The following is a 72,089-nucleotide window of genomic DNA, read 5'->3' as shown; positions in this document are numbered from 1 at the left end:
GCTTCATACGGTGCCATTTTAATACTAAACTGATAACTATTGTTGTAGGCAAACTCAATCAAAGGTAAATACCTTTCCCAACTACTTTCAAACTCTAGTACACAACATCGAAGCATGTCCTCTAATACCTGAATTACATGTTCAGATTGGCCATCTGTCTGAGGATGAAAAACAGTACTGAAATGCAACTGAGTCTCCAATGTTTCTTACAACTTGTCCGAGAAACGAGACGTGAACCGAGGATCTCTATCCAAAATAATAGAGACTGGTACCCCATGTAACCTGACAATCTCATATACATATAATTCAGCCAACTTATCTAAAGAAAAATCCATATGTACCAGTATAAAGTGTGCTGACTTTGTCAACCGGTCAACGATTACCCAAATAGCATCTTTCTTATTCGGAGACAAATGTAATCCCGACACAAAGTCCATTGTGATCCTTTCCCATTTCCATTCCGGTATCGTAATTGGCTGTAGTAATCCTGAAGGTACCTGATGTTCAGCTTTAACCTGTTGACATATCAAACATCTCGATACAAACTCAGAAATATCACATTTCATCCCTGGCCACCAATACATCCTTTTTAGATCATTATACATTTTGTTACTCCCCGGATGTATAGACATAATACCACTGTAAGCTTCGTGCAAAATCTTCTGTGTAAGCTCTGAATTCTTTGGTACACATACCCTGCCTCTAAATAGTAAACAACCATCAAATCTAATCTGAAATTTTGAATCAGTACCCGATTCGCACTGCACCCGTTTAGCTTGTAATTCATTATCACTTTTCTAAGCTTCACAAATTTGCTGTAGAAACATTGGTTTAGCTTTCAGTTCAGTTATAAGTGTACCATCATCAGACAATGGCAACTGAGTATTCATAGCTCGTAAAGCAAATAAAGATTTTCAGCTCAAAGTATCAGCAACTATATTAGCCTTACCTGAATGATAGTCAATAACCAAATCATAATCCTTTAGCAACTCAAGCCACCTACGCTGTCGCAAATTCAAATCTTTCTGTGTCATCAAATACTTTAAACTTTTATGATCGGTATAGATATGATATTTTTTACCATACAAGTAATGGCGCCATATTTTCAATGCAAACACAATGGCTGCTAATTCAAGATCATGTACCGGGTAATTCTTTTCATGTGGTTTTAGTTGTCTTGAAGCATAGGCTATTAATTTACCTTCTTGCATTAAAACACAGCCTAAACCATTTAATGAAGCATCACTATAAATAATAAATTCCTTACCCGGTTCAGGTTGTACTAAAACATGTGCTTTCATCAATAGATCTTTCAATCTATCAAAACGCTGCTGACATTCATCAGTCCATTCGAACTTTACATCTTTCTGCAATAGACGTGTCATCGGAGAAGCTATCGTAGAAAATCCCTATACAAATCTCCTATAATATCCAGCTAATCCCAGGAAACTTCTAACTTCGGACACATTCTTCGGCGGATTCCAATTGACAATAGCTGAAATCTTACTTGGGTCTACCCTGATGCCTTCAGCAGATACAATATGTCCAAGAAACCCAATTTCCCGAAGCCAAAACTCACATTTACTAAATTTAGCATACAACCACTTTTCACGCAAAGTTTGCAGTACAATTCTCAAATGATCTGCATGCTCATTTTCATCTCAAGAATAAACCAGAATATTATCAATAAATACTACCACAAACCTGTCTAAGTACGGTCTGAATATTCTATTCATCAGGTCCATGAATACAGCAGGTGCATTTGTCAATCCAAACGGCATCACGAGGAACTCATAGTGCCCATACCTGGTTCTAAAAGCTGTCTTCGATACATCAGACTCATTTCCTCGTAACTGATAGTAACCTGATCGAAGATCAATCTTTGAAAATACAGTGGTACCCTTTAGTTGATCAAACAAGTCGTCAATCCGAGGCAATGGATACTTATTCTTTACTGTAACTTTATTGAGCTGCCTGTAATCGATACATAGTCTCAAAGACCCGTCTTTCTTTTTCACAAACAAAACCGGAGCACCCCAAGGTGAATGACTAGGTTGAGCAAAACCCCTGTCAGTAAGCTCTTGCAACTGTGCTTTCAACTCTTTCAACTCGGTAGGAGCCATTCTATAAGGTGCTATAGAGATCGGAGTTGTTCCTGGAACTAAATCTATAGAAAATTCTACCTCTCTTTCTGGTGGTAACCCAAGTAATTCTTCTGGAAACACATCAGGAAATTCACATACAACCGGCACTGATTGAACTTTTGACTCAGATACTTTAGTGTCCAATACATAAGCAAGATATGCATTACACCTTTTTCTGACATACCTCAATGCTGTCATGACTGAAATCACATCAGGCAACTCATTTAATTCATCAAATTCAACCTGGAGCAATTCACAACTCTGACATTTTATTACAATGTACTTCTGTTTACAATTCACTACTACATAATGTTGAGTTAGCCAATCCATTCCCAAAATCACATCAAATTCATCAAAAGGAAATAGCATCAAGTCAGCTAGAAAACGATAACCCTTTACCATCAATGGACAATTTTTACAAATTTTATCCACTATAACATGTTGGCCAAGGGGATTTGAAACTTTAACCGCAAATCCAGTGAATTCAACAGGTAAATTTTTAACAGATGCTAACTTTGTACATATGTATGAATGTGTAGAACCAGGATCAATCAAAGTAATAATATTAGTATCAAGTAAAGAAAATGTACTAGTAATGACGTCTGGAGCAAAAGCATCTTCTCTGGCTCGAATGGCATACGTCCTGGTAGGTGCCCGTGCTTCAGATCTAGCTGTTTCTCTCACTGATCTTGTACCACTATTAGTGCCACCAGCAATTCCAGGTCGTTTACCTCTTTGTGAAACCGAGCTACCTTTTTCAGACTGTTCTGCAACGCTTTTTGACATTTTTGGACAATCTCTGATTAAATGATCTTTTGATCCACATTGAAAACAAGCTCGGGAATTTAGTCGACATTCTCCCCAATGATATCTCCCACAATACTCACATGATGACAACATTGGTTTTCTTCTGAAACTCCCAGTATTAACCTTAGAGGTCGCATGCTGAATTTGTTTTGTCTGACTTCTGGATCTGTGCCCAACAGTAGTAGAAGTGTATTTAAAATCTTTAGAATCCCTCACTTTTTTTGAAGATGGTGGTGGTGCAGAACTAGTTGCTAATCTCTTTACAAAACTCTTCTCTTTCGAACGAGCTAACCCTTCTTCCAGTCGCTGTGCTCTATCAACCAATATAGGAAATTCTTGTAGATGTAATGGTATGAGAGGAACATAAATTTCTTCATTTAATCCCCACTTAAATCTCCTGCACATATCTGCTTCACTTGTTACTAGTTTCTTAGCATTTTTGCTTAATCTGATAAATTCACGTTCGTACTCAGCAATAGACATGTTATTGTGCTTCAAATCCAGAAATTCTCTTTTCTTCTTCTCAAGATAAAGTTGACTCATATATTTCTTTCTGAATTCAGACACAAAGAATTTCCAATTAATTTTCTCTGCAGGATGAATGTTCACGAAAGTGCTCCACCATTGGTAAGCCTCACCCTTTAGTAAAGATACTGCACACTTCAACTTTTCATCCCCGGTACACTGCAATTCTTCAAATATTCTTTGACTATTCTTTAACCATTCTTCGGCCTCAGCTGGGTCATCATCTTTCTTTCCTTTAAACTCTTCAACTCTATATTTTCTTATTCTTTCCAAGGGAGATCGATGACTAGTTACAGATGGTTGTGGATGTGGAACAGCAAAAAGAGAAGATGGTGGTGCAACAAGTGGAGCATTATTAGTTCTTACAACTTGCTGCAACAACTGATTCATTGTCTGTAACAAGGCTACAATTGGAATTTCTTCTCTATGCGGTATCGGCTCAGTTTCAGATTGAGTTCTTTCTTCAAATTCAAGCTCCCTATCATCTCGTAAGTTTATCGATTCACTTCGAGCTTGGGTTCTATGTTGATCTCTTTCCCTATCAAAGTTTGGCGCCTTACTCTCCACTTCATTTTCCGACTCTTCATGAGATCTATTTGACATCTTTAAATTTCTACAATATTCACAAATTATACAATTAAATAATTAAATAAATAAACCTCATCTCATCTCATCATATCAATATATAAAATGGCATGTACGAATAGACTCATTCTCGGCCCAAGAATTCAGAAAACCTAGGCTCTGATACCAATAAATGTAACACCTCTTAACCCTAAATTGTCGTCAGATCAGGGTTACGGAGCATTATCGGACATATTGAACAACTTAGAAATAATTCATAAATAAATAACATTCATAGCATAGTTTAACTTTTAAGTCTTTATAAAAGACCCTCGAGACCCAAAATACGTATTAGGAGTGGAACAAAATTTTTTTTATTATATAAATGTAACACCCTTTAACCCTAAACCGTCGCCGGATCAGGGTTACGGAGCATTATCGGACATATTGAACAACTTAGAAATAATTCATAAATAAATAACATTCATAGCATAGTTTAACTTTTAAGTCTTTATAAAATACCCTCGAGGCCCAAAATACGTATTAAGAGAGGAACGGATTTTTTTTATCAATTTAACTAAATAATCAATTTTTTTTTATCAATTTAACTAAATATGTACGAGGCCCAAAATTTTCATGCAGTATTCCTATCGTAATATAGACTGTGCCACAATATTAAAATAAATTTTCTTCTAGATCGAATTTGTGGTCACGAAACCACTATTCCGATTTTACTGAAAATGGGCCATTACACTTTCAATTTAGTCCATGTTTCCATAAAATTTTATATTTTTCCATAATTTCACTTATTCAGTACTTTGTGTATTTTTCACTATCACATAACTCAACTATTATGCTTTTATAATAAATTCCTACTTCACATACTAAATTATTCCACTCTATATTTTACCTAATTACCACTTAGTTTATAAATTTCACATTTTTAATTCTTAAATAACAAGGAAGTTCATTGGTACTTGCCTCTTTTCTATCAAAATTTCTTGTTTTTCTCTTCTCCTACCCCTTGATTCACTTTCTCAACTTCTCTCTTCACCAACATGTCAAAAACACAATATTTTCTCATGAGAAATCTTTACTTTAACACCATATTTATGCTTTTCTATCACTATTAAACTTGAAAATAACATAAACCCTTAACATCCATACGTTGTTACCTTGAAACCAAACTTTAACTTGACTTTCTCTCTCCTCCAACTTCTATTTTCTTGAATCTAATTTGATATTCTAGCTCCTCATAGTTTCATTATCATTTTTTTCTCTGAGCGGTTATGGAAATTCTTTTAATTTCTAAGTGAAAATGATAGATTTTTGGTAAAATGAACAAATTGTAAAGAAAATAAAATTTCTTTCTTTTTTCTTCTTCTCACGTTGGAAGAATGGAAAGATGAAGAAGAATCCTTCAATTTTCCTTCCTTTTATATTAATAATTTAATAATAAAATATTACTAAAAATCTTAATAAAATATTATTTAAATAACATTTATCTAATTAATTAATTAAAAATATCACCAACATCATCATTACTTTTCAAAATTATTTTTCTTGCTAATGACCATTTTACCCCTCATGATCCTCCAAATTTTTTCCATTGAATCATCACTCATTTTAGTAAAATTGCAATTTAACCCCTCATACTTTTTTCACTTATTTAATTTGGTCCTAATTTATCCATTTGCCTTAGTTTCTATATCCTTACACCCTTAAAATATTTAAACTATTCTCCCTTCAAATTTTTTATATTTACACTTTAACCCCTCAAATTATAAGTATTTACTCTTGAGCCACAAAATCTTTCTCGCATTTACGATTTAGTCCTTACTTAAATCAATACATCATAATATGCTTCTTAATCAAATTTTTAATTGATAAGTTAATTTCTCCCCTTTGTTTTATCACTTTTATTTCATTATTTTTCCTTTATTTCACTTTATCGAAGGTAGGATCTCAATTTTTCACTTTGGGATGTTACATTAATGGTAAAATTTGATTAATAAAGTGAATTTAGCTATTATTTGAGCTAAATTTTGTGTTAAATTGTTGAAGTATGTTGATAATTTATGTGAAAAATCTTCACAACCATATTAATCAATCTTGAATAGTTCTCGGGTGTAGTTGGCACATCATAGGATATGTAGAGTTTTTAAAGATTTTATTTATACGGGTTACCCTAATGCATATATAATTTTTTTTTCTAGCGCTTTGCACATTCTGTGGAACTATTAATTAAATCTTGTTTTACAAGCATTGGAGATTTGTTATTATGAACCTTAATGTTGCGCTTTATGCACTTCTCGAGGACTTGGATGGATATTCATGTATCTAGTTATGATTTCATATTTGGTTAATTGGGACAAATATACAAAATGATCTTTATTATGTATATTGATTTATCAAATCATTAATTTTAATTGTACGAGCCTATGTGGTATATGAAATGAATAAATATGTGTACATTTTCTGGTATGGAAGGTTTAAGATCATAAAATTATGATAAAAGCATGTTGATTTGATCTATTATGTGTTGTCATTGATTAAGTTAAATGTTTTTGAATTGTTTATATGAATGTTTATTGTCTTGTTGTTGGAACCTAAAGTTGTATCTAAATACTAGAACATTCACCTCTAAATTCTCCTTTAAGAATTTAGACCGTAAACACAATATTGTTTACACTTAATTGCACTTACACAATAAATTTCTCAATGAACAAATAAAGTGCTCTCAACATACTCTCATGAATAACCTACACAATTCGCAATATATATGTTTCTAGACTTACTAACTTACTGGTGATTGAATACAATGCAACCCCTTAAAATCAGCAACTATAAAATAGCAAAATTAATATACTAATAAAGTCTAGTAAAATGTTATCTGATGAAAATTCAAATTTCAAAGTAATACTCAATGCAATTTCAAAGGATCTTTCATAATCATGGGTTGTAATTATTCAATTCAATATACTCTTCACAACGAAACGAATTGATTTCCAACATTTAATTTATTTAACAATAAACTTCATCATTTATATTGTTCCAACAACAATTAGGTACAAATATAGTCAAATTTAAACATCCATAAAAAGATATATTTTCCTCAATAAAAAACCATTTTCATTTAAAAAATTTAAAGAAATCCTTACATATAGCATTACTGCAGATAATTTTTATAAAGTTTATATAATAAATCAATCAATTGATAGTTCAGGATAAATTTTCTTAATTTTTAACAAATTATTATATAAATAAGTCTACAGGAATGAATTGATTCTATAAACTACATTTAAATTACACAAAATTATTAAATACCAATTCAATGTTCATTAAAAGTAAAACACAACTATGGCGTTTTCTTTTTTAGAGTACTAATGATTTTGTTTTTTTATATTATATAAAAAAAAGAGCATGTTTATTCATTTTCTTTTTCAACAAACGTTCATTATTTTTTTTTCAAAATAGATCTTTAAATTTCTGAAGGACAGAAAAAGAAAGAAGTTCTCATCAATTTTGTTATTGTATGTTGAATACAAAAAACGTTTTACGTTGAAAAATGTTAGAAAATGAAACTTTTTTAAGAAAAAATAGGTTTTTTTTTTTTAAGTTTGTAAAATGTGGAATTAGGTAAATTATAAATTTTTGGGTGAGTCTTTGAATGATTTGAAGATGGATAGAAAATAAAAGAAACGTTGGGGTTGGTTGCCCTGAGAGCCAAGAGCCATATTGTTGCACACCTCCTTCCTTCGTTGCCCTTCTGCATTCAGTCTCATTCCATTTTCCACACTACTCGACTCTTATTTTCTGCAGATAGCGTAGGCATGTGGTATCCCATTGCTAGCCCATAGATTCTAATCCATGGACCGCCATTTTGTTGTCTTTTACTGATGCAAACTTAAAAAGGAAGAAATTAATTGTTGTTAACCTCCCTCTTTAGCCTCCATAGATCTTCAAAAGTCAATATCATTATACAGCCTCCGTATTAAACTTCCTTTCTGTGTGCCTACCACTCCTCTATCCTTGTTTCTCTGCCTCCGCCTTTCTCGTATTATATGTAAACGTAAATCTAATGGGGCACATCAAGTTGAATGCAGGGGCGAAGCCGGCTGCCATGGCCCTGGCCCCCTAAAATGTAAATTTACTCTTTTGGCCCTTAAAATGTTTTAAAAAATTTAAATTAGTAAAGGTAAAATTGTACTTTAGCCTCCCTAAAATTATAAAAATTTAATTTAATCTTTTACAAATTATAAAGATATAACCTATAAAAAATTAAAATTAATTTTATCCGTCCCTAAATATTTATTCTGACTTTGCCCTGGTTGAATGGAAGATATTTTGTTTTGTTTTTTTTTTTTAATTTCCTTTAAGCCTTACATTTTTCTTGCAAATAAAACCAGTTTTTGCATCAACTTAAATATTTAGAATACTTTAGTCATGCATTATCATCTGTTTGGTTTTGGAAAATATTTTCTATGTTCATTTTTAACTTTTTAAAAATTGAAAAGCATGTTTAGTATATGTTTTTTTTTAATAACAACAAGAGATAAAATCTACAATTATATGAACTCAAATCAGGATATCAGATTCATATTAGAAAAAACTGCTGAAAAAAAATTACTTTTGTGTTTACATGTATTTGAACTAAAGTCAATTCATTTAAAATTAAGTTTAAATATGCTAGAGGTCTATGTATTCTTTTAAAATTTAAAATTTAGACTTTATATTTTAATTTTGAAGTATTGAGTCATTGTACTTTTTTAGCTAAAAATCTTGATCTCTCCATCTAATTTTGTCGTTGAAGTTAATAGTGTCAAAGGTAAAACAACATTTCTAGCCTTCAAAATTTGACTTTGTCAATTTGATTCTTACCCTTTAAAAGTATATTGATTTTTTTTGAAAATGTTTAAAAATTATTTTTTTATAATTTAAATAAAAACATAGAAAATTATAAGTTAAATAATTAAAAATTATGAAAAAAAACTTAAAAAACAAATGTTTTTAAAATTATAAAAAAAAATTCAAAATTCATTGTTTTCTAAATCAAAGTAGTTGGATTGAGAATCGGCTGAGGTCTCATGGTAGGGGAGCGCAGTGCCGATTTATGTTACCACTTGCCCACGACACTTAGATTCATTAAAGGGTTTTATCTCCAACTTGAACTTTGTAAACATCTCTGCAATTTTCGAAATTGGTATCTTCTTATCAGATTATAAAAGTAGATTACTAAAAAACTTGAGATTCATCAACATTAAACTAACATGCAAACGATGGATGAAAATACATGAAGGGATTGGTTGACTATCAACATGGATTATCATGGGACATTATGATGATTTAGATGTTGAGAATGTAAATATGAGATGGTTCAATGAACGAATGGTGCAATGGGATAATCATTTGGATTTTAGGCCTTCAACTTTGAATAACATTTCCTTGTTTCTATTGTGGTGTCTACACATAGTGAAGGATAATAATAAATTTTGGATTTTTTTTTTAAATTTAAAGAGTTTTTAATTTTTTCATAAATTTTTTTATATTTTAAAAAATATAAATTTTTATGTTTTTAATTAAAATATACAAAATTAATTTTTTAAGAATTAAAAATTATGTTAAGGACCAAATCGATAAAAAAATTATAAATATTTAAGGCTAAAAAAATATTTTACCTTTGATATTATTAATTTTAATGAAAAAATTAAAATAGAACGGATCAAGATTTTTAAATAAAAAAATATAGAGACTTAATGTCTCAAAATTTTTAAATTTTAAAAGAGTATATTTAAATCAAATTAAAAACCCTTATTTTGTTGGAATTTAAAAAAAAAGAAAAAAAAAGAGAGAAAAGAAAGAAAAAGTCGTATATTTCAACCAAACATTTGACCACTTCAATGGTAAAAAGAATTTGAGTCAAGATTGGTATTATTACAAGTCAACAGCTACGTAAAGAGGAAAGGAATGAAGAAAAAATACAATGCACCAACAATCTCATGTTTTTCGAATAAGTGTTGAGGGGTATGATATTTAATAAGTTGTCTTATGTATAGAAAAAAAGCAATATAGAGAGAGAGATTTAAGATTTAACTTTGAAAAAATTTCAAGGTAAAAGAAATAGAGAAGAGGGGAAAAAGTTTGGTAAGTCAATAATATGAAGTACGATAAATGGCTGCCAAAATCTAATCGGTACAAATATATAATGGTAGGATTTGCTTTTATTTCAGATGAGGGAAATCCAAAAGATCTTGGTCTGGTTCATGAATTTGTCGTCCACTTGCGTTCGTAAATTCTCCACGGATCAATGTAATGTCCTTTTTTATTTCTTGACTCAGCTGGTGTCTTGAGATTATCATCCAACTTGTCTGAATAGCAACCGAAGGGTAAGACACGTGAGTAATGTGATGGAATATTGTATTAGGTATAACATGAACATAAAAGAAGTTACAATAGATTGACATTTTAATTTTACAATTATGACTTTTTCTAAAATAGGATTACATTAATCTCCTAATATCTTTTATATGCTTTTTTTTTATAATTAGTTTCACTAATTTATTTATAAAATAAATTTTATATTATTCGAAAATTATAAATTAAAAACTAATTAAGTTGGATTCAAAGACTTATTATTATTGTATGAATGGAATAAATGTGATTAAGGCATGCCGCGTGTTGATTCCCGTGAATCGCTTTTATTTATTTATTTAGGACAAAAAAGGTTTTTATTTATAATTATAAGAATCAGCCACCAAACCAAGAAAATTAGTATTGAAAGTTCTTTCTTTCTTTTCTCCCATTCCCTTTTCTGCAATTACTTTGCTTCTTTGATACCAAACCTCGAACCCAAGCCCTGTGTTTAAACGGAGGAAAACGGAAGGAGACCCAGTTTCTGTCCATCGAATCCAATCCAACCAAACAATGAAGCGATGGACAACAAAACGAGAGCATCAGATCTACTCCTCCAAGCTCTTCCAAGCTCTCTGTCGTTCTCGTCGGACCTCTTCATCCACTTCCGCGAAGGAACTCCATCAAACGGCCGACAGAGTTCTTGCCATAACAGCCAAGGGAACCACGCGTTGGAGCAGAGCGATTCTCGCCGCTCCACTCACTGCTGGTACCAATATGAAGAAACATAAGAAAGCCAAGGTGGTCCATACAAGGTTGAGGAAGCCGGTGGTTAACAGAGAGAAGAGAAAACTGCCGGTCGTTGAGAGGAAGTTGAGGGCTTTGAGACGTCTTGTTCCAGGTTGCCGGAAACTATCTTGCAACAACCTTCTAGAAGAAACGAGCGATTACATAGCGGCTTTAGAGATGCAAGTTCGAGCCATGACGGCTATCACCGAGTTTCTCTCCCGCGGTGAGGCTCAGGTGCCAACTGATCGACTCGGCTCTATTGGTAACATGTGAAAAGGTGTTTATTACAACGACTCTATTATGATTTTTAGTGGTGTAATTTTCTTCCTTTTATTTTGCTTTTGTCAAGCATCATTTATTTAATTGATTAAATCAATTAATTAAATATATGTAACAAAATTATAACAAGTATTTTTATATCACATTACAATTGAAATTCAACTGGATCGAATTTTCTATTATTTTTGTCACACAAAATTTTAATTTAATTCATACTATTTTTATACAACAATAAAAAAATTGTAAGTTCAAATATGTTTAAAATTTTAATTTAAAAGTTTGAGAGTTTACCATGTAAATAAATATTAATAGTAATTGATATTAGATTTGTTTTGTTTTTGGATTTTTAAGTATAATTATCAAATACGATTTTAATTTAATCTGTAATTTTAAATTTTCAATTAAATTTTGGATTTCATCAAATTCATGTTTTAATGCATTGAGATTTTTTAAAAATTATTTTTATTCTACTAAAAATATTTTTTCAATCTCTCTTAATTTTGATATTAATTAAATTAATTTTTTTATAAATAAAGTAATTTAGTCTTTACACTTGAGAGTAAGTAAAGACAATTAATATTTTCTATCCATTGTATATAATTTTGATTGATGTAATAACAAATTAAATATGTTGTCATTTGTATAAAAAAAAACTAAACTTTAAAAATACATATAAAAATAGATAAAATGCGTAAACTTTAAAGGCTAAATTTTTCGTTATACCAATAATATCATATTATGTAAAATTGATGGAAAATATTAATGCTTGTGATTAATTATTTTTAGATAACCACTTTCGAAATTTATAAAAGATTAAATTACTTTGATTAAAAAATTGAGAAATTTTAACCTTTTAATCCCGCATTTAGCTAATTCGTTTGGTTTTGCAAATTCATAACCATCGTAAGTTTATCAATATTTTAGCATGCAGTCTGAGGTGTGCGGATTTGTTTGGTTTTGTAAACCAGAGAAAGAATCAAGTAATTTTGAGGATATTCGATAATTTAAAATTTAAAATTTTAAGAGTTAAAAAATTATGTTAAATTTTATAAACGTCAAATCTATATTAAAAAATTGTTTGATAAATTAATAGATTTAAGTATTGAATGTAATTATGTTGTTTGATAAAAATAAATATTAATTTTTAAAAGGTTATTTATTTTTAATTTTAATATTATTAATATAATATTTTATATTAAGTAATTTGAATATTTTCTACATGAAGTGAAAACTAGCTACCTATTTACTATCTTATTCAATATATATTTTTTTAAATATTTATATTAAAAAAATTAAAACTATTATCATACACACTCTAAGCCTTCCTAATTTAACTAATTAATTACATCTTTCATCAATTGTTTTTTTATTTGAAATTGAAAGAAACTAAAAATATAATCAACTTGTCTCGACACAGTATGATAAGGAGAATGTAAGAGAATATATATCTTGATAATCTAATATTGTTTCAATAAATGTTAGGTGTAATAATAATATACATTACATTTCAAGGGGAGAATATTGTTTTGAATTATGAAGAAAATATTGTTGAGAATCATAAATCTTAAAAAATTAGTCTTCATAGACCATAAAATAGGTATGAAAATTTGAAAAAATAAAACAGAAAAGGATTGAATTGAGGGGTGTTTATGAGCAAAACAGAGTCACAGAAGGTGCCCTCGATGAAGCAGCCCTTCTCACCACCATGTGCCTCCATGGCCCTACATTTTTCAAGTGCACCCACCTCTCAAATGCCTTGCATGTGCCCTCACACCAAAAAAAAAAAAAAGAAAAAAAAGTTTAAAACAAAATCTAGAAATAAACCCCTTGAAATTTAACTTTTCCCATTCTTTCCCAAAAGCTAGAAAAAAAGAAAGAAAGGAAAGGTTTGGCTTTTAGAATTGAAATTGAATTACATCCACAAACCACAATTAACGAGGTTTGAATTGAATGAAATAAAAAAGGGTTACCATACCCACCAATGGGGAAGAAGAAACAAAAGATCAATCTTAGGAATCAATCACTTTTGTCCAAATCTAACTCTTACGGGCTAACACGTGTACTCACATGAACCAAGTTGTCTGATTTAGGGATTTGAGAAGTGGGATACCCAGGTGGCATCCCTATCATCAACACAAGTATTTGGCCTTTTGGAGGGGAGTCTCTCTATTTTTTTTGCAATTTGGTCATATAGTAAGGTGACTAAAATTCAAGGACCACCATGCCTCTGTTCTTTTCTCAGATTTTTTGTCCTTCTATTTATATGCTTTCAGTTGGCTCTTGCTTTTTGCCTAAGCACCATTGTTTTCAAATCCATCCATATGCCTTCATTAAACAACAATGTGAATTTTGAATGCAATCATGCCCCAATTTCATCAATCTTGTTTGGAAATAAACAAATAAGTTATACATTTTATGTTTGAATGTCAATTCTAAGACTATCTTATAGTTACAATTTTATTTTTATTTTTTTCCAACTTTCGCCATATCTTAATTAAACAATAAAAAAAAAACATAGATAGAATGTAGATACATATTTTTGTCTAGTAATATTTTCTCTATTCTTAAATATAAAAATAGTTATTAGACTCAGAATAATTATCAATGTAATTATCTCTTTTGTTAATTATTCAAAACAACCTCTACTAAAAATACCGTAAAATGTACATTATTGAAAAAACGAATTCAATAAGTGCTTTATATTGATATATTCTATTTTTCTTATTTACAATTCTCTCTCTATAAAAAAAAATCCTCTACATGAAGTAATAAGTTTATTATTCCTTGTGAATTCTTGTTGGGGTTGGACGTGGGACTGGGGAGTGCATGATTTCCAACTCTCTATTAACACCAAAATGGTCATATTTCAGTTTTAGTTCCTTTATCATACTTACATTTGAGATTATTCTGTACTTTAATTCATTCCTATATTTTTATAATATTGTTAGTTAATACAAATAATTAATATAGTTAACTATTTAAATTAAAAACTCAACGTAATTTCTTTTTTATAAAAAATACTATTCTAACAAAAAAAATTCTATTTCAACATTATGAATTGAATTAAGTGTTTCAAAAAGATTCATGTTAACTATCAGAGTCATTTAAAATGTTAATTATTAAGATTAACTAATGGGATTATAATAAAAAAGGGAGCAAAATAGATCAAATAAAAATATATAAGTTAAATCATAAATTTAAGCATAATAGAGTGGTCAACACTATAATATGACTTCAGACAATCTATACCTAATACAATAATTTTTATGTATGTAGTCATTGACTGTTTAATAGAAAATTAAATATTCAACACTTTTCTGTCTATTTTTTTTTTACAGATATATATATATATATATATATTACATATTTGAATATTAGATTTATTATTTGGTAACATGAGGCAAAGAATATTTATTTAATTTCCCTTTTAGTTCATTACTTATATTATTAACATATTCCTTAATTTTTTAAAAGAAGAATATAAATTAATTTAAATCTTTTTATTATTAAATATAATAAACTATAAATTAAATATAAATATTTTTATTAGTACATACGTACAATCAATCCATGTATTGCACGGATAAATAAACTAATTTAATAATAAATTAATATTTTTTTCTTAAAAATTGTTTTTAATTAACCTTTTAATAATTTAAAACTCTTTGAATGAAGTTGTATGATGACTATACTATAAATTGAGTTTAATTAATTGATACATAAAATTCATCTTCAAAAATAGCATGTACATATATTAAATTTAAATTCTGATATTTTTTAATTTTCTTTTTTTAATTAAAAAAAGTAAAACTTGAGTTTGTTGCTTATATATAATTTTCTGATATGACTTGTATAGTTGAAGGGGTCATAAGTAAAATATAAATGTTTATGGGGTCAAAATGAATTTTTACTATTGTACTAATTTGTATTTTTACAACAAAGGGGCTCTAAAGCAACTCTACCATTATTTTTTTTTGCAGCCTCCCCGTCCCCCTCTAGCTTTGCCACTGCTCAAAAATCCTCATCTTCTTAATTGAATCGCCAATGAGGCGTCACAGGATTTGTCTAATGGTGATCTCTATATAGTTGAAGCTGAAGCTGGTGAGAAGTTGGCAACGAAGTGGGGTTTTTCTTCTATAATGAATAATAATATTTTATTTGCGTACCTTGAGGATCCTGATAAATCCTTTGGATTACTAGTGAAAGACGTAGTATGAGAGAAATTATACGAGTTAGCTACTGAATTTGTGGGAGATGATGGTTGGGGACTTTGACACAGGCAAATTTTCCTTCTCAAATAAGGATATACAATGTGCAAAGAATCTCATTAAGTGCATCCATAAATGTGATCCAGTTAAAATACCGACAAAGAGACCGTATTACACATGGACAACCACTAGCCAAGCCTCTATTTGTTTCGACGGATAGTAATCACTCACCCTCAATACAAGGATGTTATCAATGAAGCTTGGAGTGCTCAGAATTAAGGCTCACCAACATTTGGGATCGTCACTTCCTAAACACCAACTTGAAGCAATATATGAAGACAGAGGACTATAATAGAGAAAAACTTACAACCGAGGAATTGAGAACCCTTGAGTAGTAAAAACATATACAAAATTCTGTGGAAAATTGAGAGGGTTGCGATACAAACTTCTTTTCACATTGCCACTAGAAGGAAAAGGGAATGGAATAGGATCTAGAAGTTGTGCGAGTCCAGCAATAACATAGATCAAACAAATATTTCTTCAGCATGTTCAAGATATTTATTGTAAGGAGGACTTTGCCAACATTGTTCTAATCAAGGATAGGCTCAACGTTCTTAACCTCCCCAGACTCTCTTAAGATTAGGTTGAGACCTTTATGTTGGAGTGAGGTGAAGAAAGATTCTGTTAGGCATTCCGGGACATTGTTGGTCTCTAACTATGGAGGCCTCGCTGTTCTTTTTTAACTCAGGACACCTGTTAAAGGAGCTAAACAAGACGATCATTTCACTTGTTTCAAAAGGGAATCCTCACATTAAGGCTGAAAACATTTGTCCCATTAGTCATTGTAGTGTTGCTTACAACATCATTTCCAACAAAAATTGGTCAATAGACTCAAGGAAGTCCTAGATGATATTATTTCTCCATTTCAAAATGCTTTTGTTCAAGGCAGGCTGATAACGAACAACATCCTGTTGGCGGGGAAACTACTAAAACCCATTAAAGGTAAGAAAAGAGGGTAGGGCTCTTTGGCAGCACTGAATATTGACCTCCCTTATCATGTAATGCATTTCGATGGTCTTTTATCATGTTTTGATTAATGGTAACCTAATAAAGCATTTAAAACCATGTCATGGATTAAGACTAGGAGATCGAATTTCTCTTAATTTGTTTGTTCTCTGTCGGAATGTCTTCGCTGCAATGCTTTCCAAAGCAGACAAGGATGGGACAATAAAAGGAATTAAGATCGCCAGAGTCGCTACATCCATTAATCACCTGCTATTTACGAATGAATATTTTCCTTGAATGTCCACTCTTCTCGAGCCATTAAAGTGATGGTGAATTTTTCTCTCTTTTCTGGTCGACTTGTTAATTATGAGAAGTCTGAACTGTTCCACGTTGCCTCATTTTGAGGCCTTGGATATTATAATTAATCAATTCTGTCCACCTCGGTTCCTTTCGTTACATAAATTAACATAGGTAAACTACAATAGAGGTCAACCAACTATGGGACTTTTTATTTTTGAGTCACCCAAATATGAAAAATTATAAAATGATTACTTAATTATTTAAAATTTTTTTTTATAGTCACTAACTAGCCAACGGAAAAATGGAAACACTTAAAGTCCGAGATAGTTGGATAACCAAAAAAGATAAAATTGAATAATTGAATGACCACTTTTATAACTTTTTATAGCTAGGTGACTAAAAAAGAAAATAATCCATAATTGGTGATTGCTAATGTAGTTTACTCATTAACATATTACTCTATAGTTTATGATAAACAAGGCTTTACCGGTTTCTTTTGATTGAGTCATGAGTAGCTTTCTTTCATCCATTGTCCTCACTTCAGGCTTTAATTTGTCTTCAAACACAATTTGCATGCTTTATCCAAATCCTTTGCTTAATATCGACTTAATCTTGGAAACAAGAAAGCAGCAAATGAATCGGTTCTGAGTTTGTCAAAAGGGACACAGGGTTGAGGCCCCTAAAACTTAGCTAAAAGATATTTATATACACATATATGTACACGTTAAAACAGTTTCTTGGCAGTTTGTCCACATGTGAAGTGAAATCTTTGGCCTCATTCTTGGCTTGGGGCCTAATTAAGATTCCTTGTCACAACAGAGTTTGACCCGCAATTCTCAAAAATCTCTTGCATCTCTGTTGACGCGGACCTTTGGTGGCTTAAATTGCGAGTTGTAACCCTTAACGCTACATTTGGTAGCTAAAGAGCTAAATTCCTTGATTCGAAGGCATGCTATATTCAAGACGAGACAATGTTAGACAAGTGGATCGAGTTTCATAAAACGATTTGGTACGCTAACATAGATGAAATATATGATTGAAGGAGAAGAGGATTTAGTCGTTGATATGGAAAATGGTGACACCAAGCAACGAAGATGATACCGCTGGATTTCAAAATGAATCAGCAATGAGAGGTGAAGGGTTGAATATTAATACGATCAAGAAAATATGAAAACACTAATTGCGGGTGTATGGCATAAGAAGAGATAAAATGACTAAACATCAAGGAAGTACATTTTGCTTCACTAAATTCAATGTGCCATCCATTGGATATCCTTTTTTCCCCCCTTTTTTGAACCTAAACCACTAAATTCATGTCCATTGAAACAAGGAGTAAGGTGACCAATGATTGCAAATAGAGCTTTCCCCCCTTTTTTGAACCTAAACCACTAAATTCATGTCCATTGAAACAAGGAGTAAGGTGACCAATGATTGCAAATAGAGCCCTAAAGCCATTCTTTGGTACAATAACATCACCATCTTAGCATAGCTCCCAAAGGATAAAACTTATTTATCACACCTTCACTGGTTCAGCTCTCGGCCTCCACAAACCCAGCCTATATTTGTGGGCATATTTCAGTATCAGCTTCCTCTGCCACACCAAAATCAAAAACCAATCAATGACTCACTCAGTCCTTGTAAAAACTAAATGATAATAGCAAAGGGTTTTACACCCAAAAAAACAAAGCTTCCATAATAAAATATGCTTAGTGAGGGTATCAAAGTTTAGTATGCAATATGAATGAAACTGACAAAATATGGCAATAAAATTGCACATGAAAATAAGATTATCTCACCAAATGTCAATGATATATGCCAACATTCTGCTCTTGATGTAACAATGAGCAATCATAAGTATAGAACCTAACCTTTTCAAAGTTCATGATAAACCAGCACATTATCAAAAACTACCACTAAAAGCAACTTCTCTAAATCCCATTAAAAGGTTCCCCCCCACCCCCAACTCTTCTAAAACAAAGTAGGAAACTCAAATTTTATAATACAAAATTAAAAGAAATTGCTATCCGACAATGATTGCTGGAAGAGATGAGGATTTACTGATGCTAAACCAGTCTGACAACTTTATTTCCGTTCTATTCTATCCTAATATTTCAAACTATTCGTAAGAGTCTGTATCTTTCAGCATAAGCTTTGTTAGATCGTAAGGTGATGCATGCACACAAACTGCTCAAACTGGTTTGGCTAGCTGCAATGTAAGAACAGTATCATTAATAGTTTGGCTAGCTGCAATCTCCAGTTTGATAAGTGCCATGCAAGGATACTATAGTTTAGGAGATTGTCGGAGCAGTAACAGAAACATGTACATAAGCTATTATTCTATTAATGATACTGCATAACTGGATAATCAAATAATAACTGCATAAAGGTACAATGAATAGGGGTTCAAGCAGTTGCTTGAAATTGGCATGCTTATCAAAGAAAATTTGTGTTTAGAGTGCGAGTTGGGAATTATTACATGTTTGCAGGGAATTCCAATCTTCTTGAGCTTAAGAGTGCGCGTGACGAGCAGTTTCTGAAAGTCACCAATCTCAGATTCCAGCTTTGCTACGTGAGTTTCAACCCCATGCCCTACTCCATTCAGAAATTCTGGAATTCCAACTTTCACTGCAATATAATAAGATCACTTCTCAAATCCATTTTTCACCAATTTAGGATTACAACTATAAAAAATAAATGACAAGTAAAATAGAATTACTGTTGGCAAATTTTCCTTATAACATTAGGGAGCAAAAACCTTTGTAGAGTTGAAAATGGAAAAAGTTCAAATTAAGGTCTATGTAGTAGCTATTTTAAACTAACATAACTTGAGGATCCTAATGACAACCTAAAGAAAATGAATTAAAAGGCCCATATTCCTCTCTTTTATCTTTCTTTTCACGCATTTCCTTGACAGTAAAAGGATTAAAAAGAACAAACCAATTAAAATTAGCATCACTTAGCTATTCATCCAAGTTCAGTGAATCCTGAAAAATAAAAACTTCCTCTCAACAATTAAACAAGCAGCCAAATAAAAAACGCCAAGAGAAGCAAAACCCAAAAAACTAACAGGTTAAACACAGAAATTTATTATATAACTTTCTCAGGAAACAAACAGAAGCATAGGAATGTTTCATTGTTAATGTTCTTGCAAAGGTTTACGATATAAAGAGAAGATCTTACCAATAAAAGGACTGGACTTGGAGAAGAATCTCGAGAATCCATATGGATTTGAAATAGGAATCGTTCTTGTGTGGTTCAGAAATTGCATCAATGCCATACTTAGGATTGATTTTGCAGACAAAAGGCTGAGCTGTTAGGTTTCCTGTCTAGCAGCGAACAAAATTGTTGGGGTTGATTAAGCTGCTAGGTTTTCTTTAGGCGAATTATAAAATTTAGGTTAAAATATGCTCCAAGTCCTTGTAATCTTTGTACATTTGAAATTTAATCTTTTACTTTTATTTTAATGAATTTAATTCATCTATTTTTTATTTTAAAAATACAAATTCAATTGTGAATTTTTTTTATGGATAAAATATGAGTATTTCTTTTATTTTAAAATATCAAATCAACAAACTTAATAGAATATTTTAGTTAGAGTAAATAATTGGACATAAATTTTGAAATCTGAAAATAAAACTAAATTTCTGGAAATAAAAGTAGAGGGATTAAATTTCAAATTATGAAGATTATATGGACTTGGATCATATTTAACATAAAATTTAATTATTTAGAAAAAAAACTATAAAATTTAAGAATAAATTGCACCAGAGATCCCCAAACTATAGATCACATTATAAATTGGTCTCTAAACTTTCTAACATTCCAATTACATTTCCAAACTTTGAAGGTTATATCAAAAGTCCTTTCTGTTCTAAAACCATTAATTTCACTACTAAGTGACACATATAGCATAATTTAAAATTAAAAAAAAAATTAAACCTTAAAGTTAACCAAAAAAAAACCTTAGAAGAAAAAAATAAAGGCAAAAAAGCAAAACTTTTGTGCAATTTACTCAATGAAAGTTTTTTTTTTCTTTTAACATTTCTTTTAAGGTTTTTTCTTTTTCAATTTTAAATTATGCCAAATAAGATCTAAAGTGTCACTTAAGGTGAAATTAATTGTTTTAGTAACAGAAGAACTTGATTTATATAACTTCAAAAATTAAGAAATTTAATTTGAATATTTTAAAATTTAGGAATCAATTTAAAATATAAGTCACAATTCAAGGAAGTTGAGTGAAGTTTGCTCCAAATTTATTTAAATTCAAAAAATATAATTTAATTTTATTAATTTATTTTCTATACATAGTTTTCATAGGGTTTTTTTTTCAAATATAACATAAAAAATTTGTCAATCTAACACTCCTTTTTTATTATTTGTCAACACTTAGATTTTGACCCTTTTAGATTATTTATCAAAACATAAGATATTTGGTAGCGGAGAGAAATAAATTTATGAAAAATAGATTTAGTTTTTTTTTAAAAATAAAATAGTGAAACATATTTAATTAAATCGACTATGATTGAAGGCAACATGCAGTTTTGAAAGTTAGGAAAATGGCTAAATCAATTTTGCTATTTTTCTAATTTTCAATTGTGAAAACATCATATTAACTTAAATCACATCACGATTACTGATATCTCACTATCCTTTTAATACTACTAATAAATATTTTGAAAGACATATTAAATTGATAATTTAAAATTTTTTTCTTATTTAAAAAGTAAATCAGTTTTTTCAAAAATAATATGAAAAAATAATTTATTTATCGAAATTTATTGGTTTGGGTTGAATGTACTCCTCGCTTTATCTCTCTTTTGCTTATTTTCTCGTTGATTGATTTATCGATTATTTTTCTAGAAAAATTTTTAAAACTTGCATCTTTCAATATGAAATTTTAAGGATTTAGCTCATTTCTTTCTTTCTTTCTTTTTTTTTTTTGATAAAAGAAGTAGATAGATGAGTGGAGAGTTTTTCTTTAATAATAGGGTGAATGCATTTTTTATTATATTTTAAATGTGAAAGTATAAAAAAATCTTTTTTGATTAGTCACATTCCAATTAAGTTTTTAATATGATAGTAAACAATTATTAATTTTATGACCATGTTTTGGTCAATGTAATCAGAATTGATCAAAACGAGTTGGTACAATTGGTAAGGACTGGAATTTTCACCATTGCGGAAAAGGGTGTTGGTTGTTTCGGTTTAGTACTAGAACAGTGCACACCAATTAGTGTGACCAAAATTTATTGAAATGAGCCAATGTGACCGTACAAATCAAAATTTTTACCAGTGCAAAAAGGGGTGTTGGTTATTTCGGTTTAGCATCGAAACGGTGCACACCGACATGTACGATTAGAGCCTGTGTAGAATCAACCACCATCAGTGAGAGGTCTAGTTTTTGAATACAAGGAGGATTCTTCACTAGAATGTGTTAAAACTAGAATTACTGATTATATTGAGTTCAAATACAGTGGTTTATTCTCAATGAACTAAGCTCCACATATATAGTGAAACTGAACCGTATAAACAATTTTATTATTCCTCATTTTATTGTGGTTATTGTAGTTTTAACAAAATTGTCAAACTTTTGTTCATACCCTCTTTGGTGTACTTAACAACTGTTTAGGTCATCTATTCAACAAGCTTGATAATTTTAAAATCGAGATTGTAATCATTTAATTCTATCTCAATCGTATTTTAAAAACTTTGTTAGTTCATTAAATCCAAAGTCAATGTAGTGGTCAGGGGCGAAGCGAGGGGGTTGGCATGGGCCCTGACCCTCCTAAAATGTAAAATTATTATTTTGGTCTTTAAATTTTTTAAAAATTTTAAATTAGTAAAGGTAAAATTACACTTTAGCTCCTTAAAATTATAAAAATTTAATTTAATCCTTTACAAATTATAAAGATATAAATTATAAAAAATTAAAATTTCATCTGCCCCTGAAAATTTTTTTTAACTCCCCCACTTGTAGTGGTTGATTTTTTATTTTTATTTTGCTGCAACCTCTTCTTTTACAAACCTGTGTTGCTCAATCAACTCCTTCCCAGTCCCACCCGACATGATAAGATAGGAGATGGCATATTCTATGATATCCATAACCAACCCTACTAGCTTTGGAAGAGCATGTACATGGAAATGCAATTTATTCACCTTTTTATCAATCATTACACATTTAAAACTCATTTATGGAAGCTACTCAGATTGCATATGTTAAACTAATTTAGCACTTTTTACAGCATATGTTAAAATTTGACATTAATTACCAAGTTCCTTTATAACCGACAAAAGTAATCTGAAACCTTCCACTAGGCCCATAACTCTTCCTCTTATCCATTTTGCAGTAGGCCAAACTGACACTAAAATCAACAAGTTCAATTCAATTCATGGTTTAGAATTTTTTATATTTATCACAATCATCTTTCCGTAATAGACACAAAACCAAATTACAGATCATCAGCTATCATTAAATTCCCCAACGACCCCAATGCTCCCATGTCTCTTCCCTACAATACTCAACACACACACAAAAAAAAAAAAAAAAAACACTAATGAAGCAGCAAACTTTTGTTTTGAGTTTATGGTAATGGTATATTCATGGGCTGATCGTATATACTAGAGCTACACTATTCCTTCATTACCTGCCAATATCATGTACTTATCCTTTCTTGTTAAAGATGTACACTCAAAATTCAAGGCTTTCCCAATCAGTGCCTGCACATGATTGGCTACCTCAAACTTTGATTTCCCTCCTTTACATGTGTATGATTTTGGTAGCTTCTCTAGAATAGTAGCAGAGCAGTGAGATGTTGGGTTCATGAGCAAGAACACGGGGTCTAAGGATTTATACCCGCCGGCCGTTGTTCCGTAGAACATGCTCACATGGAAATCTATGGCAACCGGAACTATGCGGTCGGTTTTCTCTGCGAATAAAGGACTAAACCTCAGTAAATATGGTTCCCTGCAAGTGGTTCCTTCAGGACAAATAACTATATCACCTTGTTGTAGTTGTTTTTCTATCATCTTTGAGTCTTTCTCCCTGTTTCTTGTTAATCGAACTGTCCTAATCGGCGCAAACAGCTCCGTAACCCGACTTAAACTGTATGTGACTGCAGCTAGGCTGAGACTCGGAGGTCGAACTTGAACAAGACCCATTGAAAGGTAGACCGGATCGAGCAGAGTTCTGTGGTTGCATACATAGAGCAGACCACCTTCTTTACTTAATTGTTTTAGCTCATTTGAGACACGGCCGTCGTCGGGGATAATTAAGGTACCTCTCAAACCTGTGAAGTGTAAGAATAGTATAGACAACTTGTATGGTAACAGGAAGAAGACTATGGCTCTAACAAGGAGTAGAAAAATCCCAAAGGGAATCCACATGAAGATGAACAAAGTAGCAATAGGTGTTGGCCTTAAAGCTAGTCTTCCATCATGGAAAATCAATGGTCTTGGATATTTCTCCCTAGGAAGCGTTTGCCAATTCTTCTTGTCAGCTTCACTTACCATGTAAACAACCTGAATGATACCAACAATAACATAATTACTTTTTGTTGTTAGGAAAAAAAAAAGTAGCAAAAACAAGCAAAATTAATGGCAAACCTCACAACAAGAAAAGAGTTGGTGATGAAGAGAGTTATTGAAGCAACTTATGCCAATAACAGGTGAATCCATTTTCCCTTCCCTAGGAACCTTTTCAAGTTCCATGGAACCACTGCTTGTCTTTATGTCCTCCATCAAGCCTAAAAAATGCCCACAAACCACCTTCAACTCTCTGCCTACAACATACTCAATCCTCAGATAGTCTTTCAAGAAGCAATCCACCATAACTCTAGGCATATCGGTGACTGCTATTTTTGTGCCACCGCATTTCATCACCATATCAAAGCCTTCATTCCCAACATCCTCTAACAAGAACTTGGGCAACACCGTTCTCCCAACACTAAAACTTGCTTCCTTCAATCCCACAAAGCAAACAAACACCATAATCTTTAGCCCCCATTCTTTACCGACCAAACAAACGATAGGGTACAAAAGAAGCAGGGTGAAAGCTCTTAATGGCCCTCCAGCTTCAAAGGCTACGAGCAAGAAGTAAGGGAAGACTGAAGAAGATTTCAACAGTGCCCCCTCCATATGAAACATCAATGTTTTGTTTAAAAGTGTTCCTTGTCCTTTTCCAAGGAAAGGGTATTTGTTGAAATCGGGTTGGGATGCATGGGGGCTGCTGCTAGCTTTTCTCTGAATGTATATTTTATTCCAAGTTCTGGTGAACAGGACTTTTTGCATGAAGAGAAAAAATTTGAAGTTGTATGGTTTTCCGGCCATAGTTTTTGACAAAATTTTTCAACAATGAAGAGATCTTATACATACAAATGAGATTAGACTAGATTAATTTGAATGTAAAAGAGGCTCACAAGTGGCGATATCAGAAATGACACCAGGATTAGTCTAGATGATATTTCTCAATCAGATGTTAGAGACTTGGACCCTGTCCAAGTCTATAATTATGTCTAAACCCTCAATTAATTCCGACTACCAAAGACTTAAAGCTACAGTTCATCTTTCTTAATTTTGACATCAGCCATCAGCCATGCATGAAGCTAAAGCCACAGTTCATCTTTCTTAATTTTGACAGTTTTAATTATGGGATTTCCCTTTTTTACATATATCCATTTTCACATAAATCATTAAAGGGATGGTTAAGCAATCAGCAAACAAAGATTGGATTTCATCAACAAAAGGCGTGCAGTACATGCATGTGAAAGGATTGTTGAAACATGAAAGGATGAGGTGGTCAAGGTATTTCGCATCTTAGTCAGTGTTTTTAGTTTTTATACGTAACTGCTCCCCCTTTCCTTTACCTACCCAATTACAGCACTTTTTTCTTTAGTCAAACTAGATTTTATTACCCGTGAACGAATTTTCTTTATATTTTGTTTTAATTTATATTAATTATTATATTATTTAATAAATAATAAAAATATATATATTTTTACTAAATTATTATAATTTTAAAATGATATTTTTTTATACAATATTAAGGTGGGGATGAGAGTTGAACACTGAAAAATTAAATTTATTACTTTTAGATATTAATAAATATAACTTTTATTAAATACAAATATTAAATTAAAAAAAAGATAGCAGGAATATAAATTCAGATATCAAGCCTGTTAAATAAATAGCAATGTGGATGATTACCGATACAATGTTTTGCTGCTTTTGCATGAAATGGGAGATACCATTTGGTTCTCTTTCCTACTTATAAATTAGGGGTTGGATATTTTAATTAAAAGTGAATCATATATTTCAACTTGATAAATGCCGGGCATACTCATAATTGAAATTTTAATTTAATAAATTTAATAAAAAAGCAAAAAGAATAAGAGAATTTAAATAAATAAAATTTATTATATAACATAAGACATAAAATTGAAAGATATTTAACTATAATCAAGTTGATATAATAATTTTGATTACTTTAAAATATTTCAACCCACTATAATTATACAACATTCAGCAACGAATTCAGTGGGCTTGCAGTAGCTCGACTCTCCTTAAAATAAATTTTTTTATTGAGGTGTTTTGTAGTTTAATAATGATAAAATTGTACTTTGACCAATCTAAAAATGATAAAAATTTGATTTAATCTTTTACAAATTATAAAAATATAAACTATAAAAATGATAAAATTATATTTTTACAATTATAAAAATATATAATTTAATTTCGTCCTCCCAACAAATTTCCTAATTTCATCCTTGGTAACATAATGCAATTGGGAAGAATGGAGCTATGAAAAATATATTGGCCTTTCAGCTAAGATCAAGGAACTACGAAGAAATAATATTAACACAAAATAAATAAATTTATGAAAATATACATAAAAAGCTACATATGTATGAAAAGTTTTAAAAACAAATAATATTATTTATATGGTCTGAAATTATTTTAATATTAATTTTAAATTATTATTTTGATTTGGATGTATGACATATCTGATTTTTTAATTTTAATACATGAGAATTTTCATGTAAATTTTGTTAGAGGGGCATATCATATATCATTCGTGAATAAACTAGTATAAAATTTGAATTTTAGAGTAGGTAATGCAAACGTTGTTGTTGGAGCAATATAATATCATTCGTGAATAAGTTTCTTTTTTAGTACACAATTATTTAATTCAATAAGTTGTCTTAAGTTTTCTATGCTATAATCATTTACTTAGAAGAAAATAAAATATAGATATTTATCTTTAGACTGATGAATCTAAATTGTAGAGACCAAAATACGAAGAGATGACAGTTTTCTTTTTATATTACATATAAGTTAATTAATACCCTAAACACAAATAAAAAATAATTAATTTTGTCCTAATAATTTATGTTGCTTATCATCTACATGGGAAAATAACTTTCCCACCAATTATTATGTGTCTATCAAAAACTTTGAAGTTAGAAAAAGAAGTATTATGTACCTAAAACAAAGAAAAGTCATACATGTCTTAATTAGGTAATTAATAGGTTTTGGTGCGTGATTTATTTAGCCTTCAGCTTAGAAGAAAATCAAAATAAAATGGAGTATTTTTTATAATAATTAATGAATAAGCGATTATTTTGACCCAAGACAACCGGTGTCTATCTAATATGATGTAATGGAATTCAATCACCAATTAATTCTTGTAATTATGGATTTAGAAATTAGAAAATGAAACTATAGCTTTTTCAACCCAAATCCTTACACCCTATTTTCTTGTTCCACACGTTGAAAGATAAATTACTAAATAAAAGTTTTATTTTTTATTTTAAAAATTCAATCTAATTATTAAAATTTTTAAATATTTACTGTTAAAATTAATCAAAATAGAATTTTGATTAGGCCGTCCTTAGAGGACGTGACATATGATTGATAAAAAATAAACATGATAAAATTGATAAGTTTTTGACATAAATTATCAACAATGATAATGATTGGACTAGAATTTTTGAAATGAAAATTAAGAGAATTGAATTTTTAACTTTTAAAGTACATGACTAAATCTCAAATTCTATACTAGTTCAGAAACTAACAACATATTTTAATTTTTTTTTCTTTTGTAGAAACAAAATTACAATTTTTTTTCATGGCATGAATAAATTAGTGTTGTATCAATATTGTTGGAATTAAATTGGATAAATCGATTCGACAGGTTGAATCAAGAATTGATAGGTGTATCTGTTCGAGCAATGACATTAAATTGAGTTTTGAGTGAACCACTTGGAATTACTATTGAAACATAAAATTAAACCGACTGAATTAAAATTGATTTTTGAACGAACCACTTAGAACTACTATTAAAACATGAAATCAAAACGATTGAACTAATTTAAAAAATCGATTGAATCAGTATGATATTTTTATTAGCCCAAACCTATAAAATATGGCCCAAATAGGTAATAGAAAAACCTCAAAAATGTAAATCTAAAACAAAATTCAAATAAAACCCAACATAAATAAAACGTAAAAATAGGGGTGAGCATTCGATAGAATCGAATCGAAAATTTTCTAGTTAATCAAATTTTCGAATCTTATTTTATCATCCTAACTTAATTTGAAGTTTTCTCAAATCGAGTCGAGTGAGATGAAATTCGAATCGAATATATTTGTTCGAGTTAAATTTTAAAAAAATGACTTTAGTGTTGTTTATTTTTATGTAATTTTTTAAAAAAATATTTTTTCATACAACAAAAAATTGAAGTAAATAAGTGAATAAATAAGTGAGTAAATAGGTAAAAAATAATTAAGAAGAAGAAGGAATGAGGGTTTATTTTAGGCTTTTTTGAGAAAAATAGATTTTAGGGTTTGAATTGAATAGAAATGAAGAGAAAAGAAAAATAATTGGGGTTTGGAATTTGCTGGGGTTTTGATTTGAGGGAGGGATTGGGATTTAGGAAAATAAATCTTTGGGGCTTGGGCAGATGGGCTTGGGGAAATGGAAAATATAAAATGTTTGGGTTTGGGGGAAATTGGGTTTAAGTAAAAGCCTAAAATTTAAAAAAAATTAAAAAATATAGTTTATATTCGGTTTATTCGAATTATTCGAGTTATTCGAATTCGAAAATTCAACTCAACTTGAACTGGAAATTCGAAAAAAATTCGAGTTGATTCAATTAACTCGATTCGAATATTTCAAAATTCGAAATTTTTTTCGACTTTTTTGAAACGAATCGAATTTTGCTCACCCTACGTAAAAACTATTGGAAAAAAAAACTTAATTTTTTAATAAATTTTATTGAAAAAATTATTGAGTCTAATTAATAAAAAAATTAGTTATAAATATTTTCAAATAAAAAATAAATATAAAGTTTTATAAAAAAAAAATTCAATAAAATTTTATGTGACTTAAGAATTCATCTAAGAATTTCACAAATAATAAGACTTTTGTTTGAGCTATAGATTGAAAAGTTGCCAGTTTTCAATATAATCAAATGAATTATATGTGACAATAACATGGATATTAATAAAAAAATTGAATATTAACAATTTTAAGATTTATTAAGAAGGAATTTTAGTATAATACTTCTTAATTTATTTTTTCCATTTTTATTTATTAATAATTTTAAATAAAGCATATGTTTAATTTTTATAATTTTAAAATTTTTAAATCAAAAAAGATAATGCTTTTCATTTATTTATTTTAAATAGATTTTAAACTTGAATTATTTTACACATTTTTTTGAAAAAACTCATTTGCATAATTTTAGTTAGCATCGCAGAGGTAAAAATTTTAAATTATAAATATGATATTAGTGTTTCTTTACGGAAATGAAAGTAATTTTGTTAAAAAATAAATTTCTTAATATAGACATGTATCTAATAATTTTTTTAATAATTTGAATATTCTTGCAACACATGTTACAAAAAAAAAGTTTTCTAATTATTATTTAAAATTTAAATATTTCTAATTATTTGAAATTTAAATTTATTTTGATCATTAAATTAAAATTCTTTTAAATTATTTTAAACTAATTCAAAATGATATTATTTTTCTTATATTTTGATTAAACAATAATTTATCATTTTTTATTTATATTAAATATATTGAATGTTAAAAGAAAAACATATTTAAATAAGCGAAAATCATTTTTAAAAGGTTTGTTGTAGTATTAAATATTTTGAAATGTTTATATAAATACCTAAAGTGTATCGCATGAGTATACAAATTAATATTATAATAAAATAAGGTAAAATAATAAAATAAGGTAAAGATGCATAATATTATGACAAGTGATATATTTTTATTTTTTCTATTTTTTTAAATTAATTTCTATAATTTTTAGTTATTCATAAAGTGTTATTTAGATTATAACCCCAAAGTTTTACATTTGAAAATGTCAAGTTGTTTTAGGTTCAAAATTTATGATTGTCTATTAAAATTATTATTTATTTAATAATTTAAATGACATGTAGGATAAGAATTTTAAATTTAAAAATATTTTTATTAGAAAAAAAGTATTTTAAAGAAAATTTAAATTATACAGTAAATTTTATGTTTTAAAACCACGATTCTTTATTTAACTTTTAAATACTTTCAATATATTTATTTTTAATTTTACTTTTAAAAAATTCGTATTTTGAATTTAAAATTAAATATATATATAAATTTTCATTTTAAAATAAAAACTCTTTATTTAACGTTTGAATAAATTTAATTTCAATTTCAATTTTAAAAATGTATTTTGAATTTAAAATTAAAAAATTATATAAAAAATCAAAATATACCTAACCAATTTTATTTCAAATTTTAAAATGATCATTTGATTTATTTAAAAATAAAATCTCATCTCTTTATTTAACCTTTAAATTTTAATTTTAATTTTTAAAAAATTATTTCAAATTTAAAATTAAAAAAAATTATCTTAAAACTGACAATATACCTAGCCAATTTCATATCAAATTTTAAAGCTGTCTTTTTACTTATTTAAAATTATAATATCAAATTTTAAAAACAAAGAAAAAAGTAACTTTATTATGTTATAATTTATACTAATTAGATTTTTTAATTTTAAGGATTTTTATACTAATTATATTTTATTATATTATTGATTGTTTATAGGTTTGAGTTTAAAAAAAATTAAAAACTTTTTCTGAAACATTTAAAAAATTTATTATAAATAAATTTCATAAGTATTAAATTAATGGATTCCATGAACATTTTTTTTATTTATGTTTAATTTAGGAAATTGTATATTACAATATTATAACAATTTAAGACATTATTTTTATCAAATAAAATATTGAATTAGCCTTATATTACTATAATAATATGAGATTATAGAGAGAAAAAAAAAACAGAGTTTATGTGGTACATTTTATATGCTGCCATTTGACGCATTAATACGATGCTAAAGATAATTAATAAATTTTATTAAAAAAAAACTCTTAATAGATTTCAATTTTGAAATAGAGTTTAGAGTTTCAAATTAACATTATTATCGGTACATATGAACGTGAACTTAAGTAATAATACTTCTCATTTAAATTAAATAAATGATTAACATGTTACACATTTTTTAACATAAAAATTAACATCAACAATGGATGTCTCATAATCTATTTAACATGAATTATTAACGTATTAAAAGGTATTTACATATTAGCCCACCACCATTGGATCACATGATCATCCATGAGGGTCCAATTCGATCATCACTTTGGGCTGGATTCGCGCAACAGGGATAAGAGGGATTGTCCGACCCACATGCGGCACAACCGAGTACCAAAAAAGGTCATAGTTCAGAAGGTTTGGGAGGCACATCCCTTGATGCCCGTGGAAGCTTTTGTAAGCACCTAGGAGAGTCCTTAACTTACATACTATACACAAATCGCCTTAGACTAGATATTTTAGGCTAGGATCAACCTGGACCGCTTGATTAAGTGATGTAATGCGGAGCAAGTCACCCCACCCCACATTTGAGCACGAGCTTCAGCATTGTAATAAACCCTTTTAGCATTCTTAACGCTCTTGTCCTCTTACTAGTACTTTTCTTTTGCTCATACTCTTGTCAGCAGCTTATGTTCTCACTCACGCTAAGCTTAGAGATCATTGGTTGTTTGACTCAATTTGAATTTGTATGAGTATGATAGAAGTTTTTGTATTCGAAATTAGATTATATTCTATTTCATTTGCTTAAAAAAATTAAGTAAAATAATCCTCGTACATCAGATTAAAGAGTAAATTAATTTTTTCTATTAAAATTTCATTTATTTATATTGTTAAGAACTTGTATTGTTGACAGAATAACTGAATAGTAACATATAACGTGTTATATATATCTCATGTCAGCATATAGAGACAAATTTTTAGTAATATAAATGGATAAATTTTTTAATAAAAATATCAATTTATTCTTTAATTTAATGTATTGGACAAATTTATCTATTTTTTTAATAAAAAATAAAGAGTACATAGAAAATTTTCCACATAACTTCCAGGCATGTTGTAATTAGTGGTACAGAAATTATTAAATTAGGGTTGGTGGGCGTGAAATTGTGAAGGTAAACATTAAACTTTGAAGCTTTTACGTACTCCATTTATTTTGGGCCGTCTTTCATAATTATGAACCCTAAACCTGGAGGTGTTTTTTTTGTCATTTGGGCTAAATATATAGTATATTATTTTCCTTTGAAAAGAAAGTGAAAATATACTATAGCTCCTTATACTCTTAACAAATTTAGAATTTAATCTATATATTTTTATTCTCAAAAAATTAGTTTTTTTACTTTTTATAATTTAAAGTTCATGTCCAATTGTTAACCCTCTTAATTTTTTTTGTTAAATTAGCTGGTGTAATATTTTAAAATAAAAAAAGCACTCACTTGATAACAATTTGACTTAAAAAATGACGCTATAATGAGCTTAAATTTAACAAAATAATTTTAAAAGTATTAATAGTTAGACTTAAATTTAAAATCTAAAAAATTAGAGGGACTAAATTTCTATAAATACAAGTATAGGGATTAAATTCTAAATTTAAGAAGGTTACATCGACTTATGGAATATTTTAACTTAAAAAGAATGGTCCATATCACTCCATAACAATTTTTTAAAGGTTAAAATATGCTATAAGTCCTTATATTATTCAACAATTTAAAATTTAGTTCATATACTTTTATTTTCAAGAATTTAGTACTCTACTTTTCAGATTTCAAAATTTAAGTCTAACTATTAACCTTGTTAATTTTTTTTGTTGAATTCATATTTATTACAATGTTACTTTTTTTTAATTACATAGTAGTTAAATGAATTTTTTTTTATTTCAAAATGTCACACCAAAAAATTTAATAAAATAAATAATAGCGTTAACAATTGGACCTGAATTTCGAAATATGAAAACTAGAGAGACTAAATTCATGGAAATAAAAGTATAAAAACTAAATTATAATATTTTAAAAAGTACAGGGACTTATAAAAATTTTAACCTTTTTAAAGTTAGTATTTTGTTGGTCGACTCAGCTCAGTGAGTCGCTGAGTTTGTCAAAATGTAGTTAAGAGTATTAGAGCATAAAATGTAGTATATATAAAAAGGGAAAAGTAGCAATCGATTTTCTACTTCACATTCTGTGTCTACCCTCTGTACCTTCACCCACGAATCGATCCCCTTTTCATTTATTCTACAAACACATCAAGACAGGGATTCAGAAAAGAAGAGAATGTCGCTTCGACCAGGTAGCCGAACTGAGGTGCGGAAGAAGAGTTACAAGACGGGGGTGGACGCGGACGAAGCCAGGCGGAGGAGAGAGGACAATTTGGTTGAGATCAGGAAGAACAAGCGCGAAGACAATCTCCTTAAAAAGCGTAGAGAAGGCCTTCTTCTTCAGTCTCAGCAGCCTTTGCTTGATGCTGTCCAAAATGCTGCCGCTATTGAGAAAAGGGTACCCTTTTTCTTTTTCTTTTGGGTGTTTCGATTGATGGGTTTGGATTGGATTGGATTTGTTTATGGGAATTTTGGGATCTTGATGCTACTGAGTTGTTGCTTGTTACTTAGCTTTTGTTATCATTGCTGTTATTATTCGATTGCAATTGTTTATTCTTACGATCGGAAAGGAAGGATATTCCATTATTAACTTATGTTAGAAAAATGAAGAAGATTTCAGCAAGATTTGGGTTCTTAAGTCAATGGAGATCTTTAAACTCACTTGATTTGTTTTTCTTCCTTCCTAATATTTTTCTGTGGTACAAGTATTTTGATAAAGGAAGGGGCTTTTTTATTTAAAATAAACCAAAAAAAAACTTCTTTTATGTCTGCTGCAAAATTTCCCTCTTGTTTCAAGTATTTGAGATTTAGTCTTTTGAGTGAAGGGTTTGATGAAATACATGTTTGTTTTAATTGACAGAAAAGGGAAAAGTGGAGGTTTAGGGTTGTTTATTTAGGATTACAATATTCTAATTTTCTATGATCTATTAGCTTTTCTATGGCAGGAGTGTTTTGTTCCAATAACCGTTTGCTGATTGGTTTTGTTGGTTGATAAAATGAATGTGGTTGAGGGGAAATTTTAGTGTTTTCATGAGGCAGAGTTGAGATTTGGTAAAGGTTAAATGTGTTTTAACATACTGTTCTTGAGTTAGGTTATCTAACCATCGGGTCTGCCCGAATGTAGAGGAAGTGTGGGAGAGGATTTTGTTACGGTTTTGATCCTCCCAGTTTAGGCTTTTCATTATTTGGATCCTGAACGTATTACTTGTGGTGATATCTAACAGTTGGAAAGTATCCCTTTGATGGTACAAGGGGTGTGGTCGGAAGATCCTGCCTCACAATTAGAAGCCACAACTCAGTTTAGGAAGCTGTTATCTATAGGTAATTTCCATTTTCTAATTCATATTCTTAACAGATCTTTTATTAAGTAATATGTCCATCTACGTTGTTGACTTTCTTCTGCTTTACTTGTAGAGCGCAGTCCTCCAATTGATGAAGTAATCAAAGCTGGAGTTGTCCCTCGATTTGTGGAGTTTCTTGGAAGACAAGATGTACCTCAATTGCAAGTATGATGTCTTGTGTGTCTTTTGTTTAAATTGAAATAATTTGTATACGAGATCTTATCATTACTGAGACTACTTCCCTTTGATTTTAGTTTGAGGCTGCCTGGGCTTTGACCAATGTTGCCTCTGGTACATCTGAGCACACACGGGTTGTTATTGAACATGGTGCTGTTCCAATGTTTGTTCAGCTGCTTAGCTCTGCTAGTGATGATGTTCGCGAGCAGGTCCATTTTTTTTTCAATAACTCATTTTTATCTGCTGTACCTGTTAGAATAACAAAAATCTCATACATCCCAAGTAACTTATATCGTTAATGTTTTAGTTTTAACTATTACATTTTCTGCATGTGCTTTACCTGCCAGAGCAGTATATTTTACCTTTGATCTATGTGCACATGTTCTGATAGTCATTTTTAGCTCCAGCAACTGATGTGTTTCCTATCCTCGTTTCCTATACATTCTGTTTAGGCTGTATGGGCTTTGGGTAATGTTGCTGGAGATTCACCAAGTTGTAGAGATCTAGTTCTTGGTAATGGTGCACTTATGCCATTGTTGGCTCAGTTAAATGAGCGCTCTAAATTATCCATGCTGAGGAATGCTACTTGGACATTATCTAATTTCTGCCGTGGCAAGCCACCGACACCATTTGAGCAGGTAAAGATTGTAGAGGCTTCTGTGGATATCATAATTATAGAAGTTTTCATTAGCTTATTATTGTTTTTAGCAATTTATCTTGGTAACTTATAGAGCTTATGGGTTATGACGACAATCTTGTGTTCTTTTCAGGTGAAGCCTGCTTTACCAGTTCTACGGGAACTTATTTACTTAAATGATGAAGAAGTTCTCACAGATGCTTGCTGGGCACTATCTTATCTTTCAGATGGCCCAAATGACAAAATCCAGGCTGTCATTGAAGCTGGGGTCTGCCCACGACTGGTGGAACTTCTTGGGTAAGCTTATGAGTACTCTAGAAATACTGGAATGTTAACAACCTTAGGTTGCTATCCTTTTCTAAGTACTTTTTTAGCGTGGATCTCATGCACCCTCTCCATTTCAGCTACCGCCAATAGTTTTCGCTTTTATCACAGGGTTTTTATCTCTGTATACTTTGTGGGTTATTCTTGTTCTAATATTTTGACTACTGGTGCTGACCAAAATTCAATCATGCCAGTCATCCATCGCCGACAGTTCTTATACCTGCTCTTCGCACTGTGGGAAACATTGTCACTGGTGATGACAATCAGACTCAGGTATAAAGTGCATTTATTCATGTTCACAGCAGTCTTGGCATCATTTATGTTGTTTACTGCACTCACATTCTTGTTGCGTTTGGATTGCCATCAATCAACTTTATTGTGAGTGTAAGGATATAGTAAACTAACTACATATTCTTCCAAATAGAATCAGTTATTCAAAGCTCTCTTGTTGTATTATACAAAAGAATTGTTGTGAAGTTGTTTCTTTCTTTCCTTTAAAAGCTTCAATAACTCTAGGTATATTTTTCAGTTTGTGATTGACAACAAGGTGCTCCCTCATCTCTATCAACTTCTTGTACAAAATCACAAAAAAAGTATCAAGAAAGAAGCCTGCTGGACAATCTCCAATATAACAGCTGGGAATAGAGCTCAAATACAGGTATAGTTTCTCTATCTGCCCTCTTTTTATGAAGATTTATTGGCTCAATTTGTGCAGTGGCCTGAAAGGTATAATAATTCAATCATCTTGTTTGGCTGCCTAAGATGGCGTGTCATGTGTTGCTGATAATTCTGAGGTGTCAATAAATTTTAGTTGACAAGCAACTGAAGCTTTGCTTATTTTGACTGTGACTTAAGTTGATACTAGTTTCGGGGCATTGACATATTAGAGGCACTTGTGGTGTTATTGATACTTTTGTTGATTTTCTGTGGCTCAGGCAGTTATTGAGGCCAATATTATTCTTCCTCTTGTACACCTTCTTCAACTTGCGGAGTTTGACATTAAGAAGGAGGCTGCATGGGCCATCTCGAATGCCACCTCTGGAGGATCTCATGAGCAGATTCAGTATGTCCTCTGCCTTTTCTGCTTACATTTCAGTTTTTCCTCTTTGGATCTGATAATCATGCATTGCAAACCTTCATGCATGGAATCACTTGAGAATATATGCTGTGATATTGTCCAAATGCAATATCAGCATCATGGTGCACACATGTACTCAGATATCAATTGGTACAGGCATTGTCGGCATACTCAACTAAATTAGTTAGTTTAACAGGGTAATGAATGCAGCCATTGTCTTTATTCTTTCTTCCAGTTTCTTCCATCATATATTAGGTTTTGGTCATGCTGTTGTGGCAATATGCACTGAAAATACGGTCCTCATTTGAGTAACCTTACATGATAATGGTTCTTAACTATATTGCTTGAATCATATGCATGTGAGACAGAATGTCCCTTGAATGTGGGGAACCTCATATGATGTGTTATTTTGCAGATTCCTTGTGAGCCAAGGTTGCATTAAGCCACTCTGTGACCTACTAATCTGTCCAGATCCACGAATTGTGACGGTGTGCCTGGAGGGGCTTGAGAACATTCTGAAGGTTGGTGAGGCTGATAAGGAAATGGGAATGAACGGTGGAATCAATCTATATGCACAAATGATAGATGAGTGCGATGGGTTGGATAAAATTGAAAACCTGCAAACTCATGACAACCATGAGATATACGAGAAGGCTGTGAAGATCTTGGAGAGATACTGGGCTGAAGAGGAAGAAGATGAACAGAATATCCAAGATGGTGGGAATGAAAATCAGCAAGGCTTTAATTTTGGGGTGAACCAGCAGCCAAGTGTTCCACCTGGTGGCTTCAAATTTGGTTGAAGTGTTTTTAGTTTGGGAATTGGGACCCTAGTTTTGTAGGTCTACTACATTGGTCGCAATGAAATTTTTAAAAGACTTGTTTTTTATGTTTTTGCAATTTGGTGGGTGGGTGCCAAGGGGTCAGGGTTTTTGTTCTGGCGCAAAGGCTTTTGCTGTGTCTGGTTTTGGTTTATTTTGGAATGTGTTGAAAGGGTTTAAACTTTGATTTGTATTTCTATATTTCCATAGGAAAAATATTCCTTGTGGTTGTGGTCAAATCTGGAAGTAGCGTTGATGGTTTTCTTATATACCAATGGCACTGAGGGGGCCAAGTCTATACTTGGAATGTAAAAGATATCCAATGTATATGATTCCTATTTATCTACCCCTCAATAATCTATATTTTTAACAATAATTTTTTATTTAAAATTATTTTTAGAGGTCTTAAATAGATTTTATAGGTCAATTTATTTGGTAAGTTATGTATATAAAAAAGTCATTTAAAAGCAATGGATATTTTTAATGAATCTAATATCTTTTATTGTTATTAGAATTTACTTTCTTTTGGAATATCAATTTTATATTAGTGTCATGCCCCATTCTTATAAAGGAAATTTAAACTTTATATTCAAAAACTTCATTCCCTTTTTTATAGAAATATTAGGTATTAAGTATTTCAGTTCATTTGTGGTCTCTCATTAACATATCTTACAAATAATTTAGTGGCCTTACAATATTCTTTTGAAAAAGACAAAAGCGCATGTAAGAATGTTTTTTAAAATTTAATTTTGATAAGTAAATAGATATTTCTGAATTTTTGTTCTTCATTACACAATAATAGTTCTATAAAAAAGTTATTAATGTTTTTTCTTTATAAATATGATTAATTTTGATGATGGTATGCAATAAGTCAATGCCCAATTAATTATATTCCATATATTACTCTAAAATTTTCAATTACTTATATTTTTATACTCTAAATATTTACTTTCAAGTTCCAAAGTAAATCTCAAAATATAAGACTTAACAGTATAAAAAGCCCTCAAACTTTAAAAAAAAAAAGCAATTAAGCCTTTCCTTTTTCTTTTTTTTTTTTCACTCAATTGGGTACTTGAACTTTCAAAATGCATAAAAAAGACCCTCAAAATTTTTCAAAAAAGCAAATAAAGCCATACTCTTATTAAAAATTAGAAAAAAAACTATAAAAAATATTAAATTTTAATAAAAATATAAAAAATTTAAATTTTATTAAAAATATTTTTTATAAAAATCATAAAAAAATAACACAGCTTAGTTTTTTTCAATTAAAGTCATCACGTGTCGCAACACAATGTGACATGTGGTGAAAAATGATGAAAAATAAAAATCAATAAAAGTTATAAAAAAATTATAAAATACTTCTTTTGGTATAATAAATTTTATAAATTTTTTTTACGAAAATTATATTTCTTTACAGTTTATATATATAAAAAATTATAAAATTTTATAAAAATCATAAAAAATTATAAAATAAATAGAAATATAAAAAAATTATACAATTTTATAAAGTCGTAAGAAAATCATATAAAATGTAAAGAAATATAAATTTTATAAAAATTATCATACCAAAAGAAGCATTTTATAATTTTTCTATGACTTTATAGAATTTTATATTTTATAAATTTTTTTACGATTTTTATAAAATTTTATAATTTTTATATATATTTTTACGATTTTTCTATTATTTTATAAATTTTATTAAATTTTTAATATTTTAATTTTTTATTAAAATTTAAATAATATTTATATGTTTTATTGATTTTAATTTTTTATAATTTTTTTTCTAATTTTTAATAAAAGCAGGAGCGTAATTGCTTTTTTAAAAAAAGTTTGTGGATCTTTTTGATGCATTTTGAAGTTTAAGTATCCAATTGAGTGTAAAAAAAAAGTAAAAGCTTAATTTTTTTTTTGAAAAAGTTTGAAAGTTTTTTTTATAAATTTTGAAAATGCAAATATCAAATGAGTAAAAAAAAGTAGAAATTTAATTGATTTTTGAAAAAAATATAATTAGAGTACATTTATTAATTATAACAAAACTTTCAGCGCCATTTATTAATTATATCAATTTTAATTATAAAAAATTAAAAATTTCAGCGCTGCCCAATATTACTAGGTTTTATATATTGGTAATCAAGTACCAAAAATAGGCAACTAGTTCCACTTCTATTGGTAATCAAGGGGAACCTAATTTTTTTTTAAGTCTTACATATTTTTATGAGAATTAAAATATAATTGTATTATATATTTTTTCAATTTTTGGAATGATTAAATTAAAATTTTATCATTTTAAGAGAATTAAATTCTAATTTTACCATTTATTAACATAAAATTTTATAAATTTTTTAGAGTTAAAAATATAGTTTTATATTTTAGGAGAGATAAGACCATCGTTTGCCCCTATCTTCGCCCCTGTTGGTAATAATAAGAAAAAAAAATTATGATGTCTCTTAAAATAAACTTTGTGATCAATTTTACAAAACATCTTCAAATCAAATTTACATTATGAGTTACATATTTTTGCGAAGACCTATGGATAGGTCTAGTGGTGAGTAATGCATTTTTTAAGCAAATGTGTTATATAGATTTTTGTACTAAAAGTTAAATTATATTTTTATCCTTTTCTACTTAAAATGAGTAAATTAATTTTTATATATTGATGCAATAACCAGACAGGAACACATGTCTGTATCACGTATACTGGCATATGGAGACCAAATTTTTAATAATAAAAATAGATCGTAACAATATCCGTTTCTTTTTTGATCTAATATAAAAAGACAAATTTTTACCCATTTTTTGAATAAAGAGAGTAAAATGCAATCTAACTCTTAATACAGGTGATCTATGATGATTTTACCTTTTTTTTTTGCTTATGGAATATGGGAACTACTGCTTCTTTCATGACCAATGCCAAAAGAGATCAAGCATGATGAATCCTTTCCAAAACAGTTACAGCTGTGAAATGGGCCATAATATCAATATAAAAGCTGCAAACTCCGACCAGTTCATGACTGCAGGCTCAATGTAAAGGGAGGATAGGCCGTTTTTCATTTGGGTGAAGATGACATGGAAACACACTTGGGGGGATTTGGGTGAAGATGAAACCGACCCTACTCTTTGTATTCAATACAATGACCTGTTTTGTACAAAGCAAGGACAGGCAAAGGGGCCCTGGTGGACCTCCCATCTCTGGCCACCATGCATTGCATTCCCATAACTAGTAGGCTCTGACTCACAGTGGCAGATCAGCAAAATATTAAAGGCTGCTCCTTCCCCTAATTCAGAGGTAGTAAATTAGTTATAGAAACTAGCTACAGTGATCTGCTTTCAAGTGTTTGTAGGATGATGATATGTAGTCTCTCGTTTCATTTTTTACTTTTAGCAATCAGTACTGCACTATCTGTTTCAAGTATAAAAGAAGAAAAGAGAGTAAGAAACCAAGAATTGAGTTATGAAAGTATAAAAATCCCATCTGTTTGTGGTTCATCTGTTTATCACATCAATAAATGGATTCCCCCTCCCACCTAAACTACTGTCACAACGGCATTTTGTCAACACCCTTTTTCTTTTAAAACACCCCACCGTTCCCTTACCCTTATCATCACCCTACAATAAACGTCCAACTGTATCATAAATGCTAATAAAGGTGGCTAGGTGCAATCTCATGCCCTCGTCTCTTCACCAAATTACTCGCCTAACTGTTGTGTTGTTACTTCACCTAAAAGGAGGCTGGCTACACCTAAACCCCAGCCTTGGTATGTGCATGTGCATGCTACAATGGCATTATGGAAATATTTCCCCTCCCACGAGGGTCGATAAATAGCTTCACTACTATATCATCGCCACTCTCCTTGGGCCTCAGCATCAATTCCAAGTTTTAGAAAAAAAAAAGATGTCTCTAGTGACTGAAGAGATCAAAGCTAGCGCTTCTGTTGGAACAATGGCAGCAGCAACAAAGAGATTTGCAAGCAGAAGCAAGAGTAATCGAAGCAGAAAAAAGAAAACAAGCAGAGCAGCAAGCAAGAAACTTGAATGTACAGCAAGAATTGTAACTGAACATTGACATTTTTTTCATTCAAAATTTGAAATAAAAAGGAGTTACAATTTGTTCATTTGACAGTTACCTACTAATCTAACTGCCTCCACTAATTTACAACCAATGTAAGTTAAAGTCAAATACAAAATGAGCTGCCATATCAGCTTTTACATCAGCTATCTAATCACTAACTTAATCCTGCTAACTATTAAAGCTAGTTACAATTAAACTGAACTAAATTACATCAAAACAAAACAGCAATGTCAGTTGCTTCATTTGGTCCAAAAACCATTCGTGCGCGCCAAGCAAAATGAGCTGAGCTTGATAGCTGCTGGTCTCGACAGTAGCATGCTTCTGGCTCCATGTTGCATTGCAGTTCAGCTTTCAACACTCCTCCTTGAACTGTATGCAACACATTCCAATTGCACTTCTCAAAGATTCAAATCGAGCAGCCCCTAAAGGCTTGGTCATTATGTCAGCCAATTGTGCCCCTGAGCTGCAATGCACAAGGCTGACTTCCTTTGCTTGTTCAGCCTCTCTAACAAAATGCAGTTTGATTTTAAAATGCTTAGTCTTACCATGGAACACAGAGTTCTTGGCTATCGCAACTGCAGACTGATTATCCACCCAAATTTCAGTTGCTTCATCTTGAGTTTCATTAAGGTCATGAAGCAGCTTCCTTAGCCAAATGGCCTGATTAACTGTTCCTGCTGCAGCAATGTACTCTGCTTCAGCTGTGGACTGAGCAACAGTTTGTTGCTTCTTTGAACTCCAGCAAAACATGCCCGATCCAAGTGTGAAGAAGTATCCAAAGGTACTCTTCATGTCATCGAGGGATCCTGCCCAATCACTATCAGAGTAACCTTCTAATTTCAGTTCCTTCCCACTTTCAAACATTACACCAAAGTTAGCTGTGCCTTTGATGTATCTAAGGACCCTTTTTGCAGCTTTCAAATGTGCCTCATTGCAACAATGCATGAATCTCGATAACAGGCTAACACCAAACATGATGTCTGGCCTGGTTGCTGTTAGATACAACAGACAACCAACTAGGCTTCGATAATGCCTCTCATTAACCCTTTGCTGATCACCATTGCTGGTTAATTTTTCACCCTGTGCCACTGGTGTACTTACTGCTTTACAATTTTGCATGCAAAATTTGCCAAGAATCTTCAAGGCAAATGTTTGTTGGCTGATGAATATGCCCCGATCAGACTGGTGAACTTCTATGCCAAGGAAGTAAGTCATGACCCCTAAATCTGTCATCTCAAACACTTGCTGCATTTGAATCTTGAACTCTTCAATGAGCTCAACTTTGCTCCCTGTCACTAACAAGTCATCCACATACAAGGAGACAATCAGCAAGGTTTCAAATTCTGACCTCTTAACATACAGAGTAGGTTCACTAAGGCTCTTCACAAATCCAAGCTTGGTCATATAAGCATCAACTCTGTCATACCAGGCCCTTGGTGCCTGTTTCAGGCCATAGAGGGCCTTTCTTAACTTGTACACTTTGGCTTCATGTCCAGCAACTTCAAAACCTTCAGGTTGCTCAATGAAGATCTCCTCCTTGAGAAAACCATTCAGGAATGCAAATTTGACATCCAATTGGTGAACTTTCCACTGCTTCTGAGCTGCTAAAGCAAACAGTAGCTTGATTGTGTCCAGTCTTGCCACTGGAGCAAAAGTCTCCAAGAAGTCCACCCCATACTGCTGACTGTAACCCTTCACCACAAGCTTGGCCTTGTGCTTGTTCAGTGAGCCATCAGCATTGTACTTGGTTCGGTACACCCATTTAACCCTAATAACCTTCTTATTTTCTGGTCTGCTCACCAACTCCCATGTTTCATTTTTATTGATCATTTCCAGCTCATCTTCCATAGCTTCCATCCAGCTTCTGTCCTTGGCAGCCTCTTCAAAGTCTGAGGGTTCAATCACAGCAACATTGCACCTCTGATAGACATCAGCCAAAGTTCTGGTGCCCCTCACTGGTGTGTCATCTACAGCATCTTCACTTGGTTCCTCTTCTGTAGGCTCAGCAACCAAGTCCAACTGATCCATTTCAAACATGTTAGCTTCAACACTATTCCAATTCCATACCTTTTCTTCATCAAATTTTACATCCCTGCTGACTAAGACTTTCTTTGCTATAGGATCATAAACTCTATAGCCCTTCTTGTTGCTGCTATAGCCAACAAAGATTCCTGGAGTGGCCCTGCTCTCGAGCTTGGTTCTCTTTTCCACTGAAACAAGAGCATAACACACACAACCAAACACTTTCAAGTGTGTTACTACAGGTTTAACTCTATGCCAAGCCTCATAAGGAGTCTTATCCTTGACTGCTCTAGTTGGCAGTCTATTGAGCAGATACACTGAGGTGTTAACTGCCTCAGCCCAAAACTGACTTGGAAGCTTGCCTTGAAACAAGAGGCACCTGGCTATGTTCAGCACAGTCCTATTCTTCCTCTCACAGACTCCATTCTGTTGAGGAGTATAGACTGTTGTGAGCTGATGATGAATCCCATCACTGTCACAAAGCTTTTGAAATCTCTCAGACACATATTCAGAGCCATTATCAGTCCTCAAAGCTCTAATTTTGCAGCCTGACTGATTTTCAGCATAAGCCTTGAATTTACAGAAGGCTTCAAACACTTCTGACTTTTGCCTCAAGAAGTAGACCCAGCACAACCTTGTTAAATCATCTATAAACAGGGCAAAGTACCTGTTCTCACTGATTGAAGGTGTTCTCATAGGACCACAAACATCAGAGTGCACCAATTCGAGCTTGTTTTGAGCTCTCCAAGCACTGTCAGTAGGAAAAGGCAGTCTAACCTGCTTACCAAGCTGACAAACCTCACAAACATTCCCACTAACCTCAACTTTTGAAATGCAATCAACCAAATTCAGCCTATGTAGCAGATCAAGCGATCTGAAATTGGCATGGCCTAGTCTCCTATGCCACAAGTCAGTGCTGTCAGCAAGGCTGGTGTATGCCTTTCTTTCTACTTGGCTAACATCCAGCATGAAGCATCTATCGGTCATGGAGACTGAGATTAACTCCAGACCATTCATGTCTTGAACAGTACAGCAACCATCCTTAAAAACCAATGTATAGCCCTTTTCAACTAATTGGCCTACACTAAGCAAATTCTGGTCTAAGTCAGGTACAAAAAGCACATCTGAGATCAGCTTGTTACCTGAACCAGTGCTAACCAGCACACTGCCCTTGCCCTTAGCCTTAATGAGCTTGCTATCTCCAATTCTGATCCTAGAGTGGAAGCTTCTGTCTAAGCCCTTGAACAACTTCTCATCTGCTGCCATATGGTGTGAGCAGCCACTGTCTAGTAGCCAATCATTGCTGGTTTTTGTTGTGCCAACAAAACAGGTTGCTGTAAACACATGCTCCTCCTGAGCTTGCATGTCCTCAGCTGGTCTAGCTTGTTGTAGAGTAGCCTCCCTTGGTTTGCCTTTGCACACCTTCTCTACATGACCAAACTGTTTGCACTTTCTGCACTGAATATCTGGCCTAAACCAGCAATATTTTTCTGAATGTGTTGTCTTCTTGCAGTGAACACATGGTGGAAACACCCTTTTTGCTTCATCTCTTCCTGACTTGGCCTTTCTATTGTGCCAAGGCTTCTTGCCTTTTGCACTCATACTTGAGCCTTCACTGGCTTTAGCCTGGAAAGCAGCTTCAGGATTCTCCTCCTGCCTATTTGCCCTCCTTTGCTCAAGTGCATACAGGGAGTTTATTAGCTCAGACAATGAAATGGCTGATAAGTCCCTCGAGTCCTCAAGTGAAGATATTTTAGGCTCAAATTTCTCAGGGAGAGTTGTAATAACCTTTTCAACAACTCTGCTCTCTGTGAAGTCCACTCCTAGGAGCCTAATGCTGTTGACAATGGCCATTATCCTGTCTGAGTACTGCTTGATGGTCTCAGACTCCTTCATCCTCAAATTTTCAAAATCTCTCCTGAGGTTGATCACTTGCTGTTGCCTTGTCTTGTCAGTCCCCATGAACTCCTCCTTCAGCTTCTCCCAGGCCTGTTTTGGTGAGTCACAGGCCATGATGCGAGTGAATATCACATCAGAGACTCCATTTTGCAAGCAGGCCATAACCTTATGCTTCTTGGCTCGCTCCTCAGCATGCTGCCTCATCTGTGCAATGGTGGGATTGGCTCTCAATGGAGGTGGTTCAGCATCATTCTCAATCACACTCCAAAGATCGTGTGCCTGAAGATAAGTCTTCATTTTAACTATCCAAATGTGATAGTTTTCTCCAGTGAACACTGGTGGAGGTGGTGGAGTGAAACTCATCTTGCTAGACTGAGTTTAAGTGCTTCAATCCTTTTTAGTTTTAAGCTTTGCTGTAGATTTTAAATTGAAATCAACAGAATGCAAGCAAAGGCCCCTCAAAGACTCGGGCTCTGATACCATTTGTTGGAACAATGGCAGCAGCAACAAAGAGATTTGCAAGCAGAAGCAAGAGTAATCGAAGCAGAAAAAAGAAAACAAGCAGAGCAGCAAGCAAGAAACTTGAATGTACAGTAAGAATTGTAACTGAACATTGACATTTTTTTCATTCAAAATTTGAAATAAAAAGGAGTTACAATTTGTTCATTTGACAGTTACCTACTAATCTAACTGCCTCCACTAATTTACAACCAATGTAAGTTAAAGTCAAATACAAAATGAGCTGCCATATCAGCTTTTACATCAGCTATCTAATCACTAACTTAATCCTGCTAACTATTAAAGCTAGTTACAATTAAACTGAACTAAATTACATCAAAACAAAACAGCAATGTCAGTTGCTTCATTTGGTCCAAAAACCATTCGTGCGCGCCAAGCAAAATGAGCTGAGCTTGATAGCTGCTGGTCTCGACAGTAGCATGCTTCTGGCTCCATGTTGCATTGCAGTTCAGCTTTCAACAGCTTCAGAAATTTACCATGGAGATGAGATATGTCAAGAGAAATCAAAGTTTCTGCTGGAGGAAATGGGCATGCCCAGAGGACTTTTGCCCCTCAAAGGCATTGAAGAATGTGGGTATGTGAAGGACACTGGTTTCGTGTGGCTGAAACAAAAGAAGAGCATAACCCACAAGTTTGACAAGATTGGTAAGCTTGTTTCCTATGCAACTGAAGTCACAGCTGTGGTTGAGAAAAACAAGATCAAGAAGCTCACTGGGGTGAAGACCAAAGAGCTTCTGGTTTGGATCACACTCAGTGATATCTATGTTGATGATCCACCAACTGGGAATATCACTTTCAAGACACCTGCTGGGCTGTTCAGAACTTTCCCTGTATCAGCGTTTGAGATTGAAGGTGAAGTTAACGGTGCTGTTAAGGACAAGAAAGAAGAAAAGGATAATGTGAAGCCTGCTGCTGTGGAAGCAGTGAAAGAGGTCTAGAGCAGTGAAAGAGGATTTGTGGGGTTGTTTTTGGATTTGCTATCTTTTAACTAGCCTCTCCTATTAATATCATCAATAGCAGCAATCAATAAAAAATAACAGCATGTTAGTTTACATTCAGAACACTAATGTTGCATCGCATTGCAAGTCAAATTGTATGGACCATATTATATTTTCAGGTACGACCTTGCCCAAGGCTGAGATATCTATACTTGTATGTTGCAAAAACTAGTACTGTGTTTCCTCTTTTTGAGTTAAATCAAAGAGAATAAATAATTTACTACTACTATTGCTGCAACTCTTGGACTTCTTAAGATACTAACCTTTGCTATTGGAATCCATAAATCAAACAATGTGAGGCTCATGTAATATTATTTGGTGAAAGCGACAGCACCATGAAGGCATGAACAGGAAAGGCTAAAACGTGATACTCACTCACCGCCTTAAATGGATCCCTTAATTGCTTAACAAACATCAGCCCAGGCCAGAGATGAATATGCAGGTAGGGGCCTCAAGGCTATGACTCCAACAACAATAGAACAGAATATTAAAGGTGATAATAACAATAATAAGATTTATATTTAATTCATTGTTAATGTATAGGAACAGTGCATTGCCAATTTTAGTTGAAGGGTTAGAGTTTAATTTCCTGTATTTTTTTGAGGGTTTTTAATGAATTGGTAGCATTTGATTGGTTATCACCATATAAATTGATACAATGACAAAGTATCAAATATAAATCCATAACAATACTCACTTATTCAGTTATTTGTATGATCGTAGATAGATAACTCTATTTTAATGCTTTCAACACCTAACTAAATGATTAATTTGAGTCCATTGCAATTTGCAACGATGGCTGCCATAAAAAGTAAATTTTCAACTAAATCATGGAACAAACATAATTGCGACACAAATTTGTATGAGAAAATCGTAAGTGATGTATCACTAATCCTTCACAGAAAAGTTTTTAGGCTAGTTAACTATTCTGGTAAATGTAGGGTCATCCATATTAATGATATTTTAGTAATGTTCTACTCAGTTCAAGTTGCTTATAAGGTAATTACAGTCGAAAAACACTGCCTATGATTACTTACCGAAGTAGTCACCAACACAAGTTGTAATACTAGCCAAAAAGCATAAAAAGAAACCCTCCAATGGTCACACACCTGCTTCATGCTTCGCAATGATCAACCACATTAGTATTACTGCGGCTACTCCACTTACAACCAATAAAAGACATAATTAAAATAGAACTCGGAAGATAACACATACAAGAACGAATCATGATCCAATTTCTTGCACTTTAAAACAAACCCAAAGAAACAATAGAGTTTACCTCTTGTACTTGCTCGGCTTCCTCCAATGGCGGTACTCAAGACCCATTAAGCCACTCTCTATGAAGCCTCAATTTATCTTCTCTAAACTCTAACTGCTCCTTTGACCTTTTATAGTAAACATGAAAGTTCCCTGTCACGTAACAGATCCGGAACAGTAAAAGAACAAGAAGGAAGAAGAAAAGGGAAAGATTGAGAGAGTAAGGAAGAAGAGAATACTGAAATTCTGATTCAAATCTCATAACTGTTTTGTTTTTAGTTACAGGTATATAAGGAAACCAAATAACCTACTAGCAAATAACAGCAACTATAGCCCAAACCAGACCGTTTCAATAAACAATATTTCTTGCAAAACGAATGATTTAAGCTAATGCTAGGGTACGTTTGGTTCACTGTAATGGAATAAGGCTGTAATTGAATAAAGTTGTAATGGAATAAAGTTGTAATCAATAACTCAATTGTTTGGTTGAATGAAATGGAATAAAGCTGTAATAGAATTCTTGTGTTTGGTTGAATAGAATAGCTGTTGTAATAGTATAAGAAAAAAGACTTAAATGACCAAAGTACCCTTAGCAGAGATTTGTTTAGGTAGATGATTATTGTTATTGTTATTAAATTTTAATAAAACTATTTTAAAATATATTTTAACCATATTTTAACATAATTATTACTAAATATAATTTAATAATATTTTTAATATAATTATTATATGAATTAAAAAATCATAATATATAATACTATAAAAATAATATATAATCTACTTTATTATTTTTATACTGCAATACATATTTAATATGTTAAAATATCATTAGTGAAACAAATAATTTAATTATTCTACAATAAAAAAACAAAATATTAGAAGTAATAAATAACTTCAGAATTATATTTCACATCCAAACATAATATTCATATATTAATAAAAAATTACATGATTCCATTAGTTTATATGTCAAAATCCATATGTTATAAAATTTTACAACATAAAAAAGTTACAACGTTGTAATAACATTCCATCATGTCATTATAACATCAAAAAGCTACATAAGTATGCATGACTCTCAAAGCAAATTCCTCCTTTTCACCCAAATAATCACCAATCACGATTTCACTAAGCCCAGCAGTGTTATTCTTCAGAAAAGCAGCCACTTCCTTCGAAGAGTTGCCAACATTTTTGGTATTTATAAGAAACTCGATGCCTTTGAAAGGCTTCCTGTTAAATAATGAGCCACCTTTCTGCATGTGACCCAGTAAAGTTGGTCAGTAAAACTAAGCTTGTAAAGAAAAGGAGAGCTACACATAAAATTAAGCTACATAAAAATACATGAAGAGAAAATAGTAATATGACAAATTATCATGATACATTTAGATAGCCTTCTGTGACAGTTTCAGTACTAGATAAGTAACTGCTACTTGAAGAACCACTCATACTTCTCCCAACATAAAGAGATTACTCACTTGGAGTTCAATCTTGTAAGCCCGGTGTTGCTCAACCGTAGCAGTATCTGACAATTCAAAATTCATTTATGGATGCAACTCACAATCAGGGACAACTCCATCTTATACAATCGAGGTTGAAGGTCTCTCTAATGAAGTGTCACTCTCGAAGCTCCTAGGCAAGTCAAAATCACCTATCTTCAGTTGTTGATCCATCCAAGCTCCCATTGACTTAATGATGCTAACCAAGCACTGCACTAATTCATGTCGGAGAAAAATATCCTGGACTGTAGACAAAGTTGTGGTTGAACCAGATGGTGGCCTTAGAGAAGTCTTTAGGAGGCCATTGACAACCCTGCAAATATCTGATGGAATTATAAGAGTTTTAATACATTGTATAAAGTACGAAACATTAAGAAATAAAACAACATGAGAAATTAAAATATTTGTTTACATTAGAAAGAAGCTAAAGCAAGCTCTGGGAAAATCTCTAAAGACAGATGTTCGGATTAATTTTTATATTGACCTTCATGATTTTTACAAAATTTGAGAGAAAGGTTCCATTTTCATATGAGATTTCACATACAGATTAATTATATGATTTCTAATTCATTTCACTATAGTGCAACAATTAGAAATAAATTAATTATTGTTTTTAAACAGGTATGATCACACGCACATATTAGAAAAATGCTAAAGCATGCTCTGATAGCTCAATTGATAACTGGTACTTGAGTTAATTCCTATATTGACCAACATTCCTCTTTCAAATTTTGAATCAAACTCATAGAAGATTTTACATCTAATGAAGGATACTTCTATGAGAAATTTAACATGATAAACACATTAGAAGATTCCATTGAAACAAATTTTTTTACCTAGATCAGGGATTTAAATTGCGGTCGCGGTTGCGTTTTCGGTCGCGTCGCGTTTGTCGCGGTCGCGGACATAACGGACGCTATTGCGGTCACTGCGGGTATCGCGGTCGTGAATTTTTTTCAAATTCGCACAACTTACTGTAAAACATAGTAATTATAATTATAATTATAAAAAGTCACTTTTAATGATTTTTAGAGTGTTTTCTAACACTTATGAACCTTTATTAATATGACATGAGAACACAACTTTTATAATCATTAATTATTCTTATATTTATTTACGAATTTTCTAAGAATGTTATATTAACTAATAACAAAGTAAAAAAAAGAAATATTAAACATTTATCATATTTAATAAGTTTGAAAGTTTTTATAAATAAAAGAATTGAGAATTCATACATGAGAGATGTCTTCAATATTTCTTGACAGCTTTGAAGATAGTGAAGATATAAATACGCTGCCAAAGGAAAAAAGGAATAGATAAATTAATAAATAGATTCTCATTAATTATTCCTATTTCCTACCACTTATTCTCATCTCATTCTACTTTCATATATAATTTAACATGCTTCGATTCTTCATTATCTTTTCATAAAATATACTTCATTCATTTATCTAAAGATATATATTATTTTAAATGTTTTAATATCATCAAAATTAAGAACAATAACAAAGGATTTCTTTAAAAAAAACATACCTTACAAATAATGATAGTGGCACGATTTAGTTTTCACCAATTAGTGGAATGACGAGGAAGATCAAATCCTTCACCTTCACTTTGGGAGCGTTCTTGACTTGATTCTCTTGGCCTTTGTCCAAAAATATATCCAAAAAAAGCAACATTTTCACCTTGGTTTTCATTCAATTGATATGGAGGATATATTTGAGGAGGAGGATACATGAAAGGTGGAGGTGGGTGATACATTGGTGGAGGAGGATACATTTGAGGCTGGTATGGCACACCATAATTAGGAAATGGTGGATAATAACCATATGGTTGTGGATAACCATGTGAAGGTTGTTCTGGTGGATAAAAACCTTGAGTGCTAGTAGATGAATCACTATACCCAAGGTTACTAGAACTCGATCTCCTACCACTACCAGATGAAGAGCCTATAGAAGTATGCTTCTTGCCTTTTCCCTTTGATGGAGCTCTAGGTTCACTTCTATCTCTCCTAGGTTCAGGAAACATATTTCCATCAAACTCTGATCTGTCACGAAAATGTCCACCAGTGGTACCACCCTCATATTCTCCTCCATACTGACTAGAAGACCTAATTTCACCTCTATCACCACTATATCCGTCATCCTCATCAATTGGACTTAAACCACCACCATCGGGTCCATCGCCACTCTGACTTGGAGTTGAACTAGAACTTGAATGAGACAAAATTTGTTGTTGCGATTGATCAACATCCATTTCATCATCAGAGGTATCCACAGGCAACACACCGGCATTTTCACCATCTAACAATGGATTCTCTTTCTCATGAAGCCATTCTGATAGTGGATCAACATCTTCAAAGATATAATCAAGGCTGATAGGATTAAAACTAACATTTATATCATCAGTGCTCATTCTTTGTTGATGCCTCATCTTAAGCCTCATATTATAATAGGTAAACACTAGTTTTTCAAGTTTTTTATACTTTAACCTATTTCTTGCCTTGGTGTGAATATAACTAAATGTGCTCCAATTTCGTTCGCAATTTGATGCTGAAGTTGTTTGACTAAGCACTTTAATTGCTAATTTTTGTAATTCGGGAACACATGTGCCATATATCATCCACCACTCAGCTGCATAATATTATTTAAATTTCAAAATAACTTTAAAATGTACAATATAATTAAATAATATAAATTAAATTAAATAATTTAATTAACTGTTTACCCGGATTCATTTGCTTCCAAGCTCTTTGTGCTTGTGGAGTACCGAATGTCTCATGTTTATCTCTAAATAATAACAACTGCATAAATAAAAGATAGAGTAAAAATAAAAATAAAAATTCTATTTCAAATTATTTAACTAAGTTACAAATAATAGTAGTTGAATCTAACCTGATTAACCATTCTGACTTGAGTATCCATAGAAGGTTCTAATCTTTCAATTACTGATCGTGTACCTTCTAATGTTTCTATTAATACATTCTCAGAATGCTCCACCCCAAATTGAAATTGAGGGTTGAGAAAATAACCTAAGTATAATTTATAAGAATATCATCAAATAATAATAATCTAAAGCTTAAAATAATAAAATATAAAAATAGTTCTTAATTATATGAAATATTTTATCTTACCAGCTGAATGCAAGTCGGAATGCATAAAATTCCATCTATTGTCAATAATCTTTTCATACTCTGTGAAATATCGACAATTTTGTTGAATTGCTCGTTTAGCCCTATCAATAGACTCATAAATAAAGCCCATCGTTGGTTTTTCATCGCTATCCACAAGTCTCAATACTCTTACTAAGGGCTCATAAACTTTTATGAGGTCATTGGCTTTTTTCCAAAAATCTTTTCCCAAAACAATTTTTTTGGCTTCATAAGCAGGCCCTGACTTTTGCTTTCCCCATTTTGATTCTTTAAATTCCTATATATTCATAAGAAAAATTTTAAAATAATATAATTTAAATTATTTGGAACTAATAAAATCACTAAAGGTTACTATATTTAAGTAATTATATTAACTAATTATAAAATACTGACCTTTGAATTAAACATTTCTCTCAAACCTTGCTTTTGTCTTGTTATCTCTTCAAGTTGAATGAAATGAGTTGCAAATCGAGTAAGAGCGGGTCGAAGTATTTGTTTCCCTTGTGTATACTTCTTCATCAAATCAACAGTCCAAATGTGATTGTATATAAAGCAAGTCACTTTCTTTGCCTCATCTAACACTTTTGCTACACTGGGCTTTTTCCCAATATCTTCAAGGCATAAATCTAAACAGTGAGCTGCACATGAGGTCCAATATAGATGTTGTCTTTTCAACATTAACTTTTTTCCAGCAGCTTTCATTGCTGCCTCATTATCAGTCACTATTTGGACAATGTAATTTTCTCCAATTTCTTCTACAACTGAATCTAACAAACGGTAGTAGAATTCAGCATCTCTACTACGGACACTTGAGACATCTACCGATTTCCAAAAAATGGTTCCTTTACTGCAATAAACAAGGAAATTAATGATGTGCATTTGATTCAAACTGTTGGTCCAACCATCACACATTAGAGTTGCACCCAATTCTTTCCAATGAGTCTTTAGTACATTTACCCAATCATGAACTCGTTGATACTCTGACTCCAAATACACATCTGAAACCTCATAAGGTGTTGGGAGCTTTACACCTTGTCCAACTTCTGTTGCCACTTGAATTAAGTTATACAACCATTGAGAGCTTGCTAATTGAAAAGGAAGTCTTTCATATATTATAAATTTAGATACCGCTTCACCTATCTTCCTTCGAAAACTCTTTAAAAAAGAGTCATTGACCTTTGGTTGCTTTGAACTTTTGCTTCTAACCAATTCAGGTATAGCTCCCCTTAAGGTAAACTCAGACTCACCTAGAATAGATTTACTTGTTCTTTCTCTATTATGTTCTCTAGCTGATCCATGAGAAGATCGCCCTTCTTCATAAATGTTATCCCAACCACCAGTACTTCGTCTGAATTCTTCCCTTCTATGCCACTCGTGTTGTGATTGGATACTTTCTCGAGTTGCTTGCCTTATAGCAGAAACCTCATCAATGAATCCCTCATGCTCATCCTCCTCTTCTGTTAATTGAGATAAGAATTCATCTTTTCTCCTCTTTTTGTCTATTTTCTTTGTGTTGCTTTCTTTTAGTACATTCATCATACTTTCTCTAATGACACCTGTTAATAAAATAAAAATAATTCACACTTTATATTATTATCAATTATATATAATCTTTATTGATAAATTTACAATAACATTTAATAATAATAATAAAGTATCACATACCAGTAACATTAGGGCATGGTGCAACATTGCCGGTTTTATGAGCAATGTGCTCTTTAAGTCGTGTTATTCCTTCTTTCACAACTTTACCACAAAGTTTACATACGATACTTCCTCTCGCATTTGGCACTAGAGTTCCAAAGTGCCAACCTATATCATTATTTGGTGCACCCTCCAATCCTTTAGTCGGGAACTCTTCACGTGGTGGCATGCTTTATTTTTATTTATATAAGAAACATAAAATTATATTTAGAAATATAAGCAACTCATTACTTATATAGTTATATTATCAACAATATAATACCAAAAAAGTAAACAAAATTTAAAGCTAAAGTAAAGACCTAATATTATAGAAATAAATAAATATTGTGTAAAAAAATTTAATAATAATAATAATACTGGTAATAAATAATAATAATAATAATAATAATAATAATAATAATCATGATGATGATGATGATGATGATGGTATTAATAATAATAATAACAATAATAAAAATCTTAAAATTAAAAATAATATGAAAGGATATACTATATAGATAAATAAAATGATATAATAAAATAAATGTATTTAAAATATTTAGGTAAATAAATATGAAAAGAAATATAATTGAAATAATAATGCAAAACTAATTAAATTTTAATAATATGGTAATAATAACAAGTAAATAAATAATAAAATAAAAAAGGAAAAATAATAATAGTAATAGTAATATTAAATTAATTAATTTAATAATAAAATAGCAAAAATAACAAAAAGGGACTAAATCGAACTTAAAACATAAATTTGCGGCAAATCTGAAATAAATAAAAAGAAAAAGGACCAAATTGAATGCACAAATAACAAAAATGGATCAAATGGGAAATAATCCCCATCCTTCAAAACGCACAGCTTCAAGGTGGACCAAATTGAAATACGAAATAAATTATAGGACAAAATTAAAAAAGAAATAAGCTTGATTGTAAATAATAAAAAATAGGAAGGGCTAAAAGCGCAATTAACCCTTCTGTTAAAAACACGCGGATCCTAGGAAACGGGTCGGGTAAGTGCGCGGGTTAGGCCGAAACGGCGTCGTTTTGGTGCCAGAGTGGCCTGCCCAAAACGGCGTCGTTTTGAAGGCCTATTTAAATGAAAAAATTTTCAGAATCTTCATTTCAGCCATTCTTCAAATAATTTTTTTGCCTTTTTCTCTCAATTATTTTCTTCTCTGCCGTTGCCCAGAATCCGGCCATCGGCCACCGTGGCAGCCGCCGATCACCGGCGACGGCGCCGCCGTGCACGGTGGTCGGAAATCGCCGAAAACATTTTAACCCCCCTTTTTTTGTGTAGAATATAGATCTAGGGATAAAAATATCAAAAAATCACTCTATGTTGCAGATTCAAGACATGCAAGTACTTTACTGGGTTAGTTTTCTCTACTTACTTGATCTATTGCTTTGCTTGCTGCCTGTGCCCTGTGGTTGTGTTTTTTGCCTTGCCGAAATATGGAGAATGAAGAAATATATTTTGCCTTTTCGTTTGCTTGTGATTCTGTGAAATGTGAGTTTGTGAGTCTGACTTACTGAGTACTGCCTTGTATTGTGTTGTGTGAGTGAGTTTTGATTTTTTTAATCGACTTTCAGATTCAGTCTTTTACTTTACTTTGTTTTGATTGCAGGTTGGGGGGAATATATTCCCTTGTCTTTTGTTTTATTATGAAGTACAATTATTCAGTCTTTCTTCTCACTTTTCACTATTCACTTCAATATTTCATTCACCAGAATCATCATCCATGTCCATCTACAGCACTTTGATTTTTTTTTTAATTTACGAAAACGGAAAATAACGGGAATAGCGGCCCGTTATTGCCGCAATTGTCCGTTATCCATTAAATTGCGGCCGCTATCCACCGTTATCGGTGTGAATCCGCTTCCCTCCGTTATTTTCAGCAATAGCGGTTTCGGTTGGCGGCGCTACCGCTATATAACGGCCGTTATTCTAAAAACGTTCCGTTATTTGAATCCCTGACCTAGATCAAAGGCTTGATTGTGTCACGATTCAGAATAGATCTGTTTTCTTCCCATTGATCAAGAAGCACGTCCAAGAAATCACCATTCCTGGTGGTTGAGTCTAATGCTCTGGCCTTCATTCGTTTATCAATCATGTTGTCAAATATCTGATGCATCCTGTCATAATGTAGCCTTGCACGCTTTCTTACTCCCTGCAAATCAAAACTCTTCGACACTGGAAAATAATTTGATAAATTTGGTTTCCCTGCGCTCTCCACTGTCTTCTACACCAGATCCTTTAACTCTTGAGTTCGACCAAAATTCCGGGTCAACAATTATTAGGAAATGAATACCTTTCAAATATGTTTGGTGAATCTACGTCACAATCATAGTTCACAAATATATAGATGATTATCTGTGAATTCCCACCAATCTTGTCCAACAAATTAAGGATAGTCATTTTCTGTAGAAAACTTGGTTGGAGAACATTCTCTAGAACTCGAAGGATAAGCATAGGAAAGAGTATTCCAATTTCAGCTTTCAACCCTGACCTAAATTTTGTTAACAAGCTCATAAAAAAGAACACTGAAGCTGGAAAACTGACATTACTGACTTGTAGATCCAACTAAAGTACTAGAATTTATAGTACAATAATAGGAAATCGGAGGCATCTTGTACTTGGAAGAGGATGCAGATACATCTATATCTATTTCCAACTCCATTTATACCTAAAGGAGTCGTCTATACTGCCCGCTAGTAGAACTTCTGGTTCCATTTGACCCTTTAGTGTCTGGACATCAATTTGTGTCTGCTCCAAAGCACTATAATATATATTTCTTAATAAATTTTCGTCTGCTGCACCATATCTCCAAATCTGAAATACTGTAAAATACAATAATGAAAACTAATTTGTTATCAGTAAGAAATTTGGGAATAAAACTCTGACTTAAACAATGACAAATATTGCAAAAGGGATATGCGTGAGTATTACAGACAATATAAATTCATCAAAATTTGAGTTATCTCCTCCATTAATTAGTTTATTTTTATCGTCTCCAGCAGCAAAATTGAAATAATAAAACAAGGATTAAGAGGAAGAGATCGATATGATGATTACGATTGACTCCCTGCAATTCAATTCTAGTCCGTAGGTATCCCATAAGAGAAAACGAAACATCATCTCCCCCAAAAGACAAAGATTTGGGAGTTGAGTTGTAGCTTTTTTTTTTTAGTAATTTTAAAGAAAACCGATTACCAAAACCCGTCTAAAACAAAACTTGATTATTGCAAGAATGGAAACCAAACGAAATTAAACTTGAAAAGAAAAATCTGCTAACCTGAAAGTGTATTGTTGTGATAAAAGAAGCAACTTTGAACGCAATTACAAAGAAAGTCTGAAAGAGATTTTAGGCAGAATTTTATTCATTTCTATTCGGCGATAGTCGGAATGGCCATTCAAAGCTTTCAACAAGCGTGTTTGGTTCAGTGTAATAGGTATTCCATTACACCCCGATTACGCGACCTATTCTGGTGTTTGGTTCGTTGTAATCGGTATTACGCGCCTATTACATTACCCGCCTATTCCCTAAATTCTCTGCTTTTTTATTCCCTTCCCAAATCGACGATTAGCCCTATTACATCCGTCTTCCCAAATCAGTCTCTGTTTTACCCTCCCTCCCAAATCGACCTCCACCCTCTCCTTTTTCTGTCCTCGTTGATTTCTCCTCCCATTTCTTTACCTATTCTCTCTCTCGGTCTCTTTTTTCATTTTTTCCCTGTCATTTGTTGTGGTTTTTGATCTCTCTCGGTCTCTGATACGAGTCACAAAAGCCCAAATTCTTGAGGGCAAGGCCCAATAAGAAGATTCCAAGCCCAATCAAGAAATCCACCCATACTTAGTTGAAAATCAGGCCAAATTGTCAAAGTGGCCCAAGTTGTAAAGTTTTATTTTTATTTATTTATTTTATTTAGTTTAAATTTTTATATTCAGTCCAAGAGTCCCAAATAAAAGACCCTTGGCCGAATTTCCATATTAAAATAATTAGGAGTTTTTTTTAGTTTTAGTTTTAGTGTTCTAATTAAATTAGGAAAACATTTGAAAGGCCTATTTATATGGCTTGGCCAGCCACCCTACATAACATTACAATTACATTAAAAATTTCAGATTTGATTTGAGTGAAAATTCTCTTTGAGTTCTTCAAGGATTTTCTCTTGAGTTTTCTTTAGAAGTTGTTTTAACAATCTTTTTGATTGTGGGAGCCATCTTCAACCTTCTTCTTGCCATTGATATTCTTTGGAGGGGAGATTAGAGCCGTTTGAAGGGAGTTGTGAGATCTTTCGGGATTTCAAGGCTTCTTAGGACTTATCTTTTAATTTCTTACTGTCAATTCTTTCTTTATTTCTACTTGTGCTGAATCATTATCTAATCTATTTTCTGTTCTTATTGTGTTTTCAGCCTTTTTCTATCTTAAGGAATCAGCCCAAAAATCCCCAATTTCTAGGGTTTTTCCATACTCTTTTTGGGTGAAATTAGATTGTCGAAATTTGGGGAAAACTATCTTGGTGTTCAATTGGGCAGAATCACAATCTCCTTGAGGGTTTCAAGAACCCTAACACTTATTTCTATTCTCAATTTGATTCTTTGCTGATTTGGGGATTTTATTTCAGATCTGGAAATTCAAAGTTCTAATCTTTTAATTTTTCTGTTTCGTTTCAGATCTAATTGTTTAGGGTTTTCGTAGGAGTTTCTCGTGACTTGGCAACTCGATCTTGGTCCGCGCGCAACCCCGTATCATTTGGTATCAGATTTTGGGCGTTTTGGGTGTTCTTGGTTGATTTCTAAACTGATCTCTATTTTTTAAAGCATAAACGACAGTTTTACCCAGAAAAATTGTTTAAAAAAAATTCATTTGAGTGGGTAAACATTGTCCGATTGATCTGAAATTTTACATACATATTTTTGGCACTGTGATTGAATATAAAAAAATTATTCCCGCAAAAAAATCAGTCAAAAAAGTCAAAAAAATCAAAAAAATACGAAATTCAATAAAAAATTTAAAAAAGATTTAGCGGGTTGAATTTGGTGCCCAAAATTTCCAGATCAAAAATTCAATATATAAGGACACTCCAGATTTAATTTCGTGATTTTTGGAGATCGGGAACACCTCGAACGAAGTTGTCAAGTTACTCCGCAGTTTTTCGGGTTTTCTATTTTCAGCAATTTTTATTGATTCTTAGCTGTAGGTTTTCATTTGTTTCCCTTTATTCTTCCTTTACATTATCTAACACCTTCTTGTTTCTTGTGTTAGTAGGATTTAAACGTGTGCACAACTTCTTCCTCGGTGCAACACGAATCAATTGGTGTCTCGTCAGTTTTTGGCATCCTAGTGCAAATTAGGATTCTTTGGTAGTTTGGTTCACACTCTCTAATTGGTTGATATAAACTCTGATAAAGAACTCACAAGATTGAATTCGACCTCATTGAGAATTTGAATTTTCTTTTTGAGTGATTAATGGTGAGGTTTGCTAACTTTTATTTTTGAGTGTTGAGTGTTTATTTTTTACAGGTTTTGAAGATGTCTAAAGGTGATAATAATGATGCACTTATGAAAGTCCAACAACAGTTAGATGGACATACTGCTGCAATCACACAAATAAATGCTACACTTCAAGCATTGAATACTACTTTGAATGAGGTACGAGTGAATCAAAAACATCAATATCGAGATCCAATTAAGGAAGATAGGGATAACCAACCCCAAAGGCGCGGCCCTCGACGTGTCACTAGAATGGATGATGATTTTCATGATCGTGGACAATCATCTTTGGCAAAACCAAGGAGCGAGCAGCAACGAGAACATCTCTTTCATACTCGCTGCCATGTACAAGGTAAGCTTTGTAGAGTTATTATTGATGGTGAAAGTTGCTCGAACATAGCCAGCACGACGATGGTGGAAAAGCTTTGCTTAACCACTACCAAGCATCCACAACCTTATCAACTACAAGGGCTTAGCAACGAAGGCCAATTTAGGGTCACTCAACAAGTGCGCATTGCCTTTTCTATCGGTAAGTATCAAGACGAAGTTGTGTGCGACGTAATGCCTATTCAAGCCTGCCATTTGTTGCTAGGAGAACCATGGCAACTGGATCGAAAAGTCACTCACGATGGTCGTACCAATAGGTATTCTTTCAAGCATCAAGGAAAGAAACTTACCTTAGTGCCGCTCACTCCGGAACAAGTCCATGAGGACCAAATCAAACTGAGAAATTCTGTTAAAACAAGTGAGGAAAAAGAAAAAGAGAATGAAAAAGAGCAAAAAGAGATTGAGAGTGAAAAGGAATGTGAAACAGAAAAGAAAATTGAAAAAGAAGTTGAAGAAAGAAGAGAAAATGAGTTAGAAAAAGAAACAAAAGAAAAAGACGAGGAAAGGCTAGTGAGGAATGTTTCCACTAACCAAGATATGAATTTTTCTTGTGTTGCTACTTTTCAGGTTCCCGAAAGATCGAAAGATAACTTTCAACTTCAATACCTCTCAAATGAAAGACGCTTTCATACGATCAACTTAAGCAAAGATGAAATCACACTACATGATCCCGAAGGTAAGCGAGGTAAGGAAATTTTAGAAACCGAGTCCAGTGCAGATTTGAAAATTATTGATAAAACTTTTGGTGACTTAGTTCTTAAAAGATCCCATCATTTTGATCCGATTAATTGTTACTCTTCGATTGTGGTTGATAAAGTCATTACGAAAAGAAGCGTGATTTGTTATTCTCTTGATTTACCTTGTGTAAAATCCTTGAATTTGTCCAAATCTGTTTTGGAGAATAAGGTAACGGAATTTGCCAAATTTGTTTTCAATTTATATTCTTGCCTTAAACAATTTATGTGGTTGTACATGAAGTTTGAGTTCCATTTGACAAAGGTTAACTCAACAACGGAGATTCGACTACACTATGCCCCCGATGAACGAAGGTTTGTTTTAAATGAAAAAGGTAAAATCGACCCTTATTCTTTTGCTTATCGAGGTAAGATGCTTGAAACCTTTGAAACACTTTTGTACTCCTCGGATAGTGATAAAGATCGTGTTGATGAACACTTAGATCGAAACGTGCTTGACTGTCCTATTTTATTTATTGATGATCTATCTGTTTTGATGGTTGATAAAAAGATTCTTGTTTTTGATAATGCATGTGTGAGTGAATCTATAGACCGTCGATTAATGCATGGTATGATTATGCAACTCTGTGAACCATGTAAATCTTTTCAAATACCTACTTGTGACGATTATGTTTACCATTTGATTTATTACTCGCAATTTATTCATGGTTTGTGGGAACAATGTGAGACGACTGAATGCCTTAAAACATGTCCATCTTTGTTTCAAATATTTGACGAGGCAGTGGTGAGTAAATTAGATTGTTTGCATGGTAATCTGAATCTGTCCATTCACATGCGTTATACCTGTTCTGTTATGCTTATGATTGGACTACAAGCTTGTTTCCGTTGCTATTTACTATCTCATGGCTATTCTTTTCAGTGGACTCAATTGCCATTAGTCCCGTTCGATAGAGGAAAGTCGAGTTCATTTGATTTTTCAGATTCGAGGACGAATCTTTTTGAGGAAGGGGGGAATGATACGAGTCACAAAAGCCCAAATTCTTGAGGGCAAGGCCCAATAAGAAGATTCCAAGCCCAATCAAGAAATCCACCCATACTTAGTTGAAAATCAGGCCAAATTGTCAAAGTGGCCCAAGTTGTAAAGTTTTATTTTTATTTATTTATTTTATTTAGTTTAAATTTTTATATTCAGTCCAAGAGTCCCAAATAAAAGACCCTTGGCCGAATTTCCATATTAAAATAATTAGGAGTTTTTTTTAGTTTTAGTTTTAGTGTTCTAATTAAATTAGGAAACATTTGAAAGGCCTATTTATATGGCTTGGCCAGCCACCCTACATAACATTACAATTACATTAAAAATTTCAGATTTGATTTGAGTGAAAATTCTCTTTGAGTTCTTCAAGGATTTTCTCTTGAGTTTTCTTTAGAAGTTGTTTTAACAATCTTTTTGATTGTGGGAGCCATCTTCAACCTTCTTCTTGCCATTGATATTCTTTGGAGGGGAGATTAGAGCCGTTTGAAGGGAGTTGTGAGATCTTTCGGGATTTCAAGGCTTCTTAGGACTTATCTTTTAATTTCTTACTGTCAATTCTTTCTTTATTTCTACTTGTGCTGAATCATTATCTAATCTATTTTCTGTTCTTATTGTGTTTTCAGCCTTTTTCTATCTTAAGGAATCAGCCCAAAAATCCCCAATTTCTAGGGTTTTTCCATACTCTTTTTGGGTGAAATTAGATTGTCGAAATTTGGGGAAAACTATCTTGGTGTTCAATTGGGCAGAATCACAATCTCCTTGAGGGTTTCAAGAACCCTAACACTTATTTCTATTCTCAATTTGATTCTTTGCTGATTTGGGGATTTTATTTCAGATCTGGAAATTCAAAGTTCTAATCTTTTAATTTTTCTGTTTCGTTTCAGATCTAATTGTTTAGGGTTTTCGTAGGAGTTTCTCGTGACTTGGCAACTCGATCTTGGTCCGCGCGCAACCCCGTATCAGTCTCTTTTTTCATTTTTTCCCTGTCATTTTGTTGTGGCTTTTGAAATTCACTGCTTCATTAGAGACTGATTTTGAGGTATGAATCTTGAACTTTTCATTTCTTTGTCTGTCTTTGCCTTGGATTGTGGCTGCTTTCATTGTGCTGCTGCTGATTTTGGTACAATATGATACTGTTGTGAATTTCTTATTTTGGTTGGTTTTTAGGTGTTTGATTTGTGATAGACTGAACTGGGTTTGCCTTTATCATATCAAGTATAAGCATGTACGATAGTTTTGTATTGTAAATAACACTGCAAAACACAAAAGAAGTTGCTTGTTTAACACAGAGTATCCGATGGTTTTAATGTTTTGGTCATAAAAATATTTGCTTGCATAGACATAATTTCTACCAGAAAAAATCAGACCCTACTTTGGATTCTTTGAAAATTGAATGATATAATTTCAGTTGAAGACAAGAATTTTTTTGCCTGAATAAAACTCTATTGCTTGTTGTTTTCATTAGTTAAATAATAAGAAAGAGGAAAACAACAGCGGGACGAGAAATTAGTGCATTCCATTGTTTGAAATTGAGTTAGAATTGCCTTCTAAAGGCTAGGACTGATCTAATTTGCTTTCTGTCACCTGATCAAAAGAGCAAAATTCTCTGAGGGACAAGGTTTTAGTAACATAAAAGGAGAAAGAATGTTAAAAGTCCTGGCATGCATAATCATATATCATTTAAGTTTCATCTTAGGCCCTAAAGAATGTTAGGTCCTCTGACATGCTAAATTATTTCTATTTGATCAACTAGCATAGATGAATATGCAAAGAAACTTTCTTCTTTTATGCTAAATTATTTCCATTTGTCACGATGTGCATGGTTTATGCTAATATCTTTTATCTTTTAAGTATAATTTAAATCTAGGCCTTAACGTAAGGTAAAGTTCCCTATTATTTGAGTAGTTTTGTTGCTGCTTCTGTTGTCATTTAAAAATATGATTTCCAAAGGCAAGTATTAATATGACCATGGTCCTCTCCTGCTCTTGAATTGAAGAAATAAAAGAAAAAGGAAAGTTTCTTGTGTGATTGTTAAGCATCCAACCTAAAACCAATTGCCAATAGGTGAGGGGCTCAACTTGGATATAAGGTCACAAGAAACATGAGATTTATTAGATGTGATATAATACCAAATAACACTCCCCTTTATGTGTTTCTCAACAAGGGCCTATACACGGACAACCTCACAAGGGGTGGTTGACCCCACATAGGGTTAGGCAGGAAGAATAGATCACGCATTGGGTCTAATACCATGTTAAATAAGGTGATGATAGTCCTAAAAGCTTAAGCATATAGGAAATGGTCCAACCATTATATTTAAGTTTCAACAATGATGAACATAATTCTTAAAAAAATGAAGAAAATATAGTTTTTATTGATGTGATTACCGAATAGCAAGTCTTATTATTGCCATTGCTCTCTCTTCTTCATCCCTTAATAGGAAAGGATTGGACCTGCTAGTGATGAAAATTGTTATTCTATCAAGTCTATTTCATTTACTATTAAACTAATTAAATACTATATCAAAGGGATCTTAAATTTCATCAATCTTCAGCCTTAGCGCATGAGAGTTTTGTTACTTTAAGTCAATGACAAGGTGTCTCCATATAGACACATGAACTAATCTAGGGCAGCAAAAGAAGAAAAACAAAATGTAATTGACCATAAAACCTGTTTAGATCTCCTTCGATGTCTCCTCTTTTTTAAATGCAGTTGAAATTTCTTTTCAATATTTACATCATCTTCCTCTTTTCTATTCTGCAGATAAAGCCAATCCCAAGTGGAAATCTGCCTCCTGGTTTTGATCCTGTTGAAGGTTTGCTATTTTTTTCTTGCTTGGATCGTTTCAGATTTGCAAGATTTTGTTTGCTAGTCACCCAATGAAGGAGGATGAGTGATGAACAATTAAATCATATAAATATCAAGAAAATTTTGTTTGTAATGGTGGATTGCATGGATATGCCCCTCCCACAGTTTAAAATATCAATGACAAGTATTAGTTTATGCATCTCTCTCTTTCCCCATTGGAAATGTCATTCGTTTTATTTTTTTATCTTTTGCAGGTGCAAAAGCTAATGGGTTCAACACCATTGGATCTTGCCAAGTTTAATATGGTACAGAGTGGAGAAATGAGCCGTAATGCTCCCTGTCCATGTGGTTCCAAGAAGAGATACAAAAGGTAATTTGGCACACTATTTCCCAGCGATCTGTGTTGCTGTGAGTAGCTCATAACCTGGACGCAATGCTTAAGAGGTTTTATGTCCTCAACCACGGAATGTTTTTCCAGTGCCAAGTGTTGTTCCCTTCAAGTAGCACAATTTGTTTATCATCTTTCATAAGAAGTTTCGCTTTGTGAGCTAGTTTCATTTTGATACTTATATGTTGTTGGGGTCTACTTTAGCATCTAACTTTATAAGTAGGTCTATTTTGACTATGAATTTATATTCCGTCCAAATTTAATGATGTGAGACAATCTTAAAGTTTTATGTCAATAAAATTTTATACATTTCAAGTTCAAAGATTAAAATATATCTAATTGTCAAGTTCAATTATTAAAGAGTTATGTCAATAAAATTTTATATATTTCAAGTTCAAAGATTAAAATATATCTAATTGTCAAGTTCAATTATTAAAGTGGACAAAAAATATACAAGTACTAAAATAAACTTAATTGTCAAGTTCAGGTCAAGAAGTACACTAAATCTTTGGGGTAAATTTTAAAATTATTCCTGAAATTTAATTTTATGTTTGTTAATATTTGAATATTATATTTATGCAAAATATAATTTTTAAGTTATTTATTACTTCTATTTTTTTTTAGAATAATTAAATTATTTGATTCACTAATGATGTTTTAGCACATTGTATTGCGGTTTAAAAATAATAAATGAGATTAAATATTTTTTATATTATTATATATTATGATTTTAGTAAATTAATATAAGAATGATTATATTAAGAATTTTATTAAATTATATATTTTTTATTAAATTATATTTAATAATAATTATTTTAAATTATTATTAAATTATTTATTATTTATATTAATAATCTTATTAAAATTTAATAACAATAACAATAAATCATCTACCTAAAAAAATTCTACTAAGGGTATTCTAGTCATTTTAGTTTTTTTCCTTCTGCTATTACGCCTCTATTCCATTCAACCAAACACAAGAATACTATTACGCCTCTATTCCATTACATTCAACCAAACAATTGAATTGCTATTACGCCTCTATTCCATTACGCCTCTATTCCATTACGTCTCTATTCCATTACGCCTCTATTCCATTACAGCGAACCAAACGTGCCCTGAATCCCTATTACGCGTTTGAGGGAATAGAAGCGCTTTAAGTAATACGACCGAATAAAGAAAAGGTGAACCAAACAAAAACATTACTATTCGTCAAAGAATAATGAGGGAATGTAAGAGCCATTCCCTCTAACCAAACATGGTGCAAAAATGCACCATATAACTAGAATAAGAACAACAATAACAGAAATATGGAAATGAAAAAGGACCGTTGAAACAGGATCATTGTCTTCAAGGATTAAAAGTAGGAAATCAACGTTGAAGATCGTGCAAATTTTCCCAAGTTGAATCCTCAGGAAATGTGTTAGCCCACTCGACGAGAACCTCCACAATAGCATGGTTACCTTGCTTGACCAAGCGTCTATTCAATACTCAAATCGGTGTCTTGAGAAGAGCCCCATCAAACCCCACTGGTGGAAAATTAAAGGCACTCACCGCAGAGCCAATATACTTCTTCAATTGAGAAACATAGAAGGTAGAATGGATGCAAGCAGAAGATGATGGTAACAGCTTGTAAACAACCTGTACGACACGAGCCTCCACTGGAAAAAGGACCAAAATACTTGGATGACAATTTCTGGTTCTTAAACTTGCGCAAAGAGTGTTGTCAATATGGTTGTAACTTCAAATATACCAAATCCCCCACCTGAAATTCTAGTTCCGATTACCTCTTGTCAGCCATTTGTTTCATCCGACCCTGAGCGCAAGTGAGATGAAATTTCAAAACTTTGCACATGACTTCTTGGTGTTGCAAAGTACGGTCTACTATAGCCACCTGTGATAGAGGCAGACCCTCAATGAAATCCATGCTGATGATAGTCCAAGCTCGATCAGGTATAGGTAGAGATTGCAAAAGCCCTGGTGAAGCAGAATTATCAGTTTTGCGACGCTGGCAAACAACACACTCCCACACCCATCGCTTAACATCTTTAAAAAAGCCTTCTAATAGAGCAACGCAGAGATCCTATGCCAAGTAGCATGGATGCCAGAATGACCTCCAAGGAACTATCATGAAAAAGACCGAATATGTGTCTGAACATCATTCTCAACCACAATCTTGCCCAGTCTGCGAAGGAACATACCGTGCCAAGAATACTTGGGATGCAACTGGGGCTGCACTTGAACATCTTGACACAACTGGTGCAGCTTATTATCTGTTTCATATGAAGCAACAATGCGATCCCATACCTCAGACCAAGAAGAGTCAAGACTCCCCTCACATTGGAAGAATTGGTGTTTGTGTTCATGAGGTTTCCTGGACAAAACATCTGCAACTGTATTCTAAGCCCTTTTTTGATATGAAATCGAGAAATCGTACCCCAGCATCTTAGCAACCCACTTCTACTAGTAAGGTGTAATTTCTTGCTGTTCGGATAAAAACTTCAAGCTCTGGTGATCAGTTTTTATTAAGAAATGTCTTCCAACAAGATAAGTATGCCATTTATTGACTCCTAAAAGCATTGCTATCATTTCTTTGTCATAGATAGACAAAGCTTGATACTTGACGACTAAGGCTTCGCTGAAATATGCTACTGGCCTCTCGTTCTGCTGCAAAACTGCCCCGACCTCTTGGCCACTATCATTCGTTTCCACACAAAAAGTCTCTTAAAAATTTGGCAAGGCTAGGACTAGAGTCTGACAAATAACTTCTTTGAGCTAATCAAAAGTAGTCTGTTCCAACACTATCCATTACCAAGCAACATCTTTTTTTAATAAAGTAGTGAGGGGTTTAGCCAGTAATCCATAAGATAAACCATAAAAGTAACATGTTTTAGTCCATGCTTGGCATGTTTTTTGATGATTTATTATGTGAATTAGTGAATTTAATGCTCCTAATCCTTTAAACTTATGTTTCTATACTTAGGTAAGCATAGGGAAGTGAAATGAGCGAATAACGAGCCAAAATCAGACAAAAAAAGCTATTTTCAGGAACCACACGGCCTGGGCATTTTCACACAGGTTGAGCACATGCCCGTGTGAGCCATATAGGCTAGCCACAAGTCCATGTGCCAGCCCGTGTCGATTTCGAACCCTGCTTCTTTTTTTACACAAAAAAACCCAATTTTTAGGGTTTCTGAGCATTTTAAAGTTTATAAATACACATTAGAAGAGGACTAAAGGGAGGATGCAGAGTAGAACGAAGAAATTACTCGAAGAACACCGTCGGAATTAACTTAGAAGCAAATCTCTTTTAAGTTGAAGATCTCCAGTCAAATTTCTTTCGAAGTTTTATTGTGTTTCTTATGTCTTGTTGTTATTCTAATTTTGAGATGTTTCCCTTCCAAATTATAAACTAAATTCCCTAGATACCTAAGATGAAACCTATGATGGATCTTATTATTTGATTTTCTAAATTATATGATAAATACTTGATTCTTGTTCTCAATTATGTATGCTATTTCTTACTTTAATATTTTTAGGATATTAATTCAAGTATGATGTGCTTATTTCACTGGGGCAAAAGTCCTTATTTAAGAGTAGATATGGCATAATTGAGTGGAGTTGCATACAATCCTAGAAATAGGAAGACATAAATCTACCGGATTAGAGTCAAATCTAATAGGAGAATCTATAGATCGAGTTATGCAACAATAGGGGTTTTAATTAGAAAGAGATTTCAATTAATCAACCTAAAGTCAGTTGTTCTTACTCTCGAAAGAGATATTAACATAATTTAGGGATTTCTACGGATCAAGGCACAAGTGAATAAATCGTTTAATTCAGATTCAGAATAATAAGTGAAGTCTAGGTGAATTCTTTCCTGGGTATTGTCTTTCTCTTTGGTTATATTCAAGTATTTTCTCATTCTATTCTCTGTCACATTCTTAGTAATTAGTTTAGTTAATTTTAATTTGTCGGCTAGATAATAAAAAGATAATAATTACTAGTACTTTTAGTCCTCGTGGATACAATATTCCCGACTCACCATAGCTATACTACTATTCGATAGGTGCGTTTGCCTATCTTGATTTTAGTTAGTTTAGTGACTCATCACCATACCCCTTGATGAACCGCTTGTAATACCCAGACAATCCAAGGAAGCCTCGCAACTCATTGACAGACTTTGGAGAAGACCAATCAAGAATACCCGCCACCTTAATTCGATCCATACTGACAACCCATTGAGAAATAACATGTCCAAGATACTCCACCTGAGTAGCTCCAAAAATACACTTAGATCTCTTAGCATAAAACTGATTAGACCTCAATACTTGTGGCACCTCTTGCAAATGAATCAAGTGATCATGCCACTTCTGAAAGTAAGCGAGTATATCATTAAAAAAAACAAGAATCAATCTCCGCAAGAAGGATCTAAAGACTGAATTCATCAATGATTGGAAGCTAGAAGGAGCATTGGTCAAGCCAAATGGCATGACCAAAAACTCATAATGGCCAGCATAAGTTTTAAAAGATGTTTTGTACACATCCTTCTCCCACATTCGAATCTGATGATATCTCGAACGCAAATCCAATTTAGAGAAAAAATTTGCTTGTCCCAATTCATCAAGAAGTTCTTCAATGACAGGTATAGGGAACCTGTCTTTGATGGTCAGTTGATTAAGCTGTCTGTAGTCAATACACAGCCTCCAATTGCCATCTTTTTTCTTCACCATCACTACAGGAGATGCAAAAGGGCTATTGCTATCTCTGATTATCCTAGCTTGCAACATTTCCTATATCAGTTTCTCTATTTTAGTTTTCTATAATGCAAGATACCTGTAAGGCCTCATCTTAACTACCTTAGATTCATCAATCAAGGGAATCCTATGATCTTGTAATCGAGGAGGAAGTAGGCCTGTGAGAGTTTGAAATATATCTTCAAACCTATTAAGGAGGCCTTACAAATATAACGACAACTATACTAGCAACATCTTAAGAGCAGTCTGATCACAAGAAGTCATAACATAAGACATGGACCATTACCTACCAAACTCAAATATTTGGACAGTTGACTACTGGGGAACAATGTGTAGTGAACCTAGTACTATGCCTTGGAGAATGTAACTTTGACCCATATGATTAAACTGCACGGTCAGATTGGAGAAATTCCATACAATAGGACCAAGAGATAATAACCAGTGAATGCCAAGCATCAAGTCAAATCCCTTCACTGATAGTATTAAGAAATCAATAGTAAAATTATAGCCTTATGCTTTCCAAGAAACCGCTCTGCATAAATTTTGAGTAGATAATCGAACTCCATTTGCCACCATCACTTTCAATTTACTCCCTAATTCTACTGCCAAATTTAATCTTTTAGCCACCTTAAAATCTATAAAATTGTGTGTGCTGCCAGAATCCACTAATACAACCACCTTAGTTTGACCAATTATAGCAGGAAACCTTATAGTATCATGTCCCCACAGTCCTTGGAGAGTATGTAACGATAACACAAGAGTAAGAATTTTTGGAACCTGATCTGCTAGTTCCAATTGCTCAGAATAATCTTAAGAATCTTCAGAAGTTGGACTCTTCATGTCAGAACCCTGTTCCCATAATGGCTCAATAATAAGCTGATACAGCTGAGACTTGGAACATTTATGACCTGGTGAGTACTTTGAGCCACACAAAAAATAGAGGCCCTTCTTCCTTCTATCCTCTAACTCTACTTGAGACAAAGACTTAGAAGGAATTCTTTATCCTGAATTACTACTTCTTGATCCACCTACGGAGGCTAAACTCCCTATTCCTTGTTGCACTTTAGAAATAGGAAATAAAAGTCTAGATGAACTAACTCCATTACCAGAAATTAACCTCTTCCTCACAGGTCCTAGCACAATATTCTCGACCTACCTAGCTAAATTATAACATTCCACCAACGTTTGAGGCTTAAATAACCAAAGGTACTGTCTTATTTTAGGTTTCAAATTACTGATAAATATGCTTAGTGCATAAGTTTCTGGCAAATTCAACTGATTTAACAAGCTCAGAAATCCATCATGGAACTAGTCAACAGATCCGTGTTGCTTAAGAGTTACTAACTCAGCCATGGGATCAAGGAGAGAATCAGATCCAAAACATTCATTTAGTCCCCTAGCATACACCTCCCAAGTTCACTAGTACAACCCTCTATGTTTATGTACAAAAAAGTGATGCCAATATAGTGTCTTCCCCTCTAGATGTAATATAACTACTCGAACCTTAGCATGTTCACCTACCCTTTCAGCCCCAAAATATTGTTCTAACTTAGACCATCA

At 32.3% G+C, this 72,089-nt stretch overlaps 6 protein-coding genes across 6 annotated transcripts; 3 read left to right on the top strand and 3 right to left on the bottom strand.

The window, feature by feature from the left end:
* Positions 1-10,731: 10,731 nt before the first annotated feature.
* Positions 10,732-11,621, top strand: LOC107893831 (transcription factor bHLH149). The gene has a single exon (XM_016818942.2). The coding sequence runs from the start codon at positions 10,965-10,967 to the stop codon at positions 11,451-11,453; it is 489 nt and encodes a 162-aa protein (XP_016674431.1). The 5' UTR covers positions 10,732-10,964; the 3' UTR covers positions 11,454-11,621.
* A 6,562-nt stretch (positions 11,622-18,183) lies between these two features.
* LOC107893826 (uncharacterized) lies at positions 18,184-20,384 on the bottom strand. The gene is made up of 3 exons (XM_016818931.2): positions 20,153-20,384; positions 19,449-19,597; positions 18,184-18,563 (listed from the first exon to the last, which is right to left on the bottom strand). Exons 1-3 carry the CDS (start codon positions 20,247-20,249, stop codon positions 18,486-18,488), a joined length of 324 nt encoding a protein of 107 aa, XP_016674420.1. The 5' UTR covers positions 20,250-20,384; the 3' UTR covers positions 18,184-18,485.
* A 2,951-nt stretch (positions 20,385-23,335) lies between these two features.
* LOC107893822 (probable glycerol-3-phosphate acyltransferase 3) lies at positions 23,336-25,355 on the bottom strand. The gene is made up of 2 exons (XM_016818917.2): positions 24,575-25,355; positions 23,336-24,490 (listed from the first exon to the last, which is right to left on the bottom strand). Exons 1-2 carry the CDS (start codon positions 25,295-25,297, stop codon positions 23,597-23,599), a joined length of 1,617 nt encoding a protein of 538 aa, XP_016674406.2. The 5' UTR covers positions 25,298-25,355; the 3' UTR covers positions 23,336-23,596.
* An 8,115-nt stretch (positions 25,356-33,470) lies between these two features.
* LOC107893816 (importin subunit alpha-4) lies at positions 33,471-38,102 on the top strand. The gene is made up of 10 exons (XM_016818906.2): positions 33,471-33,886; positions 34,713-34,809; positions 34,903-34,994; positions 35,084-35,215; positions 35,459-35,644; positions 35,777-35,940; positions 36,162-36,240; positions 36,497-36,625; positions 36,903-37,030; positions 37,461-38,102. Exons 1-10 carry the CDS (start codon positions 33,665-33,667, stop codon positions 37,843-37,845), a joined length of 1,614 nt encoding a protein of 537 aa, XP_016674395.1. The 5' UTR covers positions 33,471-33,664; the 3' UTR covers positions 37,846-38,102.
* Positions 38,103-46,459: 8,357 nt separating this feature from the next.
* Positions 46,460-47,433, top strand: LOC107893805 (uncharacterized). The gene has a single exon (XM_016818899.2). The coding sequence runs from the start codon at positions 46,792-46,794 to the stop codon at positions 47,308-47,310; it is 519 nt and encodes a 172-aa protein (XP_016674388.1). The 5' UTR covers positions 46,460-46,791; the 3' UTR covers positions 47,311-47,433.
* Positions 47,434-51,287: 3,854 nt separating this feature from the next.
* On the bottom strand, positions 51,288-54,342 carry LOC107893785 (uncharacterized). The gene is made up of 6 exons (XM_016818879.2): positions 53,668-54,342; positions 53,257-53,551; positions 53,018-53,154; positions 52,851-52,926; positions 51,657-52,756; positions 51,288-51,416 (listed from the first exon to the last, which is right to left on the bottom strand). The coding sequence occupies exons 1-5, from the start codon at positions 54,184-54,186 to the stop codon at positions 51,690-51,692; spliced, it is 2,094 nt and encodes a 697-aa protein (XP_016674368.2). The 5' UTR covers positions 54,187-54,342; the 3' UTR covers positions 51,288-51,416; positions 51,657-51,689.
* Between the last annotated feature and the right edge of the window lie 17,747 nt (positions 54,343-72,089).

This window comes from Gossypium hirsutum, chromosome A08, assembly GCF_007990345.1.
Source record: "Gossypium hirsutum isolate 1008001.06 chromosome A08, Gossypium_hirsutum_v2.1, whole genome shotgun sequence".
NCBI lineage: Eukaryota > Viridiplantae > Streptophyta > Magnoliopsida > Malvales > Malvaceae > Gossypium > Gossypium hirsutum.
The sequence above is the reverse complement of the archived record's forward strand: the minus strand, read 5'-3'. Positions and strand labels throughout refer to the sequence as shown.

Coding starts and splice junctions, on each gene's coding strand:
- LOC107893831 (XM_016818942.2), top strand. CDS start 10,965: ATGAAGCGATGGACAACAAAACGAGAGCATCAGATCTACTCCTCCAAG.
- LOC107893826 (XM_016818931.2), bottom strand. CDS start 20,249: ATGGCATTGATGCAATTTCTGAACCACACAAGAACGATTCCTATTTCA. Junction 19,598..20,152: donor CAAGTCCAGTCCTTTTATTG/GTAAGATCTTCT, acceptor ATTATATTGCAG/TGAAAGTTGGAATTCCAGAA. Junction 18,564..19,448: donor TTGGAATTCCCTGCAAACAT/GTAATAATTCCC, acceptor TTGGTGTGGCAG/AGGAAGCTGATACTGAAATA.
- LOC107893822 (XM_016818917.2), bottom strand. CDS start 25,297: ATGGCCGGAAAACCATACAACTTCAAATTTTTTCTCTTCATGCAAAAA. Junction 24,491..24,574: donor AACTCTTTTCTTGTTGTGAG/GTTTGCCATTAA, acceptor GGTATCATTCAG/GTTGTTTACATGGTAAGTGA.
- LOC107893816 (XM_016818906.2), top strand. CDS start 33,665: ATGTCGCTTCGACCAGGTAGCCGAACTGAGGTGCGGAAGAAGAGTTAC. Junction 34,810..34,902: donor TAGGAAGCTGTTATCTATAG/GTAATTTCCATT, acceptor CTTTACTTGTAG/AGCGCAGTCCTCCAATTGAT. Junction 34,995..35,083: donor AAGATGTACCTCAATTGCAA/GTATGATGTCTT, acceptor CTTTGATTTTAG/TTTGAGGCTGCCTGGGCTTT.
- LOC107893805 (XM_016818899.2), top strand. CDS start 46,792: ATGCTTCTGGCTCCATGTTGCATTGCAGTTCAGCTTTCAACAGCTTCA.
- LOC107893785 (XM_016818879.2), bottom strand. CDS start 54,186: ATGTGTGATGGTTGGACCAACAGTTTGAATCAAATGCACATCATTAAT. Junction 53,155..53,256: donor TTCCGACTTGCATTCAGCTG/GTAAGATAAAAT, acceptor AATTATACTTAG/GTTATTTTCTCAACCCTCAA. Junction 52,927..53,017: donor AAGTCAGAATGGTTAATCAG/GTTAGATTCAAC, acceptor TTATTTATGCAG/TTGTTATTATTTAGAGATAA.